Source organism: Girardinichthys multiradiatus, chromosome 22 (genome assembly GCF_021462225.1).
Source record: "Girardinichthys multiradiatus isolate DD_20200921_A chromosome 22, DD_fGirMul_XY1, whole genome shotgun sequence".
NCBI lineage: Eukaryota > Metazoa > Chordata > Actinopteri > Cyprinodontiformes > Goodeidae > Girardinichthys > Girardinichthys multiradiatus.
Window position 1 is genome coordinate 12,227,874 of NC_061814.1, and position 72,089 is coordinate 12,299,962.

Consider the following 72,089-nt stretch of genomic DNA (forward strand, 5'->3'; position numbering starts at 1 on the left):
GGTTGATGTTTCTGCCTTTTTTGATTGAGGGAAAAGCATTGGCTTGTTAAAAGTAAACCTCCCCCCAAAAAAAACAATTGTTTCTCAGTGAATATGCATCCAGTTCACAGAACTGAGGAAATTAATTTAGAAATCAGTGTGTGTGAGATTTACAGAACTGAGAAAAGGATTCATTGTACCTCTGTTTTCTTCTGCTGTTGTTTTAAAGTACAGATCCGGGTTGTTTCAATGGTCTGGCTCGTATTCTGGTTTACTTCTTTCTTGGAGAATTCTCTGTTGCTTTGAGCTGATTTAGCATTACATGGCTCTTGCCACAGCACCTAACGGGTCAGTAAAATAAATCAGCATTTAATTATGTGGTGTTATGATTTATGCTGAGGGAAAACTATGCCTTCCAGTGACAGCAGATGGGTGCAACAGTCAGGGTTTGTTGAGGCTGCAGATTCCACTAGCAATTAATTCTGCAAATAGTATAATCTGTAAATAGTACAATCTATACGGTATGAAAGTTTGTGACTTATAGTAGTTACATAGAATAGATGGAGCAACAGACTTTGCGTATTGAAGTTGTGTATTACAGCTAATAATACATTGCTTTACACATTTAACCATTCCAGTACCTTACATTTGTTTTCTTTTTCTTGTCCACAATGTATGCAATGTAAAATACAACCTAGATTGCATTTATATGCAGGAATAATGGAAAACAAAATCTAAAATGCACAGAAAACCTCTACATCAAACCTAAACAAAGGAATTTCTTAAAATGTTGGTAATGGTGTTGTAATGCGCAACTAGGTAGCATGGATGCAGATAAGTTTTTTTATCCTGCTAAAGAGAACCTGATGAAGCCAGAAACTACAGTTGGTTTCTGCTGACTGCCAAACAGATACTCAGGAACAATTTATTCTTACTTAAAAGGCTTCTTTACCCTTATGTTTGGGTATTACCATTCACTTGGAGACTTTTTTGCAGTTACGTTTTACACATATAAATGTGTATTTCTAAAGATTTCAGTTTTTCTCACAATAACTGCTGCTCATGTTCAGATGAGAAGAACACAACTGAAAAATCTGCTTTGTGAACAGGGCCTATAAAGGCTAAAATATGGTCTTGGTGCTAAGTTTTTGTTTAAATGTCAATGATTTACTGCTATAAAACATTACCTGAACTATTAATTTTACCTAAAAAGCGCCACCTTGCTTAAAATAAATTTATAAGCAACACTAAAAGCTATCTAATAACTTGTGTTATTAGATAACCTTTAGTATTATTTACAGTGGTGGTTTTTAATATGAGGAATATGGCTCACCACCAAGGGCAGCAGAAGCAGAGGGGTGGCAGGAGCACTCAAACATATGCAATTTGTCGTCAAAGAGGTTTTATGCGACTTTTTCACGTGTGCAGTCTGGCTATTAAGACTGGACTTCCGGTTTGCAGCTATAGGTTCCGCATTAAATTTAAGAACTATTTTAGCTAGGCATTGATCGCCATTAAATTTTACGGTATGATAACCTTAAGCAAGAATACTGTGTTATCATTGTTTCAGCACAAACATTAAAGAAAAAAATATATAACTCATGATCTAATTGCTTTTAAAACAAACAAAAAAACAACAATTACTTTGCTGCTGCCAAACGAATATAGATTGTTACAGATATAATAATGTAGTACGTGACAATTTATTTGTTATTAAGAAAATCACAGCTCAGATCTCAGTCTCTAACTGTAAAAAGCTGGTAGGATACACACCCAAAATCACATAAAATCCCTATAAAATACACTGAAGTTTGTAGTTGTAAAAAGCCACAATGTGAAAAAGGTTTTAGGAGTACATATATCTGTAAGACACTATATGTCTTTTACATCCCTAATTTAATTTGCTTAACTTTTAGCTCATTCAACATCACCTCTCGCCCTTCTAGTTTGGACTTCCTTTTGTTATTAAATAAACTTCATTTAGGCTTTCTTAGAAGCAACAATGTTACACTTACAAGTTAATCTTTTGGAAAACAAAACAAAACAAAACATCTTAATGTCAGCATGTGGTATTGATGTTTTAGCATTGTCCCAACAAGTGTTAAAAGACTTCTGAGCTGTCTTTGGCTTTTCAGTTAAATAATTGAAAACTTTTTAACTTTGTAGAGCTGAGGCATCATATTGATGAAACTTATAGGGTTTTGTCTCATGGTTTAGTTGTTATTGCCAGAGAAAAGACTGGGAATGGGCTAATTTTTGACCATGCCAGCAAAAATATTTCCATTTAATACTAAATATACGCAGGTACATGGAACATGCACTGCATGAAGTACAAAAAAAATTGTAATGTCCTGTTGCATGCAGACTTTTGGGTCTATGGAACAAACATCTGCAGACCTTGACACAATTCACTATGACGCCTGCTGCACAAAACCAACATGTTTGAGAGTACGTATATAGGCAGTAAGGCAATCCTGCATTTGTGTGGATTGTTTATGAGCATGTGCCAGCTTCTGAGCGTATGCATATGCATGTGTGTGTGTGAGGGCTGCCAAATGAGGAAAGCAGGAAGAGGAAGAGGCGAGATGGTTGGAGGGGCTGTTTATTTATTCATTACCCGGTGGCCTTGGTGGTTTCAAGAGGAGGAGGGACACGGCAACACTTGTCCTGGCCCTTTAGTGTCGGTCTTTTTGTGGCCTTCTTTGGCTCTATCAATGCCTTCAGCTTTCACCATTCATTTTTTAAATTCAGAGTTTATGTAAACCATAACAGAGGAAAACCTCCCTTTGTTCAGCTAACAGTTCGTTTTGTGTGGTTTTAACAAGGTGTAACATGTTTACATGTGAACCTCTAGCAAAAAAAAAATCCATTCCTTTCCATTAAATCAACAAAGTCCTGCATGTCAGTGTTCAAAAATGATACATGATGGAAACAAATGTAAACCAATAAAATGTTTAAAGGTTTTCCTTTTGATGCTTCATTTATTTCTCCTAAATGTTTGCAAAGTTTCTTACATCATGGTTTAAGATCAACCTATGTAGCCTAAACAAATGCCACTCAGTAAGCAGATCATACCCCCTTTCTCCACCGTATAAAATATCAACTGCATGAAATAATTGCTTAGAAACAAATGCATCAATTGCTTTTATAAGTTGTCAAAGGCAGACCTAAAACCCGAGTAGCTGTTTCAGTTCCTTCAATTTTTACATGAAGGCACCAGCCACCCTACAAGGACATGTGAGTATAGGTATTGGATGGATTGATGGAGTTACTCTATGTACCTGTTTCACAAAAATACAAAATTAATACTGAAAGTAATTGTGGGCATTTGTATTAACTATTTTGTATATCAGACAGCAAGTCCTAATTTACCGATCACTAAGCATCTGTGTATGCTGCCTTTTTGACATAAATTATAGTTTGAATGTTTTACATATTGGGTTCTGTATGGTTTTCATGTTTGTCAACAGTTGAGACTTTGCTGACATCAGGGCTGCAACAATTAATTGGATTAATTGTGATTAATCAACTAATTTATGAATCAAATTATCATTACCTGGAGTATACAGCCTCTAAAACACGCCATTTGCTGAAAGATCAACCCATTCAGAGCAGTAATTAAGCCAAAATTGTACAAAAAATGCATACATTTTTTAATTAAGATGAAAAACCTTCTTTGTTTGTAAATATGCGCTATCTAGAAGTCTTTAAGTGGCAGAGCTTTAGCTTCACCTGGTTCAAATTCTGTAATAAATCTCCTATCAAGCATGTTTTGCAATCCCATTATTAATTAGCTAATCGATAAAATAGTCGACAGAGTAATCAATTAGCAAAATAACTATTAGTTCCAACCCTAATTGGCATGCACATCCATATTATTTTTGGTGTAAACTGCACAACAGTGTTCAGCTCATTATTGGTAAAAGTTACAGAAATGTTTTGTTTGGTGGCTTCATCATAGACATCCATGTGATTTCTTCACTAATTTGCCATTCCCTTTTCCCTAACAATCCACAGAGCCACATAATCTGCAAAACACAAAGACTCTGAGGTTCCCAAACCAGGCAACATCCTCTCCAAAACTATGATTTCCTTTCTTGAGATCCTGTCCATGAATATCACAAACAGGATCTGCAGCAGGGTGCCAGAAGTGGATGCTATTTGTTCTGAGATGCTTTTGTGCTTGATACACCTCTTCAGCGAAGAACGTGATGACACCTGAGCAGTGTGAGATCAGGGTTATGGTCCTAACTTTTTAGAAAGGCAAAAGGCAACCACAGGGTTTGTCAGCAATTGAGAGATCACACCATTGGCACGACACAGGACTCAAGGCAGCGTTTACCATTCCTTGTCTGTACAAAGGAGTTTTCAAAAGTCTCAAACGATTAAATGAAGATTCATCAGAGAAAATTCCTTTGCACCAGACTTCCTGTGTTTATCTTTGTTCCTAACTGCAGAATATCAGTCTATCCTTCATGTTTTCTAGGGACAGAACTATTCAAAGGTTTTGGCAATTATGCCCACATGCTGCCAATGTTGAGCAAGCTCTGCACTGGTGGCAACATGACTCTTTTGCACACTCCTCAATGAGAGACTGTATTGGTGCTTGCTGGACCCTGGACATTCTAAACACCACACCTTGAAGTTCTGGATGATGGATAATAAATTATCACTCAGTAGCACTCTATCTAACAGCAACGTGAATTGACGGGACAAAAAACTGAAGTCACAAAGTTTGTAAAGCACCCCAATTGTCTCTCTGCCACTCAAACATCTTCTACAGCTCTCACTAAACAGTCAAGCAGAAACATACATTTAATTAAAGTAAATATCAAGCAAGAAATGAATACCTGGTTCACATCAGTAGAAATAAAATACTGGGGACAGATGCAGAATACAACCCGTAACAAATGTAAGCTCATGCTGTGCTTCTTTTGTGTCTTGACTAATATGCCCCATAGTGAGAGACCATCGATTCTCTTAACAAAAGAACTGAGCCAGGTGCACATCTCACTCCTAACCCCTTCCCTCCATTACCGACCTGGGTGTGCGTTCAAACCAAATGCAATCAATGGCTATACTCCAGGATCAATTTCTAAAGATTGTGGGTGTCAGATGTGATATGGCATGACTTTTTGGCTAGTGGTGTAAAGTCTTCAAAGTGTTCAGTTCTCCTAATCTGATGCATAAAGATTTTTAGATCATGAAATGAAAAGAAGTAATGAGAGCTTCAGATGCCTGCGCTACTTTTGATTTCAGTTGCTATTTCGACTTGTATGGATATCTTTGATTCGCAAATGATTTCTTGATGCTTTTTGTTGTGTTTTATCATTGTAATCAAGTTGAGATTGTCTTCATAGTCTATAGCATAATAACTGCTTACATTTATCCATCAGATGTAGCTCTTTCTGCCTCCTTTTTTCCCAAATTGTTGCTAATGAGAGAAGAGAAAGCCTCTAACCAAAGTTTATTTCCTATGGTCAGCAAGAACAGAAAGTGAGCTATGAAGGTTTGTGTCTAAAGAGTTAAATGTATAATTTAAACAAAGCATTTAAAAAGCTGATTTAGAGGAATTGTGCATAAAGGTCATACTCTTGATTTATAGGCAGTAAACTTTGGTGCCCACGGTCATGTAGTGAATTTATGGATTTTTGTTTTTCTTCTGTATGACTGATGAAGCGATGTTGGGGAACACAACCTTAGGAAAAGTGATGAATGACTTGGCCAACTGTATTGAAAGTAACAAATATCTATCCTCTATGTTTTGGGACTGCACATTATTTTAATCCTCCATTATTCATCCCACTAATTGGCATAATGTAGTGGTATTTGCGCTCAAACACACTGATGTCAGAGACTGAGTAGAGCTTAGCAATTATGTTTATGTAGGTTTCTGTGAGGTAGGTATGTGTGCTGGGGTATTGAGAAACAAGTGCTACACATATCTAAAAGTGAGGAGATGAAGCAGGCTTTGTGAAATGTAATAGAACTTGATGCCACATTCTGGTACACATTTGTTTCCCTTCTGCATGAATAGGACACGTGTATTGGGGTCAAGGGTATCAAATTCGATGTCCAGCATTGTCAGGATAGTGCACATTACTTTTGCTGAATTGGAATCCTCTATGGGTGCCCTCAAGTTGTGAGAAAACATTGGTTATGATGTCAGTTTCACTGTTAGTTTCAGGTATTGAGCATGCAGAGCTGAGCGAATCTCTTATCAGCACACACAGACCATTTACCACTGCTGTATTTCAATAGCAGCCATATAAATGCTATAGCAGTGTTCCATGTGTATAGTAAACTGCTACTCATACTGTAGAACTGTCAAAAAACATGTTCAATATTTTTTTCTGTGGGAACAATATGTGTCCCATTTCATAATGCCTCTAAAACATAAAATACAGGATGATTCCCTATTTTAAGTGATATTTTGTCAGCTTCAGCCAACCAAATCCACACCATTAGCAGATAGCCTAAAGAATGGCTTCTTAGCGTTTGAAGCATGGACCCCCAAGTTCCTTCAACTTTTGGTGAAACCAGCTGGAGCAGAGATAATCATTGTGCATGATCCTTCCCTGCTGGCTGAATCTGCCCAAGTTTCGTTTTTAGCTGATTACAGAAGAACTCTTTTGCTTTTAAACTTGACAAAGAAAATTCAACATGTAATCAAGAGTGAGGTTTGGTGGTGCATCATCTTTTTTTGCTGATTCGCCATGGATCTACAGCTTATGGTTGCCCACGGAAGCAGCTGAAGGTGCAGTTTCCCGCTGTGTCATCGCTGTGATAGGTTTACTGTGTGTTTGTTGTCACCATTCTGTAATCTTTAGAGACTGTTTCCTTTGTAGGCCCATTTTCAAAGTAATAACAAAGATTCAGCCTAAGATCCAACCATTCAATTTCTCTTCAAATCAAAGAGACCAAAGAAGAAAACACCACAAAGAGTTACCATATGAGGAAAAATAGCAACCCCTTAAAAAAGAAATGGAAGACAAAAAAACACAAAGGTATAAAATTTTAATTGAAAAATAAAAATGATGTTTTCGCATAAAAACATTCTAAATGTGCTCAGTAGGGCTGTGTATGGCGGGAAGCCGCACAATGTACCTAAGGCACTGCAAAGTGTTAACATGAAAAACACATCAGGGGAGACGGAGAAGGGAGGGGAGACGGCCTGTGGGGTGCGCACACATGAAACACAGACATGTGGCCAATATGTCCCACTTTACAATTAGTGTGCATCATATCACTGCATGTACTAAATAATGTGGGTCACTGTTCTTTATATAAAGGATGGTGGTTTGTTGCTCAAGATGGAGAGAGGCTAAGAAGTTGGTGACAAATAATTTGCTGCATTGTTTATGCAGTTTTCAAATGCATAGTTAAATTTTGATATACAGCAGTGTGCATTTTTGTGCCACACAGCTTTTGTGTTTTCTTTTTTTCCTTTTTGGTTTGTTGGAAGACAGCAGTTTCAGAAGCTATTTCTAATTTCCTGAGTGGTGGAGTGAACAAAGCTGTGACTTTTCAGACCCAGGAGAGGCCTAATTGGAGAAATCGGGAGCTTTGAGCAAAGTTTTAAACATGGTTTTGTTTGTTAGAAGGAGGCACTTGCGGATTTGCCTCTACTTGTCTTTGGAACACACATTTACAAATCTTTCATTTAGCTTTTGATGATGAAGGGAAAACAATGTTTGTTTTGCAAATCCCGGATTCCCTGGTTCTTCCGGCGCAGCAGAACGACTGAGGCAAAGTAAAGCGAGAGAAGAGCAAAGAGGAAGAACACGCAGGAATTAGTCAGATAAACATCTCAGGGTCTTTTCCATCTTTGCCTCCTAAGAGTAGGTACATCAAACTAGCTAAGCATTAAAGAGCCAGGAAGCCACAAAGGACCAGCAGCACTGACAGGAATGCCCTCAAACTATAAGCTCTTCTCTCCAACACTGTCACACTTACACTGGTATGCTTTCTCACTCCATGCCTCTCTCACAAATGCATTCAAACTACACAATAGAGGTGAGGTAACCACTGAGGTAAATACTGGCAGATGTGTGCAGGAGACAAACTCTAAGATCCAATGGTGTTTTTAAAGACAAAGATGTATAATAATGAGTTCTGATTTGACTGAATGAGTACGCATGAAAGTCCAAGGAGGAATGGGAAATGATATCTGAATTACAACAATGGTGCACATATAGAATCTTCAGGTGGAGCGGGCTCACTAGGGCATTGTGTTAATATGACAGATAACACAGATAACACAATGAAAACATTTATACCCAAATAACACTACTGCATATGTGGGTTGCACTTTACTGTTGTAGGAAAATACTCTCCAGTATGGCCTTTCTACACATACCATAACATACATCATGTGATCTCCAGTCTACCATGTGTCTTCACACATAAGAAAAAGATTCCTAAATCTCAAAAGTTTTATTAAGGAATCTCTGTTCAGTGTAAATTTAACCAGTTCTGGTTTTATTGAGATTAATATTTTAGACTTTGAACTACAGGTGATCAAATGTAGTCCAGACTCCTTAAACTGTGAAAAAAAGCCCTTCAGATATGATATCTACAAAGCAGATGTCAACTTTAGTGTCATTATTGGCTACTGGTTTGCAAATTGTGGTATTCTTACAGCGCTGACAAATCACTCTTAGCTTGTTTGCCATTAATTGCCTTTTCTCGTGAGAATGCAAAATGCTGCCATATGATCTAACAATGAGACCTTTTCAATGAATTGGAGTGTTGACAGTCTTAGTCGTCTTTTTTATCAGCATTAGTCAACTCAAGAACTACTTTCTTTCTAACTTCATAACACGAGTCTCAATATTTTACACGTACTTAACAAGACATTCACATGATTATTATACAGTGAACTGCAAGTTAAACATGACAATAAACATTGTGCCATTGTAATATTGTAAGATCTTGTGCCATGAGTTTAATTCAGTGTAACACACTGAGTTTAATTCACAGTAACCTGAAAACAACACTGTCAAAGAAAATCATAGATTTCCCATAGAAGTCCTTAAATAAATTACATTTGACTCAATTTAGTTCAGTTTATTTATACAGCTCCAATTCACAACAAATGTTTTCTTAAGGAATCTTAAAAGAAAAACAAAAAGGCCCACTTTATTTTCAATTCTACATAAATACACAATAAATCTAAATTATACCAATGCAATCCACACCAAAGGTCATGACCAAAGGTTAAGGTTATTTCTTCTTGTAAACATTTTCTTTGAGTTTATCTCACCACTACTCCTAAACTAGCAAGCAGTTTGGACTTTTCCTAACTTGCTTATTTTGTTCTAAAATACTGACCTCTATTGCTCAGGTGAAGAACTGCAAGGCAATATTTTAACGTTAGGTGAATGGCCGATGTGCGCAGGCTGCAGTCCTCGGCCCGGATGTTGTGGGTTCGGGTTCAGGCCCCAGCCTGTTGGCCCGTTTGCGGCACGTCTTCCCCTCTCTCCGCCCCATATCCTGTCAGTCACTTTGCAGGATGAGGGCCACTAGTGCCACAGAATTTGAAAGGAAAACAAATTAGAGGAAGAAGCAGAAGTGTTAGAGCATGTAATTGGGAATATAGACAAATCTGACAGAACTGATTGCTGCATACCTTAGAAGATAACATTTGTCCACCTGTTCAGCCTGCTCTGGTCTTTTTCCACAAACTGCTTCCATGTATTTAACTTAAAACCATGCCATGTTCTCATGTACGGTTCAGATATTTTGCTGCGGCTGTACAAAATACAAGTAAACACAAATGTAAAGCTACAAATGATAGCTTATTGTGATTTAATGATTTAGAATAAAATAGCAGAGCAAATAAACTGACTGTGGTTATTATTATTATTATATGTTGTATTATATGAAGATATCGTGCTTGGAACATATGAGTGCCCAAGTATGAAAGTTAGGTGAAAGACATATACAAATAAACATGTTGCTAATATGAGAGGTTTGTTGTAAATCAATTTTAACTGAAATCTCCAGTCAAATGCTTTGCTATTTAAACCATCCAGACACTGAACTAAAATGAAAAGTGTTTTTATTGACTTGTCCTTATTTATTATAAGAACCGCACCCAATTGTTTTGGTAAACTTTAGCAAAAAAATTGAAATTGCTGTGACCTCTCATTAACCACAAATGTGGTCATTGCTGAGATTATATGACCTCCCTAGCCGTGAGACTAAGCTCACATTACAACCCTTCTCATTCAGCTCAGTGGTATCAGAGACCCAAGTATCCATGCGTCTGATCCACAACCCGCAGTTAATAGTCACCTTGGCCCCCTCGGTTCATAGCCTTATAATGGAATAAATGGAGCTGTGGACCGGCTGCTTTTTGGGCCCTTAGGCTGTAATCAGTTTCCCCCCAGTGAGGTGCCATATAGTTCACTTTTCTCTGGGTTAGATAAAAGGAAGCTGAGGGGAGACCTTTAGTTTGGCCTAATGTTAGGTTCACCATCAGATAAACAGGCTGATTTGATCTTGTTGCTGCAGGGAGGAGATGACTGCTGCTTTTCTCGCTGGAATTCTTACTTTACACTGTGTGTGTTACAAGCTCAGTGTTGTGTCTGTCTGGTTGTGACAATGTAGAAATACGATTCTTTGATTAAATGATAAAATGTTTAGATGTGCGTGGATGTGCATTTTGTAAAAAAAAAACCATAAATGACAGATTATCTAATTTGAACTAAACTTCACCTTTGAAGAAACAATTGAAAATATTTTAACTGGCCCATAAAAAAAACATGTTTTTCTGGTGCCCTACCATAATAATATCAGTGAAGTTGAAGATCAAGTTTGAAGCCCAATGAGACGTCTTAATTTAAGTACTTTAGATGTGAACGTTAAAAATCATATTTAGGTATCCTGTCTAATGGCACGAAGACACCTGGATATCTATAGGTCTACAAGTAATGGTAGGATGGATCTTGAGATGGACAGAAATAATAGAAATATGCAGTGATGCAAGCAACTCAGTAGTTTTTTACAGACATAAAATGTGATCATCCAAAAGGGAAAGTGCGTGATTTACTGGTCATACTACATTCCCACACGAGTCATGACTGAAAGAAAAGCTTGGAATAGAGCTCCTAGAGGGTCCCTCACTGTGAAAGTAGTCAGTTGAGGTGGTTTGGGTATCTGGTCAAGATTCGAACCCCCTGCGCTGATCTTTTGGTCATAATCCATATCTCAGGACCATAGATGGGGGTCAAAACAGACAGACTGGTAAACTGAGAGCTTTGCTTTTTGACTCAGCTCTTTCCTTACTTTAAGAGAACAGAGAAGCACCTTCATCACTGCAGAAGAACCTCCAAACTGTCTATCCAAATCCATCCTAGCATTACTTGTGAACAAGACACCAAGATATGTGAACTCCTCCAAGTGAGGCAAACAATGACCCCCGGAGCAGTCCACCCTTTTTTGGTTGAGGAACATGGCAACTGGACCAAAATAAAGATTTACTAATTTAAAGGACACAGAAACTGAGTGAGGTGTTGACATTTTTAACTGTCTTCAGCATCCTTTAATAGCAATTAGCACAATTAATAAACAGGAGTCTCCATGTGTATTCCTTAGGATATGTAGATCCATTGCCACAAGATTCATTAATAAATTGAGGGCTTTCTTCAAGTTATTTGTGGTGATATTATTTTTATTTAAGAATACCGAAGGAAGGATAAAGATTGTCTAGGAGCTTTCTTAACAACTTGTACAAAAACTGCACAATGAAGCACAGATAGGTCTGAAGCTTTCACTGCTGTACAGTGTATTTCAATAAAAAACAGTTTTAGTATTCCTTCGAATTCAACTGTCAGACCACCTTTCCACTTTTAATTGTCTAAGATCCTTCAACTACTAAAACATTAACCTGTTCACATTAGATGAGCTCTGTTTGTGCTCAGATAACTCCTCTCAGGCGTCTTCTCAACGGGAAAGCTGATGGAGGGTATATTAAGGCTGTTAAATAGTTGAGTGGGGCTGGGGGCTTCTGGGAGGCCAACGAGACAGAAACCTTTATTGGAAATGTAATTTTTGTTTGTCTCCATTTACCTCCCTGCTCATTTGTTTTACAGATGCCGTTATAGTGAAGAGAGAGTGAGCTGGATTCTCCCAAGGATTGCTCTTCTGAGAGGCTGCGGTTTATTACAAATGGGAAAGCTTTCACTGCAGATTGCTCCAGCACTGCACAGAGGTACATGACCCATCTCAGGCATGCCAGGGTTGACTTAATGGGGCTGAATTTACTGAAAAAGTGAACAGAGCTGAATTTAAGTGTGTATATGTTTGTTTACATCCACATTTAAATTGTTCATGCATTTTTTTTTTTTTTATAAATGATCAGTTATAAGCAAGAAGGTTAATGTCTGTTGAACACTATAACAAATGTGTTGGCTATGGCTTTATATGATGCAGCTTAATGTAACCATTGGGTTTACTGTGGTGACTTATATTAAATGCTTGAATTTCCATACATATAAAATAAGATTTCTGACTGCAAAATATTCTGCAAATTATACTATATTTCATTTGGCAAGGAAATCTAATGCTTGTGGTAAGAAACAGTTCCTTATTGCAATCTTCTATGATCTTCAGGATTGCTGACAAGTAGCTATAATTTAGCAAGCTGCAAGACAATCTTCATTTCATATAAAAACACAAAAACAAATTAACCTGTCATAGTTTATTTGAAAAATAGTTTTTCCAACAACATCTTATGACAGATTGTGTTTCATGCTGTAGATCAGTGTTTCCTAACCCTGGTCATTTTGGCAATCTGCACATTGTCTTGCATGTTTTAATGTTCCACTGCTTAAGCACACCTTATTCAAATTGATTGAAACAAGGTTCTACATAATTGATTTCATATTTCTGTACTACATATATAGCGTAAATCAGGTGGGTTGGACCAAAGAAGCATCTAAAGCATCAGCGGTGTACTTTGAGGTCCAGAACTAGGACATGATGTTGGGATGTACGAAAAAAAATGGCTTACTTTGACCAAAAGCACCAATCAAAGTAAATTATCCTCCAACCATAGAGATTCACTGAGTTAGATCGTATATATACTTGTTTTCTTGTCACACGTACATGTTTCTGGTTATAAAATAAATTTCAATATCAAACAAAGATAATCTGAATAAAAACAAAAAGTGGCTTTCAAATGATTTCATTTATTAAGAAAAAAAAGCTACCTAAACCAAACTGATGCTTTGTAAAAAGCGTGCCTCCAAAATGTTCCTCTCTTGTCTCGTCAGTCCGGGGAATATAGTACCAAAAGCCTGGGTGATTATCAAGAATTGTTTTTCAAAGGCTTTAGTTTTCTTTCTGCTTGGCAGTGGTTTTCGCAATGGAACTCTTCTCTGGATGCATTTTGAATCTCTTTGGATCAGGTTCAGCTTAAACGATTTCTTGACTCTTAAGGTCTGGCAGATATTGCAATTGTACTATTCAGTCCAAACATATAAAGATTACAGACTGCTGGCACATGTAAAACACAACTAGTGTTCCTGCAGCTTCTTCAGTGTTGCTGTCTAATTCCACGCAGCCTCTCTGGTCATTTCCATCGTGTTTTTATCCATTTTTGATGGATATACAGTTTTTAGTAATGACAGTCTTGTCCCATGTTCTCTTTACCTCTTAATGACCCTCTTTACTGCCTCAGATGCAATTCTGCTGAAATCTTTTGAACCCTTCTCCTAACTGATATGTTTGTACAATAAGCTATATTAGCTACCGCTCCACAACTGAGCTGCACTCATCTAAACTCTTTTTGTTGTTGCCAAGGGTATGGAGTGAATGCTAAAAGGGATTTGAAATATTGCAGTAAGAGTGAGTACACTAAATAAACCAGGCTAGTGCACCTTTAAATTTTTTTATATTGAAAGATTGATACATTTTTATCAGTTGAACTGTACAGGATAAATAATACTGTATTAAAAGCTGTAAAACATTTAAGAAAGATTAAATGAAAATACATTTATATCATCAAAGTATCTTTTTAGGAAAAAACAGACCATGCAAAAACAATTAGCCTGAGCGCTTCAGTCTGATGTGAAATGTGCCAAATGTCAATAATACAAGATTATTTCATCTTTTATCCTTGGTGAGTTCAAGGCAAATAAAATATTATTGACAACAACATTCTTTAAATATTTTTGTCAATATTAGTTTTACAGTCATTATGCTGCCTCCAAGTGGCAAAAAGGGCATACTAAAATTACAATCATGAATCACAACATACGCTGGCTTTATATTATGAATGAATTATAAATAACTGTAGTAAACAACACTCCCCACAGACCATATACTTCTGTGCAGTTATATGACATCACTCCTCCATCCCATTTACGAGATTTTTTAAAAGGAAAAGGTAAACGAGAGATGATCTGCTTCTGCCTCGTTTTTTCTACCTATAAACATGTTATTCTGGCAGTAATCTGTTTATTATGAGTTAACATTCTTTAATAAGGTCGCTGCCTGTCTGACCCCCACCCTTATTAAAGAGCAGACCTGTCCTAGTTACATTGGAAGGCACCATCATCATTGGACATAGGCTGGGGAGCTATGTGGGGCCTTGGGAATAGGTAATTTGATTGGTGCAAAATTAGGGACTCTTCTGCAAAAGCATTATGGGAGAGTTCCCGGTGGGTCATTTTAGCTTCACTTCCTCCATATTTCTTAGCTTGATTAAAAATTGATCGGCAACGGCAATGTGAATATATTATTGGGGCCATTATTCACCCCTGACAGATAATTGGATAGTACACATGACTCTATTTTCTTTCAGGGCAATGCCATTGCTTGTGTGACTCTGATGTGTGTGTGTGTGTGCAATTGAGAAAAAAAAATAGAGGATAGAAGTAAAGACTGAACACTGGGCTGATAGATGAATTAACTGAAACCTTTTTTTTCTTCACTGAAAGCCAATAAATCACCCCCTTTTCTCTCCTCTTTCCAGCCATCCCTCCATCTCTTTCCAACCCTGCTGTCACTAACTATGGCCACATGTGATGGATGTGCTATTGAAACATCACGCAAAGCATATAATCTTTTTTTCTGGTAATCATTCATAATGTATTCTCATATAAATTTGGAAGGGGCCATAAAATACGATGTTAGATAAAAGCAACATGGATTGGGATTTGCTTTTTCAGTTTGTGTTTACGCCCCATCTAAGATTCACTTCTTACTAAAGATTGAATTTTTCCTCTTAAAAAAAGCACTGGAACTGTGGAGAATGTGTGCGAATAAGCCTGTCTGATAGCAGTTAGCTAGCATAGCCACAGGCACAGATGGATATTAGAATGAGCAAAATGCAATGTCTGCTTGGCGGCTAATGCTATTTGCTTTTCGCCCACGGCTTAGCTTGCTGCCATTTTCACGCCTTCTTAATGTCTTAAACTGCAGAAAGAAAAAGACGGGCTGCACAACATGGTATGGACCACTTGGTATGGAAACACTGTGGGGTGGTATGTTATTAATGCTGTGATGTCTTCAAGGACTCTTTTGACTTTTTACATTGCTGTTATTTTCCGCTCAAGCTAAAAGTGAAGAATCCCACAAAAGTTTTAACACTACTTAAATATTTCCTTTACTTTTATCATGTTACAGCCAGAAACTTCAATGTTTTTATTAGGATTTTATGTGAGACAACATAAAGTATTTTTTAAAGCGGAAAGTTATAACTGGTTCTCAAAACCCCTTACAATATACATCTGAAAACTGCATTTATCTCTTTTACCTATACCCTTCAATAAGACTGCCTGCTGATGTCACTTAATTTGTAAAGTATGTCCACCAGTGTGTAATTTATTCTCAATATAAATAGAGTTGTTCTTTGAAGGCCTCAAAGAACAATTAGAGAACATTAGTGAACAAGCATCCACAAGACCAATGAATCCACCAGTCAGGTCTGGGATCAAGATGTTGAGACGTTTAAAACAGCAGTTTCCCAAACATTAATTCGAGAAGAAGCCAAGAAGTCTATAAAAACTGTGGAGGAGCTACAGAGATCTACAGCTCAGATGAGAAAATCTGTCCACAGAACAACTACTGGTTGTGCTGTCCGCAGATTAGTTCTTTATGGAAGAGTGGGAGAATACCGCAAACATGTGGAAGAAGGAGCTCTGATCAGATGAAACCAAAACTGAACCTTTTAGCCTAGATGTGTGTGGTGGAATACTACAAGGTGTCAGTATCATGTGGTGGGGATGCTTTTCTTCAGCCTAGACTCAGGATTTTCTCAAAGTTTGTGTTAATTTCAGTTTTCTTTGTTTTCTAAACAGATATGATCTAAATCTACTCGGTACACATCAAATGTTTTGAAGGAAACTTTTTCATAAACTCGAACCAAAAGGCTCAACAGATGTAAGCTTTCTTTTGATTGTTAAACACTTGTAACTTCACTCTAAGTCAAGACTGATCTCTCTACCCAGAGTAAATCTTTATCTATAAAGGAAGTTGCACAAGCCCTTCTCGTGTACAAATCAAATTAGTAGCTATAATCTTACAGATCGAAAGGCCTCTCAGGAAATGATATGCGTCTGTAACAATATTTGCAGCCTTGGTAGCTCCGGCTTGATGCTTCCGGTCCTCTTTGGCTGCTCTATCCCTTTGTTGTCACTACTCATCTCTTATTCTGTGCATTGCTCATATACTCCTTTAAATTTCTTCCAGACTCTCTGAATCTATATCTCTTTTTCTGTCTTTTGTTGTGGAAGGACCCCCCCCCCCCCCTACCCTCTCAAAGACGGTTCTCTTGAGTGGAAATTACTGGCGGAGATTAATAACGACATTAGGAAGTAATGATGCTGCACCGAATGAAATATTTATTAAAGATCCCTCTGCTAGCAATTAGCATGGCATGTAATCGTTCAGCACAAGAAATCAAGATGATTGTGCGGCAGTCCCCCAGCCCCCTTATCGTGCTCTTCTCAGGCGAGCCCTCTGTGCAGCCTCCAGTCTTTGCTAACCCTCCCCACCAGCGCAGACCCATCCCCTGCTGCCATCACCACAAACATTTGCAGCCTCTTTACCCTGATGTATTCTCTCCATGACAACAGTAGCTTGGGGAGGTTGCTGAGTCTGTGCGGTTGTGTGTTGAGGGGTGCCAATGGTCCTGAGCATTCAGATCTTAATTAAAGACACTCTAAAGCTGGCGACAATACTCCGCCATGCAATTACACTGTCAGGGATGCGGACATCAGAAGTCTCTGCTGATTGGCTCTGGAGGATGCTGAAGTCAGACTGCAGGCGCGTCAAGGAATGCTGCCGTTTTGCCTTTGTTCCAAATTCCTGCCAAGTTGTCCATGGCAGGAGCAACAAGAGGGAAAAAAAATTTATTAGATGCCTCTCCTGCACCTTGGAGCCCACTTCTTATGCCTAAAGGGACAGATTATTGCGACTTCTGTAAAACTTTTCTCTCCCAGAGCTTTAACTTTGCTAACTTTTGAAAACTTTTTTTATTAATGCCGAAGTGATAAACCAGTTGAAGTCAACACATTTCACCCAAGGCTTTTTTTGATGTTTGGAAGACATAATCACTTGCATTAAAGCAAAAATCACTCTCTACTTTTTCCCAGAGGTGATAAAATTGTACGCTGAATCATTTCAAGGATGAGCTGCCCTTGAGGATGCACTTGTTTGTGTTCAAACAAGTGTGACCCCATTTTCAAGTGCTCACCTGAATGGAACAATAGGTGGAGGAGGTGTGAAGAGGACAATGCGAAAAAAGGAGAAAAAAGGAGGGATGGGTGTGAAGGGAGGACTGCAGCAGAGGCGGAGGGGTTCAGAGGTCAGATAATCAAAAGCGTCCATTTATTTCCTACATGGCTAAACCTCGAGGAGCTCATCAGTGCGCTCATTCAGGCGTGCCGCTCAGCTAATCAGCACTCAAACCGGTGTTTAGCCATGCTGATGCCGTCCTCAGAGGGACAAGACATGGATAGAATCAAAGAAAACGATAAAAGGAAGGTGGGTGGTGGTGGTAGTTGGTGCATAAACCGCAGGATGGGTTAATGTTATAGTAGTTCACTTCACAAACATCCAACAAAGGGTGGCAGGCACAGACGGATCAATTTGCAATATTGTGGACCCCAGCCCCTTCTGACAAAGGCGGGACAAGAAGCTAGAACATTAAGTGCTGCTCTTGTATGAACTTTGGTGATCAATAAGAATTTGAGGGTGGGGGTGGAGGCAGCAATGGGTTCTGAGGGAAGAACAAGAACAGACGGAACAAATGAAAGAGAGGAGAGGAATAAGCGAGAGCAATCAATGGGGAAGGAGGGATGATGATTAAAGATAACACTGATATCTAAGAGTTCTTTGTTTGATAAAGTTTGTTGCTGTTCCTCACTCGTATTCTTAATTAGATAGTTATCTTTAGCCTTTTGATAGATTAGATAAGCTGTTAATTAATCTTTGAATCTAATTAACTGTCATTCTATTAATAGGTTGGACTACATTGTTGTACATTTGACTGTTAAGATGTTGAAATGAGGATTCACGATGCTCAGTGAAGACTTGAGGAGAAATGCGACCATAGCTCCCTTTGGCGGTCAGCAGTTTTTAAAAGAAGAGAAAGAGAACTAACCTTAAGAAGAAATAATGAAATACATCTTATTCTTCAGAAGAAAGTCTTCAGTATTAAGACAAATGCTGCAGGGATCAAAGCATCAGGGCACCTCGAAGGCTTTGTGATGTAGAAGTCTTGCTGTTATCTTAAAACTACTTGCCAGACTGTTCCGTAAAATCAGCCAAACTTCCTTTTGATATTGTACCCTACAGAGCAACAGCTTTTCTATTTGTTTTGCTGTTTAAATGTAAAATTTTATTAAATCGAACAAAATTGACTATCCCAATAACACGTGTGACATCACATAAGGTAACTGATCGGAGTTCTTTTGAGTGTGTCCATTTGTAGTTTTCTTGGATTTCCTCTATTTAATAATATTTTAACCAAAGTGCTGATAAAAAGGTGTTTACTTATGTTATGACATTAAGAAGGCTATATGTACTTGTGTAAGAACACAGGTACATATAGCCAAACAAACAAAAAAAAAAAAATATATATATTCAGCTGTTCTTTGGCTATAAATTAATGTTTCATTTTTTCTAGAAAACACACTTATTCAAAAGCTGTGTATTTTTGACATCACAATTACAAGGGCACCTAGCAACGTTACCTGAGTCCCGCCCCTGACTAGCAACTGAAGCGGCGCTCCACCCACTAGATTTCCAGGATCACATCTCGCCGGCTGGTTGCAAAGACCAACATGTGTCCATGCCCATTCTCTCGCTGTCAGATAACAGAGATTCATGGCTTCATTTCATTTTTGAGGGCAATGTTCCAGTCATGTTACCAAAGACAGTACTAGTTTTCGCGAATCACTTCATCACCGTCTGCTTTGAGAACTCACATCAGAACAGGTCAGAATTTGCAGAAAGGCTTAGACTGAAGAAAATTGTGCAAATCTGCAGATGACAGAAATGTAAGTACTTATTGTTGTGTCTTATAGTTGTGCTTCATTTCCACGTTTACGGAGTGCTGGTTGGGGGTGGGGCTAGATACAACTAATTTGCATAAAATTGACAGTCCTAAAACAGCTCATTCTGAAAAGAGCTCAAAAGAGGGGAAACTGAGGAGGTGAAATCATATTATCTGAAAATGATTTTGTGCAAAAAATATAATTAACATTTTGTATAGCCCATAGACCTATCCCAAATGTTTAAAAGGAAGTAAAACAGCTTACTTTGAAATCTGCAATATATTTACAGTATGCTATGATCCCATTAGTTATGTACAAAACTAGACATCCCATTGGCAACATTAAAACTCACTTAACATATTACAGAACATACAATATCCAGTGTCATGCAGTAACCCTACAATATTAAGTATTTGAATGTTTCTACAAAAATACTTTGTGATTTATTTGGAAAATCACTGAAAACATTCTGAACAAAAATGTATCTTTTTTGACCGGTATGATGAGGACAGAATAACATAAAATATTTAACAGTTTTGAAAAAGTTAAAAAAGATAAAAGTTGAGTCGATGTACAGAGCTAACTTGTTGCAAAAGCAACCATTTTTTTCAGCTCTTTAATCCTTTTTATTGATTTCAATTTAATATGACCCCTATAAATAGGTACTTTGATTCACTATACTTAGTAGGGGTGGGAGGTATTGTTCTTTCTGTCTACTTTAGTTAGTTTCTCAAATTTACCCTGTAGTTTTTTAGGCCGTCAGTCCCACTCTAGCCTAAATGTGTTTGTATTGAAGTTTTACTTTGACAGATCTGAAACACTTTAGTTCCAATTAATTTACAGGCCTTGCTAGGACATTTAGGTAAGCAGGCCTTGTAAAGGACTATCTCTCCATTTTCACTTATGTGGTTTCATGTTTTAGTCTATCCCAATCGGACATTTGTGTGTGTGTGTAATTGGACCTGGTCCTGAGCCATTGTGTTGGCATGACAGAAGTCTATCCAGCATTTTGGCTGTTCCACAAAACACACGCGCACACACACACACACACACACACACACACACACACACACACACACACACACACACACACACACACACACACACACACACACACACACAGATGGAGGGCCTCCCGCTGTGATCAGGGAGCTTCATTTGCATTATGATGGCAGGCAGATTAAGTACATTCCACTGCACACTAAAGGGACTCAGAACAACTCACCCAGTACACACTCTCACCAACTCATTTGTCTTTGGGCCAGTAAGGCAGGCCTCGAACAAAACTGGTACCCAGTGCAGAGTAACAATCCCATTACTCTCCCCGTCCTCTGCTGTCCCCTCCTTCTTAAGATCACAAAGAACGGGGACACTGACTGATTCTAAACCTCTCTAAATTATGACACAGAGAGAGATTAGGTGAAAGAGGAGGAATGGAGTCAGGGGAAATGGAGAAGGAGAAATAACTCTAGACAGGCAGCTAGAGGGACTAAGCTCATTTAGATGAATTGACATTCCCAGCTGAGATAAAACCAGCAATGATTTGTACAGTATCTTTAGGGGATAAAAACCATTCTGTTGGATTTCATAAGGCCGCTGTGCTCTGGGATTTCACAGGTCTCTGCGAAATGGTTTCAGTGTAGTGAGCCAAGAAGTTGGAGACAGGATGAAGGGGGACTCCCACGGGGAGAGAGGAGGAAAGTCCCAAATACTGGAAAACAACACATGAGGGGGTGAGAGGTGATGCCAGACTCTGTGTTTTAATTCACTGTATAGTTTTCTGCTTTACAGAAACAAAGTTCACACTGTGTAATCTGCTGGAGGAAGCAGCGGTAAAAGCTTAACATTTAGCCTTTTGTTAAGACATTGTTATATATAACAAAGTGTAATGTGTTCTTATGTTCATAACAGTGTGGAATTAGTCTGAACCTGTAGCGCTTAGAAAATTAACTGTGCAGAACAATATGTATTATTTGTGAACTTGAAAAAACAGGCACTAAAGGGTGTGAGTGCATGTGTCACTTTCATCAATAGAAGATGCCTCAGAACTGACCTTCAGCAAAAGAATGTATGAGAAACTGACTGCAGCCAAAGAATGTATGAGAAACTGATAAGGCGCTGCACAACAAATGTAAAATGTATATTCCCTGGTATGTGTGTGTTCAATAAAAGAACGGTGCAGGGGAGAGAAGAGCAGAAGTGTTCCTGACTACACAGAGACAGCACCTCTCTTCCCCGGCTGGGTGAATCAGCTTCAACCTCTAGTCCGTGTTTTGCTTTCTTAGACATTTAAGTTTAGTTTTTTCTCGAGCAGAATTAAGATGCTTTGACCAAATAAACAAACACGCAGGAGTTTAGAAGGACAACTCCGACAACATCTAAGAAACATGGGGTAATCCAAACTGTTGACTAATTCAACACAGTTAAGCTGAATTGGTTAATTTTATAAGTACGTAAAAATGACAAAATATGAATAAATTACACACGTACAACAAGGCTGTTGCTTGTATCCATCTCTATTTAAGTCTTTTGATTAAATAAATGTAAGTTAAACCACTTTATTTCGCAGGACTTAATGTACTAAAACATAAGGACGCTCAGCAGTTTCTTTTGTTAAACATAGGAAATCCTTATGTTTAATAACACATTATTAGGATCAAAACCTAAAACTAAGCTTGGTTCTAATTCATGTAGAATAAATGTCTTCAACTCATCCTGAATGGTAACAAATTTGTTGTAGTGATATAGGAAACATGATAAATATACAAATTATTGGACACATCTGTGATTAATGGCACATTTGAAGAAAAACTGATGTACATGTGATTCAGGAAAGTCGATTTTAAATGATAAAACTGTATATACTATAAACAGTTCAGATGCACTGTTTTTTTACTTTTTTAGAACAAAAACAAGTCATAAAAATTTGTGAAATGTATTTACAACAATCTTAATCTTATAGTGTATGCTAAAAATAGTATGCTGGCAATTGTGTAAGACTGAAAACTCAATGTTAGGAGTAGATGATGACAGACAAGAAATTTATTTTGCCAAAAACAAATGAAGACATCCGAAACTACACTAGTAAGAACTGTTGGGACCCGCAGCCATGAGTTACAACAGAAAATGCAGTATGGACTTTTCTGGAACTTTCAAAATAAATTGCATTAACCTACTTCCGGCACAACTTAGGAATTGGGGGTAACAGCGAACTTCCCATGATGCCACTGTCCACATAAAACCCCCACTTCCCCCACAAGTCTTTCTCTTCCACTGTTCCTCTTTGCGGGACTGGGATTGGAGAGACAGCATGCTAATCTCTCTTTGCTGGCAAACAGACATAAACTCTTCAAACTGGATCCAAGGGTGTCATACGATCATCGGTCATATGCACTAAGATAAGTACAAAGGAATCACTGTCTGTGTATCCAGTAGAGACAGACAGTGATTCATTTGTACTGTCTGTGTATTCAGTAGATTCATTCATGAATGGGAATTAAGGTACACGCCTGGCTTGACTTTCTCTCTGAGCCCTGCAGAAGCAAACGGTGTTCCAGAGAAGTCCCTGCAGAGACGCAGTCTCCCCGTCTGGAAGGAAGACAGCAGAGACTGCATCACCGTGGTAACATGCATGTTGGTCGGCCCGACTGAGCGCCCGCCCAGTCACTGTTCCGGAGGTTAGCTGGAAACTAACCCTTTGTTCACAGTGGACCTTTCTTCAAACGTCGTCGTCGCCCGGACAACTTCTCCTCAACACAATTCAAACGAGGTTAGGGTTTGGGCAGAGAGATAGAAGTGATTTAGAATGAAATAATCTAAACATTTTTCATTTTATGAAGTTTGGTTTTGTTTGTGTTGAACTCAGCAACTTGGTGCTAGCGGACCGTCTGCAGCACACGTGCTCAGCTTTGTGTTCTGTGTTTGTGTTTTTAAAGTTAAGAGAAACTTTACTTGAAGGGTGATTTTAAACAGAAGATTGATCATTACGCGGCGTCCGCGCTTATGCATTTTAACCCGTTTATTGATGGTATTTTTAAAGGTGTGTGTTTGATTCTGGTGCTAAGCTATCAGCCTCCTTTGTTAGCTTCAACTGCTAACAGTTAAGGACAGTGCTTGCTGCCAAATAATATTTACCCAGAAAGGTTTAGTTTTCAATCCAGTAAATAATGTGTCCCTAACATCATTTTACTAAATTTGATAACTAAGTAAACACCAATAAGCCCCATTTCTCCAGAAAGATTTGGCTCTTTTCCAAAATATTCCCTTAAATATTTTACCATTTCCTTTAATAATATTTCTTTAAATATTATTTCAATACAATAAATAAAGGCAGCTAATGAGACACCGTTGAGAATTAGTCATCCAGAAGGTTGGTTTTATTCAGCAGATCATTCTTAAAACATTATTTTATTAAAATAATATTTTATCTGATCTTGCATTGTGAATGGTTGTCTAAATGTTTGCTGATTATTGCCTAAGTTGGTTCCAAGACTAACTTAACTTCATTTCCAGATTCTTCAAGATAATCCTTGGTTCTCAAACATAAACATTGAATGGTAATGTTGCATCACTCAATTGGTCATGGTTTTCAACCATCTTTAATCAACTTGTTTATATTGTACATAGCCCATTAGTCTTCGTCATTCTTTAATTCTGCTTGGTAGTTTAGTTGGATTGTTTTAGCATAGTAAAGAGTTTGTTGATTGAAATATGTTTGACTTTGAGTTGACTTATTTTTGGTAATAAACTCTTGTATTTTAAGAAACTGTGTGAATTCATTCCATGTGTGTGCAGAGTTTTGCTGTTCAATAATGTCAGAGCTCGTCTCACACCTTTCTATTTTGTCCTAATACCACCGCCTTACTGGGCTGGTATTCACAGGACAACCCTTAACAGGCCAAAATATTATTTGATAAAATATTAAATTATTAATATTAAATATTAAATAATATCTTCAGATTCATGGTCAAAACAGAACCCTGTAAGAACCCTGGATGACATTGGCCATTCAAAATAACAAAGATAACAACTAACAAAGGGAAATATCAGACACTGGTCTTTCTAGAATTGCGCCGCTCAAGGTGGCAGCAGGTTGGAGTAGCTCTGTTACTTTTGATTCTGATTTATTCTTTTTTGGGAACTATTCCTCTTGTGGTGGATACAGTTGATTTTTTTTGGATGACTGTCCACTCCAGTGTCGGATGCTGTGCAGCTTGGAGAATTTTTCTTAATACTCTCTATTTTTGGACATTTGTTATGATGCATTGCCATGGCAACGGGGTTGTTTCTTACAACCGGGAGCAGCTGATTAACATCTCAAAAGCTCAAATAATACTTCAACTACAACCCCAAATCCCTGATGAGTTGAAAAGGAGACGCCGTGGATGCAGAGCAGGAGCTAAGAGAAGAGAGAGAAGGAGGAAGTTCAAACCATCTCTTCCGTCGATTTTGATGGGCAATGTGAGATTGTTGGGAAACAAGTTTGATGAACTCCAAGCCCTACAAAGGACCCAGCCAGAGTACCGGGCATGCAGTATCATGTGTTTTACTGAGACATGGCTGCAGGATCATATCCCCGACTCCAGCGTCTCTCTGCCGGGCTTTTTAACCATACGAGCAGACAGAGATTTAAAGAGAAGCGGCAAATGTAAAGGAGGTGGACTGGCAGTACTTGTGAACAACAGATGGTGTAATCCAGGACATGTTACTGTGAAGTGTCATCTCTGCAGTCCAGATATTGAACTGTTGGCAGTAAGTTTTCGTCCATATTATTTACCCAGAGAGTTCACCAGTGTTATTTTGGTAACAGTTTACGTTCCACCTTCCGCTGTTGCTGACACTGCATGTGATGCCATCAGCTCAGTTGTTGCTAAGCTACAGACACAAAACCCCAATGCTTTTGTGGCAATTTCTGGTGATTTTAACCATGCTTAACTCTCTGCTACACTTCCAACGTTTCAACAATTTGTCAGCTGCTCTACCAGAGAAAACAAAACATTGGATTTGTTTTATGCAAATGTCAAGGACTCATACATCTCTACAGCACAACCTCCTCTAGGCAAATCAGATCACGATCTTGTTTTTCTCTGCTCGAAATATAAGCCCCTTGTTCAGAGACAACCTGTAATAAAGAGGACTGTGAGAAAATGGTCACAGGAAGCTGAAGAAGATCTGCAAGGTTGCTTTGAGGCTACAGACTGGGACGCACTGTGCCAGCCACATGGAGAGGACATCAATGCCATGACTGAGTGTGTAACCGACTATATAAACTTCTGTGTGGATAACATCATCCCCACCAGAACCGTGAGATGCTTCCCCAATAACAAACCTTGGATCACCAGTGACCTGAAGGACCTGCTTAACAAGAAAAAAAGAGCCTTCAGAGAGGGAGACAGAGAATTATTGAGGATTATACAGAAGCAACTTAAAGTCAAGATAAGAGACAGCAAGGAGGTGTACAAGAAGAAGCTGGAGAGCAAGCTCCAGCAAAACAATATCAGAAATGTGTGGACAGGGATGAAGAAGATCAGAATCAGAATCAGAATCAGAAAAGCTTTATTGCCAAGTACGTTTTTGGACATACAAGGAATTTGTTTTGGCGTAGTCGGTGCAATACAGTACAAATTAAACAGTATAAACATATCTACAATATAATATAAATATATGTGCACAGTTTTAAGTGAGTGAGAGTAAATATAGAGCAGTATAAGATGCAAGAGCAATACAACAGTGCAGGTGATCATTGTGCAAGTATGGCAGTGCAAGTAAAGCAGGAGTCCATGCTGAGCGTTAATGTAACGCATAGAGTTACAAGTTACGGGTGTCCTGTCAGCAAAAAAAGGGGGGGTATGGGGGAAAGGGAGAGTGTCAAGGTGGTTTCCGGGCTTTGTTAACCAGGCTGGTGGCAGATGGGAAAAAACTGTTCTTGTGGCGTGAGGTTTTGGTCCGGATGGACCGCAGCCTCCTGCCAGAGGGGAGAGTCTCAAAGAGTCTGTGACCGGGGTGGGAGGGATCAGCCAGAATCTTCCCGGCCCGCTTCAGGGTCCTGGAGGTGTACAGTTCCTGGAGCGACAGTAGACTGCAGCCAATCACCTTCTCAGCAGACCGAATGACACGCTGCAGCCTGCCCTTATCCTTGGCTGTAGCAGCGGCGTACCAGATGGTGATGGAGGAGGTGAGGATGGACTCAATGATGGCTGTGTAGAAGTGCACCATCATAGTCTTTGGCAGGTTGAATTTCTTCAGCTGCCGCAGGAAGAACATCCTCTGCTGGGCTTTCTTGATGAGGGAGCTGATGTTTGGCTCCCACTTGAGATCCTGGGAGATGATGGTTCCCAGGAAGCGGAAAGATTCCACAGTGTCAATTGTGGAGTCACAGAGGGTGATGGAGGCAGGTGGGGCTGGGTTCTGCCTGAAGTCCACAACCACCTCTACTGTCTTTAGAGCGTTGAGCTCAAGGTTGTTCTGGCTGCACCAGTCCAACAGATGGTCCACCTCCCATCTGTACGCAGACTCGTCACCATCAGAGATGAGTCCGATCAAGGTGGTGTCGTCCGCAAACTTCAGAAGCTTGACAGACTGGTGACTGGAGGTGCAGCTGTTGGTGTACAGGGAGAAGAGCAGAGGAGAGAGAACACAGCCTTGGGGGGAACCGGTGCTGATGGTCAGGGAGTCAGAGACGTGCTTCCCCAGCCTCACGCGCTGCTTCCTGTCAGACAGGAAGTCAGTGATCCACCTGCAGGTGGAGTCGGGCACACTCAGCTGGGAGAGCTTCTCCTGTAGCAGAACTGGGACGATGGTGTTGAAGGCAGAGCTGAAATCCACAAACAGGATCCTGGCGTAGGTTCCTGTGGAGTCCAGGTGCCGGAGGATGAAGTGAAGGGCTAGGTTGACTGCATCATCTACAGACCTGTTGGCTCTGTAGGCAAACTGCAGGGGGTCAAGGAGGGGGTCGGTGATGTCTTTTAGGTGTGAGAGCACAAGGCGCTCAAAGGACTTAATCACCACAGAGGTCAGGGCGACGGGTCTGAAGTCATTAAGCCCTGTGGTCCTTGGCTTCTTGGGAACAGGGACGATGGTGGAGGACTTGAAGCAGGCTGGCACATGACATGTCTCCAGTGAGGTGTTAAAAATGTCTGTGAAGACTGGAGACAGCTGATCAGCGCAGTGCTTCAGGCTGGCTGGTGTGACAGAATCCGGACCAGCAGCTTTCCGGGGGTTCTGTCTCCTGAAGAGTTTGTTGACGTCCCTCTCCTGGATGGAAAGAGCCGTCCTCGGCGTGGGTAGGGGGCTGGTGGGGGGGAACTTCAGGGTGGGGGTTGGAGGTGCCAAGGCCCCTCTTGAGGTTGGGGAGGTGGGGGTGGTGGATTGTGGCTGCAGCTGTTGGGGGGCGTCGTGGGAGATGGTTGCAGGACTGTCCCTTTGTCTTTCAAAGCGGCAGTAGAACTCGTTCAGGTCGTTGGCGAGGCGTCGGTCGTTGATGGAGTGGGGGGGCTTTCGGCTTGTAGTTGGTGATTTGCTTGAGCCCTTTCCAGACAGACGCAGAGTCGTTGGCTGAGAACTGGTTTTGGAGCTTCTCAGAGTACAGTCGTTTGGCCTCTTTCACTGCCTTGCCAAACTTGTACTTAGCCTCTCTGTATATGTCTTTGTCCCCACTCCTGAAGGCCTCTTCCTTATCCGGTCTTAACCTTCTGAGTTTAGCTGTGAACCAGGGTTTGTCGTTGTTGTAACTCACCCTGGTGCATGATGGTACACAGCTGTCCTCACAGAAGCTGATGTAGGAAGTCACAGCCTCTGTGTACTCGTCCAGACTGTTGGTAGTAGTCCTGAACACATCCCAGTCTGTACAGCCTAAACACGCCTGGAGATTCTCCACAGCCTCACTGCTCCACTTCCTTGTCGTCCTCACAACAGGTTTGCAGAGCTTTAGTTTCTGCCTGTATGCAGGAATCAGGTGGACCATGATGTGGTCGGATTGGCCCAGTGCAGCACGTGGGACGGCGTGATAAGCGTCTCTGATGGTGGTGTAACAGTGATCCAGAATGTTGTCCTCTCTGGTCGGACATTTTATAAACTGTCTATATTTGGGGAGTTCTTCAAGCAGAAAGAAGATCAGACCGATGGAGGTCTGGACAGAGCCAATGAACTGAACACATTCTTCAATAAGTTCAGTTCAGAAACCAGCTTCGCATCCTCCTCTCCTGCTCACAGCCAAACAGACATTCCATCTTCCTTTGACCCACAGGACCCACAGCTGTCCAGTAACACCTCACATTTTTTATCTTCCACCTCAGCCCTAGACCCTTCTGCTTCTACATATTTGCCTTCAACCATATCAGAAGATGCTGATGCTTCCTTTGCTTCCCACTTCCACCTGTGTGTCTCAAGAAGTCAGGTGAAGAGACAACTGGAGAGACTGAATAGGAATAAGGCTGCAGGTCCAGATCATGTCAGCCCTAGAGTCCTGAAGGCCTGTGCAGATCAGCTCTGTGGGATTCTGCAGCACCTCTTCAACCTTAGCCTGGCCCAGAAGAAGGTTCCAGTGTTGTGGAAGACCTCCTGTCTTGTTCTGGTACCAAAGAAAACTCACCCATCAGTCCTCAAGGACTATAGACCTGTGGCCCTGACATCTCACATCATGAAGGTCCTAGAGAGACTCCTGTTGGCCCACCTGAGTAAGCAAACAATAAACTATCAGGACACCCTTCAGTTTGCTTATCGCTGTGGAGTTGGAGTTGAAGATGCCATCAAACACCTGCTTCAACAAACCCACTGTCACCTGGACAAAGCCAGCAGCACTGTGAGGATCATGTTCTTTGATTTCTCCAGTGCATTTAATACAATCCAACCTGATTTGCTTTGTCAGAAACTCCAGAAGACTCAGGTGGAGGCCTCAACAATCTCCTGGATCAAAGACTACCTGACAAACAGACCACAGTTTGTGAGACTGAAGGGTTGTGAGTCTAACCAGGTAGTCAGCAGCACAGGAGCACCACAGGGGACTGTACTCTCACCATTCCTTTTCACTCTGTACACCTCAGACTTCCAGTACAAGACAGACTCCTGTCATCTGCAGAAATACTCGGATGATTCTGCAGTCGTGGGGTGGATCAGAGATGGACAAGAAGCTGAGTACAGGAAGGTGGTGGACTGCTTTGTGGCATGGTGTGGAAACAATCATCTCATTTTGAACGTGACTAAAACAAAGGAGATGATTGTAGATTTGAAGAGAAACAGGAATAAGTCAAAAACTATTTCTATCATGGGAGAAGAAGTGGAGGTGGTGGAGGAGTATAAATACCTCGGTGTTCACCTGGACAACAGACTAGAGTGGAGATGCAATTGTGAAGCCATCTACAAGAAGGGACAGAGTAGACTGTACTTCTTGAGGAAGCTTAGGTCCTTTGATGTTTGCAGCAAGATGCTGCATATCTTCTAGAAGTCTGTTGTGGAGAGTGTGATCTCTTCTACCATCATCTGCTGGGGAAGCAGCATCAGAGCCAGGAACTTAAAAAAACAACAAGCTGATAAAAAAGGCTGGCTCTGTTCTGGGGACTCCTCTGGAACCTCTGGAGATCATTGTGGAAAGACGGATTCTTCATAAAAGGAAGAACATTATGGAGAACCCTGAGCATCCTCTTCATGAGACTGTCCTACAACAACAGAGTGTCTTCAGTCAGAGGCTTCTTCAGATCTGCTGTAAGACGGAGCGCTACAGGAGATCCTTCCTGCCCACAGCCATCAGCATCTACAACGGCTCTTTGAGGAAACCTTCATAATATGAGCTATAACAACATTTAATTTCTCTTTGGGATTAATAAAGTATTTTTGAATTGAATTGAATTATACTCTATCTCAAAACTAATAAAATAATTGTTACATAAGAACAACATTGATTTATGTTTTTAAATAATCAAGTCAAAGTCTTAAGCTTAGTTCAGCAGTAAAGATTTAAGGACATCCAAAAAGCTTCCAAAGACAAAGATTTGCTACACAAATGAATTAAACCAAGTACCTTTCCTTGTCTGGATGGCAAATAATGTGGTAATATTATCATCAATGACTTCACTTACTATCGCCAAAACCTCTGCTGCAATGTTAATGCCTGTTTTTCATGACCAAGCAACAAAGTAAATTGCGTTTTATTTGTGTCTACAGAACACACTTTTTGTATGACTCCGTCTAGTACCATTCTTGTTCTGAAGGGGTCTTATTTCACTCTTTGCAACTGTATCTTACATGCTGTTATAAAATAGCAGGTCTGACTATTCTGACATCACAACATGCTTGTGTCATCACCAATGCACAATGTGATTTAGGAAGTTACTGGCTCATATAACGCATAGAATGACTTTAGTATCTAAACCGTTGACAATTATGTTAGTCCAATCTAGCGAAGCAACAGGATTTCACTATGCATTAATTACAATTTTGAAATGCAATAATACTATAGAAGCCATCAAGAAGAGAGATGGAAACAGTACAAGCTGAAGCCCAAAACAAGTCATGTAAAAATGTACCCATTTAACAAATATTTACTGTGGCAGGTCCACACATAAAAAAAACCCAAACAGAAGCAGAGCTGACTGTTTTTTGTAGGGACCTTAAGATAATTAGGTACATCTGATAACCTCTTTTGCACCGTGCAACATTACAAGCACTCCTTTAGATCTGATAAATGGTTCCACAGAAGGTTTACAAGCTCGTTGCATCTTAGATCATTATTGGTGTATCCCGCTGGTTTTTGATTCAAGAAAAAATATTGTATGTTACATCTTTCATCTAGAAACTGAAGTTTAAAACCTATGAGACACCCTTACTAGGCCCCTAAATTACACAAAGTAATACATCAACATACCAAGCTGATTTTGAAGGATGGCAATGCCTTTTCGGATTTTTAGGTGATAATGGATATCACCTAGTTCCCACCTACTTGTCATAATTGATCTCATTTTATGTTTTAGGTCATTATTATGTAGAAATAAAGCAGATATTAATACTGGTTGACAAAATGTAAAACATCATTGTATAATTCCCACAGTCTGACATCTAGAAATAAGAATTACAATAAATAATCATACATTTTCTCTTCATTCACATTACTCTTAAATGCTCCTCAGGGTCTATTTGATTTTGATGGCAGCAGAGCTTTACTCATAATTAATAAAGCCTGCATGATACTTCTCTGCATTAGAAACTTCTACATTTAGATTAGACCTTCCGGGCCTGACTGCTCATGGCCCCAGGTAAAGAGCCCTGGTTCTGAAAAATTAAAGAGTCTGTAAAACCTAGAAATTAAAAAGTCATTAATGTCTCTACCTTGAATGTACAGTACCATCAATTCACCCTCCCTGAAAATATGAGTGATCTGTGAAGTGGTCCCTTCACAATCTTGGATTTAAGTAGAGGCCTGGAAACCAGCAGACTCTACCTAGCTTTAAAAAAAATCTACTCCATTGCATTAGTGCAATTAGACCATCCTGCCCTAAATAATAAACTTAAAACCCCACAGTCTATGTTCAATATTTCATCTTTTATTCAGGTACTGGGAGTGCTTCTATAGTGAATACACTTACTCCACAGCATTGCGCTGTAATGCAGGTATTTTTCTTAGGAGGCTTTTAGGGGGTAGTTAGATAAAAGCTATTGGAGAAGTCCTTCCCTGCCCACTGCTCGGGTTGAATAATGAATCTTTTACCTGCATCCTGTGCAAATGGTCTTAAGCATACCTGGCTGGCTAACCTAAAGATAATATTGGAGAACAGGTTTTGTAAGTGCTGGAACAAAAACAAATAATTTTTGTTATACTAAAACGATTTGGTATTTTAGAGAAAAATGATAGGAAACCCTTTTTTTTTGTACAGACTCTTGAATGAGAAAATAATGCTTTCTATAATCTGTATGAATGGTCAATTCCCCTAAACTTCTGTGCTGGAAAAGAACGGAGGGATCTAGGTGACTGTCTTTTAAAAAGTGGGAGTTATGTATATACTTGATTCTAATTTATATCCTAAAGGCAGGGTATAGGCCCATTCATACTTTAAATATGCAGATGCATGCAGATGTGGCCTTGTGTTCATTCTATGCGCTGCTTTCGAATGGAATTTAGTCTGCAAATGCATTCAAACAAAATAAATGGAGCACAATTTATTTACTGGCCATGAAGATCACCTCCACCTACTGGTGTGTCCCTATTTATAGCTCATTCAGAAAATGTACATTATTACTATTTCCTCTACAGTCACCATGTTTGTTGTTGTAACTTTCCTCTGAATTCGGAAGTTCAAAAATGCCCTCTAGTGGCTACGTTTCCTAGCAACCATACCAACTTAATAAACACATTGAAAGCATGAATGCAGAAATGTTTGACATTAGAAACGGGTGGACCTGCATTATGATGTTAAATGACATGGAAACACATCTCCTTGATCAGTTGCCTTTTACAAACCTCTAAACTCCAAATAGCTAGTAGGACACACATTGGGTAACCCACCCTGCAGGTGATGGCGAATTGTTTTATCCAACTCTGTCAAGAAGAGAGGTCATGGTGTGGCTCCATCCGCTCCCTTACTCAGAATCAGAATCAGAATCAGCTGTATTGCCAAGTTTGTACAGACAAACAAGGAATCTGAATCCGGTACACTATGCTCTCAGTAAAGATTTTTTATTTTTTGTATATATAGCAGTGGAAATAAAGAACATCTTTTAAAATGTATATATATATATATATATATACACAACTGACTTACTATAATGGAATATAATGTCCCAGTATGCATGGTGTTGTTCTGGAACTGTGACTGTCAAGTGTTCACCAGAGAATCAGTCTGGGGGAAGGAACCGTCTCTGTGGCATCTGGTTTCAGCAGACAGCGCTCTGTAGCGACAACCTGAAGGTAAAAGCCTAAACAGTTTGTGTGCAGGGTGTGTGGGGTCTGCTGATATTTTAGCTGCCCTTTCCCTGACCCTTGACCTGTGTAAGTCCTGGGTAGAGGGAAGGTTAGCCCTGAGGATTCTCTCTGCAGACCATTTCACCTTCATTTAACCAGGAAACTCATTGTGATTAAAAATGTCTTACAGTAATGACCTGGCTAAGACAGCAGCACAGTTTAGGCACAATTAAACAAAAGTTGTACAACTATCTACAAAACAATGTACTTATTTTCAATATTTTAAAAACTCTTTAAAACTTTTTCAAGAGCCCAGCCCATGGGGACTGATGGCAGAAGATGTTCTCCAACTAATTCCAGGCAGACTGAGTCTACAGGGATTCTGGAATTGGAAACTTTCCTTTCTCTTTAGAGGTTTCTATAAAATTGTATTACCTTACTGTCTTTCAAAGTTACCTGGGCGAACTCATTGCATTTGGCTACATAGCTTTTTCAATATTACATAGAGAAATCTCTGAATTGCTAAGAAAGCAAGTGGGAACCAAACCCAACTGCTTGGCACATTTAATCTAAACGCCTTATAGCAGCGGTGTTATGTACAGCTAATGTAAAAACATTCACAGCAGGGCGACAACAGAGATCATGAGTTGAGTGCACCCCTCTTCGATCATTCAAAAATCCTGTGATCTACATTAAACTTGTCATTTTTTAACATGGTACTGCCTGTAGTGGATGTGGCGGCATCTGTCGATTTGCTTTTCCGTTAACTTGAGGAATGGTTGCTCAGTACTGTTGTGTCATAGGTAGTCTTACTAATAGAGGGACAGTGATCTTTTTCCTTTTGTTCTGACTTACACATTATCCCTGATGTCAACAGAATAACTATAAAAAGAACATCTGTATTTTCTAATTTGTCTCAATTTGTTTAGCCTTTTTTAGCTGTTTGGAAAGATATCTAACAATACAAACATAGAAGTCGTGTGCTGTAGAAGTACCATGAGGTGCCAGTTCCAGTGTAGCAGCACAAAAGACAGTGAATATTTAATAATATCATAATCTAAACTGAGTTAGGGGAAAAGATGACAATGATATTAAATTGGGCTTTCGTATTTTAAATATTTAAGTACTTAAGATGATTATTATGTACAAATATCTAATCTTGGAAAGCTCCAGCTAGTACTCAACAATACTGATCAACTTGTAAGCATCTAAGTTGAAGATAACCCTGATTTTTACTGACCAAACCAAAAAGAAGCTCTTAGAGGGGCTAGCTGTAATTAGCACTGGTGGGTGCCCTGTTAAATTGAATTTAACGACAGCACAGCAGTCCTAGTGAGCGTGAACTAATCCTGGACTCGGGAACATTACGGTTAATGGGCCTGAAAGAAAATGATGGGCTTTCAAAAGCAAAACCAATTAACACAAAGTGGAGATGTCGACTGCTGAGCCTTCCAAATCTCATAAGAACTTCTGCGCTCCTATTATATAACTGGATTTCTCTTCATTTTGAATAATGAAGGAGGTGGAGAGGCATGACTTAATGTTGCTATCGTAATCGAATCCAAAGAAAGAAAAGTGGAACGTGTTTCGCCAAAGATGTCGGTGGGGGTTCTCAGCCATCCAAGTCGTGTTAATGTTACATAAAACTGTGACACTGAGAGACAGAGGATGTTTCTACATACATATAGCTGCTTCCCTCAAGTATTTGTCCAGAACAAATCAAACAACACAGGTTTTTCCTAATTTAATATAATCCTAATGGAGCTAGCCCTACAGTAAAAACTGCAATCATTTCCTTAGAAATTCTTTTGTCAAATGCCAACTACTTGACACTGCAAAATATTACCACATTTTAGTGCTGCTAATTGAGTTCAAAGATTGGTTAAAGCAAACAAAAAATTGCTAATATGCAGAAAAGATATGCAAACTGCAGCTTTTATGTGGAGTTTCAGTCTTAATGATGGCCTCAATGCTGTTTGAAAGGTGTTTTTCACACTAATATGAGAAAAAGGCTTACATCATATTGAAACAATAATGATTTGTGGTTTTTACACCATATTAACATTAACTTCGATAGGAGTTTCCTCCTAACACTGGCACACCAGTTTGAATGCATACATACTGATCTTTTCTTGTCAGTTTAGCTGTGTGATTTAACCACATAGAGAAAATGTGCTTATGTGGTGTGATAGAAGTGTAGGAGGCTGAAACTCAGTAAGACTTGGTGGATTTCCGCCGCATCGAGGCCTGTCACAGTCATATATCAACGTAATTGAAGGCTAGTTTAATGACGCAGGGCCTCAGCAGCATGATTTCTGTCTGATGGCCACACTGCTTCATTAAGACCACTCAAGCTAACGAGCTGTGGCTCTAATAAAGTCCTCCCCCCGGTCTGCTGTGGTGATGAAGGAAGTACCTAAGGTGAGCTCAGCCAAGGCCCGAGATAGAATTAGCACTGGACAGGCTTCAGAGAAAAAGAATGTGTGAGAGCTGATGGCCTGGTGGAGGAGTAAGTTACTTTTGGATGATGCTTTTAATTTTTTTTATATTTTGGCAATGGTTATAAAGGTAAAGCATTTACGCATCTTTGTTTCTGATGTTTTTAGAAGGAGCTAACAAAATGAGCATCTGGATTTACTGTCCGAAGTAATTAAACCCTGTATCAACACTGGGCTTGATCAGATGTTCCCAAATTTCTCACAGTAATTGACATGGAGTTAAATTCTTCATCCTCTTTGACTCTTTGTGGTCCTGGTTAATGACTGCAACATTAGACTATAAAATTACCAAGGGTTTTGCAATACATCTACTGGTCTTTCCGTTTACAGGTTCAATTGATACATCCTGATATGCCATTTTCTTCTATGGCAGTGCACTACCAGAACATCCAGGGTTTTAATCTACCCAATCTGCTGCTCCTGGGGGATCCTGTGGTATTACCACGTTGGCCAGAACATGTTCACCGTTCGGCATATTCAGGATCTGCCCCAATGTGTCCTTCGGGTTGAGCATGTCCTCAATACCTTCACAATGTAGGAAACATCTGCTAGATTCTACTGTTTTTTGATTTTAAGTGTGCGTGTAACAAGATCTTATGACACAAGATCACAAGATCCATTGCAATATTTTTCGACAAAGTCTGTCTTGCAAGATGCTAAGTTGATGCAGTCAACACATGACTTTGCCTGGGCCAAGGTTGTACAAGACCCTAAGCAGAATTTCATTTGGGGGCCGATGTCTAGTTGAACTGCATTGTGTAGAGCTGTTCTTCAACATGTTGCATTCAGCTACATCATGTCAACATTTTAAAACAACCCCCAAGTCATTTAAATATGTTTTATTCTCAATATGAGCTCAGTCCTAAACATTAACACTGATCGTTTTCATGTGGGTATATAGTTGTATAAATTATCTAGGAATTGGCTAAACCTTCTTATGCTATTTTATTCATTAAAAAAAATCCAACCAAATCACCAGTTAGTTCCTTTCCTCCTTTTTTAAAGTTTTAGAACATAATAAAATCAAATTAATTTGTAAATAAAAAAAACAATAGTTTTTTTCTTGATTGAAACAGACTGAAAACGTGACTTTTGTATACAGTTACACCCGAAATATGTTTTCCGTCTTATTCTAAACTCAAAAAGGCAATAGTTTGTTTTGTTGAGGAGCATGTGGCTTTAAATTTTCTAATATTTTCAAGAGTAAGCTGACACTTGTTTGAAGACCAACAATATTGAGACAAATCAAATATGATCTGGATAATTTGGCACTGCAGAGAGATTAATAAAACATGGTTGGAGATAAATCAAACCTTTGTTCTATTTGTGAAAATGAAAAAAAAAAAAAAAATCGCAGATTCATAATTTTCCCCAAACTATTTTTAAACCTTTACTTCCTTCCTGCATCCTGTATTGTCTCATCACATCAGCTGGATATATGATTACAGCTATAATTATTTTAGGATCTTATAATAATGTGGAAAACTATGTTTAAATCTTGACATTTGCTAAAATTGTAGCTTCTTCTGCATTGAAAATGTAATAGTGTGAAGGAAAGCATTTAGGTAATAGTGACTTTGTGGTCTGATGCTTCTAAATCTCGGTCATTGCTTTGCTCCCATCCATGTATTTTCCAAATTGCAGACTTATTTACTAAATATTTATGAACTAAGAAAAAAATCTTCTGTTGCTGTTGGTTGAGAAGGGTTAATGTATGAAGATTAAAAAGTTGGCTGTAATTCTTTAACCAAAACTATTGAAGAGAGTCCAGCAAGAACAGAATGTCATTAGAAGTCCCAGTCAAACAAAACAAAAACAACACCTTGTGTCTGTTGTTTTCATTTCTGTTTTTAATTAACTTTTTGTCAAACTTTTTGGTCAGACAATTTCACACTTTCCACCTTCTGCAGGAGCATTTTTGCATTTCAAATATTTATCTACTTTAAATGGAGTTTTTAAATTCATGTATTAAAAGACATCAACTGTTCCCTCGAAAGTGTTTGTTCAAATACTCTCTGTCATGTTTGTAATTTGATACATACAGATTTTGTTTATGACTTGAAACATGGCGCACTGTTTGTCCAAAGTGGTTGAGAAGAGCTAAATGCATCAGAGGGAAGCAGCAGGCTAATAGATTTAAAGTTACCAAAGTATTTTTTTCCTACCTTTTTAACCTAGAAGCAAATATGACTGAAAAAAAGAATTAACAAGAGCTGCTAAAAGCAAAACAACATAAGGTTGGACAGGGAGTGGACTGCTGAAGAAAATAATTGAAATATTAAAGCAGTCTCAGAAAAACACACACTAGGGGAAGAAATCAGTAAATGAGCAGGTGTGCAGATTTAAAACATGATTAGGTGTGCAGGGAGAAAAAGAAAAAATGGCTGAGCCTCTACAAAATTAAACAGGAAGTGAGGTTGGAGAAACCAGTTCACAAATCAAAACAAGAGGAAACAGAAGTACAAAAACCAAATTTTAAGAATTTAAGCTATGGTTTGTTGTAATAAAAAAACTCTGTTGTAATAAAAAAATTCAGCACTGTTAGCTAAAATCTGTCTTCTAAATCAGGCTTTAGGTTTTAATTAGGATTTATTAACATGCCTTACTGTATTTGTAGAATTGGAGTTATTCAGCTATGGAATTTATTTGAAAATCTTTTTATGTTAAGGCAGTTACATTTTCAATTTATGCAGAAAGTTTAAAAAATATATTTATGAGCGGTGAAACAGTACAAAATGCATACACTTTCATACGTTCTTGTTTTGCTTCAGTCAAGAGAAACAAACAGGAAGTGGCCAATAAAGAACTGATAGGAGATTTGGTTGGTATACAGGTCCTTCTCAAAATATTAGCATATTGTGATAAAGTTCATTATTTTCCATAATGTCATGATGAAAATTTAACATTCATATATTTTAGATTCATTGCACACTAACTGAAATATTTCAGGTTTTTTATTGTCTTAATACGGATGATTTTGGCATACAGCTTATGAAAACCCAAAATTCCTATCTCACAAAATTAGCATATCATTAAAAGGGTCTCTAAACGAGCTATGAACCTAATCATCTGAATCAACGAGTTAACTCTAAACACCTGCAAAAGATTCCTGAGGCCTTTAAAACTCCCATCCAGAGTTCATCACTCAAAACCCCAATCATGGGTAAGACTGCCGACCTGAATGCTGTCCAGAAGGCCACTATTGACACCCTCAAGCAAGAGGGTAAGACACAGAAACAAATTTCTGAACGAATAGGCTGTTCCCAGAGTGCTGTATCAAGGCACCTCAGTGGGAAGTCTGTGGGAAGGAAAAAGTGTGGCAGAAAACGCTGCACAACGAGAAAAGGTGACCGGACCCTGAGGAAGATTGTGGAGAAGGGCCGATTCCAGACCTTGGGGGACCTGCGGAAGCAGTGGACTGAGTCTGGAGTAGAAACATCCAGAGCCACCGTGCACAGGCGTGTGCAGGAAATGGGCTACAGGTGCCGCATTCCCCAGGTCAAGCCACTTTTGAACCAGAAACAGCGGCAGAAGCGCCTGACCTGGGCTACAGAGAAGCAGCACTGGACTGTTGCTCAGTGGTCCAAAGTACTTTTTTCAGATGAAAGCAAATTCTGCATGTCATTCGGAAATCAAGGTGCCAGAGTCTGGAGGAAGACTGGGGAGAAGGAAATGCCAAAATGCCAGAAGTCCAGTGTCAAGTACCCATTGTCAGTGATGGTCTGGGGTGCCGTGTCAGCTGCTGGTGTTGGTCCACTGTGTTTTATCAAGGGCAGGGTTAATGCAGCTAGCTATCAGGAGATTTTGGAGCACTTCATGCTTCCATCTGCTGAAAAGCTTTATGGAGATGAAGATTTCATTTTTCAGCACGACCTGGTACCTGCTCACAGTGCCAAAACCACTGGTAAATGGTTTACTGACCATGGTATCACTGTGCTCAATTGGCCTGCCAACTCTCCTGACCTGAACCCCATAGAGAATCTGTGGGATATTGTGAAGAGAACGTTGAGAGACTCAAGACCCAACACTCTGGATGAGCTAAAGGCCGCTATCGAAGCATCCTGGGCCTCCATAAGACCTCAGCAGTGCCACAGGCTGATTGCCTCCATGCCACGCCGCATTGAAGCAGTCATTTCTGCAAAAGGATTCCCGACCAAGTATTGAGTGCATAACTGTACATGATTATTTGAAGGTTGACGTTTTTTGTATTAAAAACACTTTTCTTTTATTGGTAGGATGAAATATGCTAATTTTGAGTGATGAACCAGGCTGGGAGTTTTAAAGGCCTCAGGAATCTTTTGCAGGTGTTTAGAGTTAACTCGTTGATTCAGATGATTAGGTTCATAGCTCGTTTAGAAACCCTTTTAATGATATGCTAATTTTGTGAGATAGGAATTTTGGATTTTCATAAGCTGTATGCCACAATCATCCGTATTAAGACAATAAAAGACCTGAAATATTTCAGTTAGTGTGCAATGAATCTAAAATATATGAATGCTAAATTTTCATCATGACATTATGGAAAATAAAGAACTTTATCACAATATGCTAATATTTTGAGAAGGACCTGTATATATTTTTGCATTAATAAAGGATAAGCAGATATAGCCACTGACTGACACCAGTAAAACCACTTGAATATGGTCATTGTTGTTGTTTCGTATTTTTTGTGTAAGATTGCAGACATTTGAGAATAAAAAAGGTTTAAATAACTTTGGAGTGATTTCGATATTTAGACAATCCAGTGTAGGAGATCAACTTAATTGCACCACAAGAGTAGGGAAAACCGCTCTGGTCAGAGGGACTGTCATGACAGTACCAGTGTGGTTTGGCATCTTCTATGATTTGCAGGATTTTGGACTAGTTAAATGATGCATGCAGCTGGATTTGGACCTTTCTTTATTTTTCTCAAGTACCAGTAATATTTACAGTTAGTTGGATTTTGCTTCAGGTAAGTAATTCAGTTCAGTGCGGAGCAATCTATGTAGCTTATTCCTGTTGAAAGATAGTATGCTGACGTAAAGTTTTGGTTCAGTCCACCTTTCTTTCTTGACGGCAGGTGCATGACAAACCTTAATGTTCCCAAATAGCAGAGATCAGTGATAGATGGAAGTCCTCTCTATTTTATTTTGGTGCCACTGTTTAAAAGTTGCGCTAAAGAACGTTTAAGCGCACTTAGTTTGGCACATAAGTGTTCTACACGTGTTCAGATATTAAACAACGTTTTATTTGGTTGGTACATGAGTGTGCCAAATCGAAAGACGCTTTTTGGTACCAATACTGTTACACCCCTAATATTTATAGATCAAAAACAGAAATTGCTATCGGCAAGGTCAGAGCCACATAATCTGTGATTGCGAATTGGCCATAAAAATCTCTGATCAGTGTATCTCTGTTTATAATCAAGATTTAAAATTAATTTAGGGACATAAGAAGGTAAAAGGAGCAAAAGAGGAATGATTCAGTACTAGAAAATATCACATGTGCACTTAAAACAATTTCACCCTTTCAATGAAATATTTATAGGAACTTTACTTTTTTTCTTTTGATTTTTTAAAGATCTGTCAACATAAAAGTTTATTTTTTTTTGATAAATTGTGTATAAATTCTAACTGAAAGAAAATGTAGTCATTGTATTAAAAGTTTGAAACATTTTTTTAAGAAAAAAGATGAGTTTTTAATCTTGCAGTGTGTGCTACAGAGATGTTTTTTCACTCATCCCTATAAAGTTCAAGCACCATAATAGAGATTTTTCTTTTTTATTCCCAGCTTCCTTCATTAGATCTTGAATTAATGGTTAAGATTCTCTGTGAACATCCAAATACATTAAAGTTGACTGAAAACTATGTTTTTCTATCAGTAATGACTACACAGCATTTTCAGTTGGTTGGGGTAGTCCATAATTTCCCTGATCCTCTCCAGTGCATCAAAATGGTTGGCCGTGATTAGTCACACAATATGACATTAACCTGTAAATTAAAATTTCTCCATGCAATTTGATGGGTGATTTAATTCCAAGATTGTGGCATCCCTCCCTCCCTCTGCCCGTCTCTCCCTGCGCTCATCCCCCAGATATCAACCCCCACTTTCTCTCTTGTCTCTCTGTCTTTCTCCACTTGCCGTGGGCTAATCCCATTATGAATTCTTTATATAGCCTTTTCCCTTAATGATCAGCGGGGCCTGCTCCAATCCTGATTACTATTGTACACTTAGCACTACATAAAGCAGGGGATTAATATGCCCCGCTAGGATTGTTGCTATGGATCCACTCGTTGCTTTCCGAGAGATGTTGCTGCTCCCTCAATTGGTCATAAATCGCTCTCCCCGTTGGCTTCCCTTGTACCAGACAAGGCCTAGAAAGATAGGGGGTGAATCTCTCTCTTTGTCTGTTATGTGGTCTTGCTCACTCTCCCTGGAACCAGACAAAAGTGATCTGCTTTATAATTCATGACCCAGCATTTTTCTTTCTTCTCTTCCCAAATTTTTTCTCTGTTTCCCAAGGATGCCGTAGTAACACTTCTTCTCTGTTGCTCCATGCCCGGTGGAAAGGTATATTAAAGCATGGGTGGGCATCATAAATGACCACAATCTCTATACAAGAGCACCTTTATACATGCATAAAGAATTATTTAAGTAAATACAATATGGGCGTTAAGGTTTAACAACAAAAAGCATACCTGATCGCATTCAAAATCTTTTTTATAGCATTGCAGAAACGTTGATGTTCCTATTTGTTCTTTTAAAACGGTCTTGTATGTTGACTTGGGCTCTTGGAGTCTTACTTTCATGCTTGGACTGTTTGTAGTTCTATCTTTACCCCTCTGATTTGCTCTTTGTAGTGGGGGAAACAGTGAAAGTAGGGAACATACAAATGGTGGTGGAAAAAGAAGAAACAACCACAACATTTGCCACAACTGCTAAGAATAATTGACAAGCAGACAGAGGATGGGTCTACTTAAATTGGGTAGCTCCACCATGTCTGCAACTGGAACAAGATCCAAGGTGGGGTTTAACTCCAGCATAAAGAGTGAAGCATGCTTTAGCAAAAGTGGAACCCTATTCAGTTCTACTCAGTGATTGTACTTCGTAGTGTTTAAAGTTTATAAACAGTGGGTTTGTATGACTGCTGTATAAGTGTTGTGCTGGTGTGTTATATTATTGAGGCAGCAGCAGCAGCCGAATAAACTATTCATCAGTTGCAAACATACATTGAAATCCATCCATCCATTTTCTATACACGCGTCTTTTGTACAGGGTCGTGGGGGAGCTGGTGCCTATCTCCAACAGTCTACGGGCGAGAGAGGGTACATCCTGGACAGGTCGCCAGTCCATCGCAGGGCAACACAGAGACACACAGGACACATAACCATGCACACACTCATTTACACCTAAGGGAAATTTATAGAAACCAATTTACCAAACGGTCATGTTTTTGGAATGTGGGAGGAAGCGGGAGTACCCGGTGAGAAACCATACCAAATGCACCATTGTGCAGCCCTACATTGAACTCAATTGAATTTTAAATATCAAATAGGGCTGCATGGTGGTGCAGTTGGTAGCACTGTTGCCTTGCAGCAAGAAGGTCTGGTGTTTGATTCCCAGCCTGGGGTCTTTCTGCATGGAGTTTGCATGTTCTCCCTGTGCATGCATGGGTTCTCACTGGGTACTCTGGCTTCCTCCCACAGTCCAAAGACATGCCCGTTAGGTTAATTGGTAACTCTAAATTGCCCTTAGGTGTATGAGTGCATGCATGGTTGTTTGTGTGTTGCCCTGCAATGGACTGGCGACCTGTCCAGGGTGTACCCTGCCTCTTGCCCATAGACTGCTGGAGATAGGCACCAGCTCCCCCACGACCCACTATGGAATAAGCGGTAGAAAATGACTGACTGACTGATATCAAATAGGTGTGTACTGTAGAGAGCTTTATACCGGTTTACATTGTGAAGAAAATCATGATTCTGGTTGTCACTTGTTTTAGTCTCTGCTCCCAAGTTACCATCCATCATGGCTCATGTATCATCAGAGTCATTTTCTGGCTGAGGCTGCAGCCTTGCAGGAATAACCCTTTCTAGCTGTAAACACAATGTTGGATAGACTAATAACTTATGACCCACTGTGACTTGGGGAGGCTTGGATTACTATGCAAAACTACTAGTTTTCTCACTTTTTGAAAATATTACTTTGAATTAAATCCTCCTGTAGAAATCCAGAATTTTCTTGCCTGCTGCTTTTTAAATAATAATTGTACAATCAATTAAAAAGGTAATGCACCTCTGTTTATTTTGTAAGATAAATGTATATTTTATTGGAGAACCACAATCTGTCCTGAAAAAAATGCTGTGGAGTAGACCAACCAGAACTAGACTACTGTACACTGATTGCAGATTATTAATAAGGCATTTCATGATTTGTGATTTGTTCAAGTGTTTGTGAAGTGTTATCTCTTTTTGCTGACTTTTAATTTTCAAAAGTATATCTTAAATCTTGTTCTATCTTGTTCTTGTGAGCCAGTATTGTCTGTTGTCTAGTTGCAGAAGCTGACTTAATCATTAAATTTCTTCTAGCGTGGAAAGCAACAATTTCAAACTACATTCATGCATGACCGACCTTACAGTTGTGGTAATATAGTACACTATCAGATAACCTCTCACAGAGAAATCCAGGCCAGGCTCACCACCTGTCCTGGCCTTCCTTCTTATTCCCCCAGCCACAGAGTCTCATGCCTGGGCACTCTGGGCAGCAGCCCAGCATTTCATATCCAGGTCCAGGGCAAAGAGACAGGGGCCAACAGCTGGTGGTGTGCAGAAGGAGCCTGGAGGCTTCCACAGTAGATGAATCACCACAAATTAATATTTTACTTCAGACTTCTGCTTCCCTCCAGCATCTCTGCTTCCTTTCTCTTTTTCTATACCACCTTCTCACTCCATCTTTCCATCCGTCCAACCTAAACTCCTGGATGTATGTTAGCGTACTGGCGTATACTCAACACACTCATCTTATTACTATGAGATGAGGATACTCATATTACACCGTGAAGGCATGTTGTAGATGAATTTTTCTAACCCAAAAGATTGCTCCAAGTTGCATTGAAAATAATTATAGTTACTTCCATTTTATTATACTCTTTCATCTGTTTCTTTTAGATTTCAGTGGACATTTAAGTATGCACACAAATGAAGCACACCATGGGAATTAAAAGAGTTAAGCAAATAGACCACAATCATTAAGTGACTAAATCTTAGGTGTGTACGAAAAAGTGCAAAATTAAGCGGTTCCATGTATTCTGTTACCGAAGAAACATATTTTCCTGTAATTATTTAAAGAAGGAAAACATTAACTGACCACCACTGTTGTGCCTATCCAACAACTTAGCAAATAACCATTTTTCTGTGTCCTTGGGCATAAAACCAACAGCCTTTCAATTTGAAATTGGCTACTCCAACACGTAAAGGGATAGTTCAAGATTTTTAGTTAGGTTCTGCTAAAAGGCTATAAGCAGTAAATATTTTACCTGCAGACGATGACACTCTTGGCATCTTCATTTAGTATAAATCCAAATTCGTCGGTCCTGGAGGCTGAAGCTAATGGCTAGTCAGCAAGAGGCCGAGACCAAACCTGGCCTTTTAAGGTCTTCAAACAACTCCAATTTCAAAAGAGGTATAGAATTGAGTGGGTATTTATGTTGGATGTGATGATTATTTAAAGGTAATGACGGTAGGAAGTGGTGTGTCACCAATGACGTTCCTGTGTGAAACATGTACTGAGCAGAATATGTAAGTTGTTCCAAGTCAGTAACTGTCTGATATAAAAGTAAAGCAAAATAAAAATCTATAAAATAGTGCGCATTTAAACTGCTATAACACATTTTTTTCATGGACTCAATTTAAATAAGTCACTTTGACCTGTTAACCTTTACATCTGCAGTTCTCTTTCAGATGTTTCACAGAGGAAGATTATTGGTGCCACACTGCTTCCTACCTTCTTTTCCTTTGTAAATAATCATTAACCTTTGAGTAAAATCCCACCCAATGCAAATGTTATGATGTTCACTTTGGCTAATCTGGATTTATACTCAGTGAAGACTAAGAGTTATCTACTGCAGGTAAGACATTAACTGCTTGTAACTTTTTTTTTTTTTACCAGAACCTTTCTTCAAACATCCTCAACAATCCATTTCAGCAAGTTTTTCAGGTTTAATAAAAAAAAAAAAAAATCTTTTATAGATTGTATAAGTGGCAAAAGCAGAGAAACATTTCATTTGCTTGCATTTTGCTTCCAAGAATCCAGACTTTTCAATATTTTTTAAACTACCATGAATGAACAGATCACCACGTTTTATGAAGATCTTTATCCTTTTGTTTATGTTGGAAATTGTTATATTTCGGTATTTACCAATAATGTTTTGTTGTTGTTTGGTAAATCATTTGAAACTGGACTTATGGATCAATTGAGAAAACAAACGGGACTGATTCAAGGGAACAACCAATGTTGCACCTACCAGAAAACTCAACAAGGAGATAATTTTGACAATGTGGGTTACAAAACCATAGTCTTTGAATTTATATTTGACTATTTTAACTTTTTACCACAGAATCCCTCTTTGATAAAAAAACAAACTTTGGCAATTGCAAAGCTTTAGAAGATCCAACAATAGGTTTTTCAGTTAAAAAATAAAATAACTTTTACATATTTAGAACTTTACAGCTCCTCTCGATATGAAGGAGCAACGGCTCTACTCCGAGCCCCTCCCGGATGGCTTTAAGGGAGTGCCTGGACACCTTGCGGAGGAAGCTCATTTCAGCTGCTTCTATCCGGGATCTCCTTCTTCCAGTCATGACCCAGAGTTCATGACCATAGGTAAATTGAGAGCTTCACCTTTTGGCTCAGCTCTCTCTTTACATCGAGAGGAATCAGCGGAGGTGGCTCTGCATAGTTTTGAATGCCCCCTGAATTCAGGTATGTCCCACCGGGAGGAGGCCCAGGGGATGGCCCAAGACACTCTGAAGGGACTATGTCTCCCAGCTGGCCTGGGAACACCTTGGGCTCCCCCCAGAAGAGCCGGAGGAGATGTCTGGGGAGAGGGAAGTCTGGGTGTCTCTGCTGAAACTGCTGAAACTGCTGCACCCACAACCCTGTCCCTGATAAGCTGAAGAGTATGAGTACAGGAACTTCACAGCTCTTAGTTGCATTATTACTGAAACCTGGCTTCTAAGTTTCAAAAGCCAATTTAATTGACTCTACAACAACTCTCACATTTTAAAATTATGACACCTTCACATATATTAAATAATGCCAAACTAAACATGAGTACAGTTTGAATGAGTATATTTGGGGTAAGCTAAAATGTTTTGTATATGTTTCTGTTGGTTAGTAATTGAAATTTTCACTTATTCTGGATACAGGGTATTTGCCTTTTATTTTTTATTTCTTTCTGGATAAAAAAGGCTTTAGAGCCCTCAGGACAGGTCAGAATTCAAGGTTTGATTTTTCTTAGCAGGTTGTAGGAATGGGCCTTAAAGAAGAGTCCTTCACTGCCGGGACTGTAATCCCAGCAGAGAGCCACAGCCAGGCCCTTATTGGAATCTCATATGGGAGCCATTATACAGGCTGCATGTCTACCTTGCTCCTCCAGCTTTGGTATTGTGATTATAGCTCCAGACTACTTTTCTTCCATTATTTTGCTTCAGTCTGTCTCTTCCCCCTTCAATCATATCCCCCTTCAGCCCTTCTTTTCTACTCCTTCTTCTTGCTTACCTTCTTATCCTCCTTTATATCTGTTTTTATGCATTTTCCTGTTCTTTCTTATGCCCCATTCCTTGGTCTGTATATGTGCAGATCTGTTTGTAAAGATATATTAGTCCCATGTGGTTCTGCCTCATTCATATGCATGTTCTGTGAGCCTCAGCCATTCGAGTGTACATAAAACCCACTCTTTATGGCAAGGCATAAAAGTGGAAGGAGGGAAAGAGAAAAGAGATAGATTTTCTCTTGGTTCTTAAAGAAGGGATGCTCTGATCTCCCTTGTAAAGGATTAACCTTTGAAGCACCCCCTTTTCATTTGGCTCTTTGTTTCTTTTTTCACTCTTCTAACTTCAGACACAAAGGCAATTTTATCATGACTAAAAAGGGCAATCTACTGTTATCTAGGTCATGTTGTGATGGTGAATGGAATATAATTTTTTCCATCTCTTGGTCTCCTACTTGTTTCTTTACGCCTGGGCTCAAGGGGAGCACAGCGGTGCTCTGCTGAATACGTAACCAACCAACAAGGCAGTGGAATTGTGGGAATTCATGGGAATCGCCATGGGGACAGTGGTATCTGCAGGACGACTTCCTGTCTGTCTGATTCAGGGACGCTCAGGGGTGCTTGAGCTTCCCTCCATGCCATCACCGACTAGGCCTCAGCGGAAAATTTGTGTCTTTGTACCAGATTGAGTTGAATGCACCCAGTGGGGCCAGCAAACTACGGAGTCCCTATTGTCTTTCATGCCGACTGGGACCACATATGAATATGCATATTCATAAGCAAGAGTTCAGTTTCATGGCCCCTGTAAAAAAAATAACTCCCTAGCCTTCATTCATCTTTGTATAATGCTCTTCTTATTTTAATTTCCAACTGCAGTGTTCAGCACAAGAAAGGTTACTGTGTCACACCCCTAAAGGCTTTACAATGGTAGAAAAAGAGAAGAAAAGTTATATAATTACACCCTTTGCCGGTATGAATATGTGATTAGTATTTGATGATTATTTCTAGAGAATGAACATGTGTGGATTTATTTCATGAGGTAAGTCTCAGTGGGCTTTGGAGAGATAAAAGTACTTAACAGATCAGTTTTTCAAAAGGTCAAAATGCTATTGTTGCCCTTAAAATAAATTATGTAGTTAAAAGTATAGGCAATCAAATTTTGTGTTGTCTGGCACTGAGAAGCCTCACTTTCTTTTCTACAATCACATTTAACACTCGGATTGAAACAGATCTTTCTTACTTAGAGGCCAGAAGAGAAACTCCTACTGCATGGCCTGAACACTTATCTCTGGATGTTGAACGTTCTTACTGAGAGACCACAATCAGCCTGCATTGGAAAAAACAGCTCCCACTCTATCCCGCTGGGTCCTGGGATCCCTCAAGGTATTGTGCTTGGTCCTCTACTTTCCACATTGTTAACATCTAACTGTCCTTCCACACTGGAGTGAAACGTAATCAGTGCATTTGTGGGTGATACTACAGTAGTGAGACACATTCATGAGAAGGATAAATCATGTAAAGAGAGGCAGTCAGACAGCTAGAAGACTGGTGCAAATACAACAACCTGGGGCTCCACATTAACAAAATAAAGGTGATCACAAACTTCTGGAGCACACATCCCTTAGCATCAGCAACCATTTAGTTGAAAGAGTGAATATTAGGGGTTTAACAATACATTCAGCTCTTTTTACATTTTTACAAACAGAGTAAAGCTTTCACAAATCACAACCAGTGTTTTAGAGCATCTGTTATCAGTGTATAAAATTTCACTCTTTTGATTCTAGTGTAAATCTCAAAACTGGTTAAAAAACAACTCTGTTAATTGGCAGAATTTGCCAATTTAGGTGTGGACAGTCTAGTATTAGATTTTGAACTGGACAGGATCAAATTAGGCCCGCTCTCTTTAGAAAACTGTGAAAAAGTCCTTTGGACTTGCACTGTGATGAAATGCACAGTTTAGTGTTCTTAGTGTCTTAGTTTAGCTTACAATTAAGCTAGGTGCATTACATGTTAGGAATGGGTGGATGGGTTGTTAAGGTAAATCTAGGCTTCGATGTCAGATAAAGTCTAAGATTTATGTGTGCTGTTACGATCTCAGCATTGATCGAAGGGCATTTTCATGACCACAACCTGTATCGTCTCTCACATTAAATACAACTGTCCTCCTCTGAGTTTTCTTTCTGTATTTAATTTTTTCTGTTTTCTTTTTGTCACTGGTTCTCTTTCTTCAACTATTGCCTACAGAATGCTATTTAGTGGAGCTGGCAGTAAACTCCCAACAGTCCCAGAATGTAAAACAGTGTGACGTCTGTTCTCATTTCATAGGCGCCTTTTACATATTTTTGAAGTGTCAGGCTGAAGTGCCCACAGATTGGACAGAGTACTGGACTCCAGCCTTGGGAAGTTTTATCAAGAACTTTTTGTTAGGAACAACCTTTCTTATTATTACTTATAGATGTCCTTTCACACACGCACACACGCACACACACACACACACACACACACACACACACACACACACACACACACACACACACACACACCATAATGATAAAGTATAACATCTAATGTTTTCACTTTTATCATTATGGTGTGTGTGTGAAAGCTCATCTATAAGTAATAATAAGAAAGGTTAGGGTGCGGTAGCTTGGACACTTTGAATACACACCCGGTGTGAGTTGTTTGATAGAAAATATTAAGAGGATATATATTTTGTCTGTCAGAGTACTAAAACGTTTGGATAGCACTTCTCTAGACAAACTTCACTGTAATGGGAAATAGAGGCTTTTTAATTTGAATTTCATGGCATGATATCTTGAGACAGCAGAGTGGATGGCAGACTCCAGATCTCTGATAACCTCGCCTGGATGGAGAACTTCACTGAGCTCATAAAACGGGCCCTGGTGATATACTGCATTTCACTGTAACACTCTAGCTGCAATCAGGCAGACAAGAGGGTCCTCCAGAAGATGGTAAGGGGGTTGAAAGGATTATTGGAGTTTACCAACTAAGTGTCCAGGACCTGTTCAGAGCCGCTACTTGAACAGCGCACTGAAAATAGTCAAACAGAAATTTTACAGATATTAAATATCTAAACATTATTTAGACCCTTCCTCTGCTTAATTTTGAAGTTATTTTATGTGTTTAGTTTATTTTGTCTATTTTTATTTGCATGTTATATTATCTATTCACTACTTAAAAGGATGTGTTCATTTGATGGAGAAAAGGGTGGCTTAATTCACTTGAGAACACTAAATTGCTCCTGTTTCAAGAAAAATAGCACAGAAAAAAATACAATTCTGGATTACAAACAATAATCTGCTACGGTGAAAAGATCGGAACTGTGTAACACTTGTTATTAAAACACCACTGAATGCAAATCCTAAATAAAAAACAATGTATACAAAATAATGAAGTGTAAATTTTTCAAAGTCATCTGCATTGCTGATCAAACACAATAGTCATATGGTTCATGCCTGTTACAGATATAAGCTCTGTTGCCATAAATAATTTAAGAATAAAAAACATGAGCAACATAATACAAAGTGTACAAGTACAGCTCAAACAAATGCAACATAGTAAAAAAGTTTTTTGTCATTCTTTTCAGAAAGTGAAACATATAGGTTCATAATACATATTAATTATTTCAAGCCTTTTTTTTTGTAATTTTGATGATTATGGCCTAAAAATAATGAAAACCCAAAATTCAGTGTCAGAAAATTAGAATATTACAATCAACAAAAAAATATATTTTAAACAGAAATGTCAGGCCTCTGAAACGTATATGTTCATTTCTATACACTCAATACTTGGTTGGGGCTCCTTTTGCTTGAATTACTGAATCAATGCGGCATAGCATGGAGGCCGTCAGCCTGTGGTTCTGCTGAGGTGTAATGGAAGCTCAGCTTGCTTTGATATCGGCCTTCATGTCTTCTGCATTGTTGGTTCTAGTGTCTCTCAGCTTCCTCTTAACAATACTTCATAGATTCTCTATGGGGTTCAGGTCAGGCCAGTTTGCTGGACAGTCAAGCACAGTAACACCATGGTCACTGAACCAGATTTTGGTACCTCTGACAGTGTGGGCAGGTATTAAGTCCGGCTGAAAAATGAAATCACCATCTCAATAAAAGAAGCATAAAGATCAGATCATCTTTTTATTCCCCAAAACCTGTTTCCTTGTGGTCTTCTTGTATTATTTTGGATTTCTCCCTGAACCTTAGTTTTTTTTAAGTTTAAAAATTTCCTTTTGCCTGCCTCCTTTCTGTATTTGGGTCCTGCCCTGCACAATTTCATGACATGAAGTGCTCAACAGTTTCCTGATAGATGATTGTGTTGACTGAGGACTTAAAAAAACACAGTGAACCACCAGCAGCATATGACATAGTACCTCAAATCATCACTGAATGTGGAAACTTCATACTGGACTTAAATCTATGTCGATTTTGTACATGGGATTCCAAGTGAAATGCAAATTTTACCTTCATCTGAAGAGAACTTCTCCTTCTCTTGATCCTTAGCCCTGATACTCTTCTCATGATGACTATGGTTTAGGAGTTGCTTGACAAGAGGAATCCAACAATTGTAGCTCATGTAGAATTCGTCTGTGGTTAGTGGCTGACTCCAGTCCACTCCTCGGGAAGCTCCCTCAAATTCTTGAATGGATTTTCCTTGACAATCCTCTCAAGGCAGTGGTTATCCCTGGTACACATTTTCCTACCACACTTTTTCCTTCCACTCAACTTTCTATGCATATACCTTTTCACAATATTCATATTTTTTCATATGTTTTCTAGAGTAGCTGCAATGTGCTGGCTTTCAGTGTGGAAATCGTGAAAACAATTTTAAAAATCTTTTGCAACTATTGTGTGACCTATTAAAATATAACCTACAAATGTCTACATCTTTCTCAATAACTTATTATTATTCCCAAGAACGTTTGGAGAAAAAAAAATGACTTCTGATTCTGTCAAAATAATGTTAAAATCTACATTACATCCTCATTGATTTATGTTTTTCTTTTGCTCCTAAAGTTTTATTAAAGAATTTAGAATGTCTTGAATAATCAATATGAAATAAGTTTAACAAGGCCTCAGATATTGTTCATCTGCTGTAGATGTTTTTGGTGTCATCATCAGACAAAAGGAATAGAAGGTAAGTAAAAAAGCAGCTGTTGAAAGACTCAGGGTTCCTGTGCAGTCCTGAAAAGTCTGGAATCTGAATTTAGAATTTCTCAAGCCTGGATAAGAATGAAAATGTGCAAATAGAGCGTGAAAAATCTTTGAGTTGCCTGACTCTATTTCTCTTTTCATCATATAAAAGGTAAACTCAGAATAAAAAAAAGGCTTTTGTAGAATATATTTAGTTCTGTCAGGGTTTGAGGTTGGTTGGGACCGGGATGCAGACAGAAGCTTGGAAGCCACATAGTCTTTGGAATCTTTTTCTTTAATAAAACTATAAACAAATGAGTTACACCAGGACACGGAGCAGGAGACACAGGAAGATAACAGGAGGAACCAACGGGGAACAAGTGAAACCGGCAAGCTTTTATACAGAGGGAAGTGAGTAGTGAGACAATTAGAAGGAGAGGCAGGTAATCAGGGTGAGTACTGACAGGTGTGGTGATCAAGTGTAGGGAACTGAGGGAAATAGGTTGCTTTGGCTACAGGGCAAGCTGAAATATGGAAACATGAGAAGAGACTAAACTAAACAAACTTAGGGAAACAGATCTGAAACGAAACACTAACTGGGCAAAACAGGGAGCAAGAAACTAAACAGAACATAATCTGACATAACTAGTAACTCTACAAGGAACTGAATCTAAGGACATGGAAACAACTAAAGTAAACAAGCACAATAACACTAAATGAGAAACTAAATCTAAATAAAACCAAAGAGGGGAAATAACCATAAGGAACAAAACAAAAGAGAACTAAACTGAATAACAGACTTAGGGAAAAAAATAGATCTAAAGTAAACACACAAGCTCAAGGATCTAAACAAATATTAACTAGACAAAAGTAAACTACTAATCAAGGGAACAGGGAAAACCTCTAATGGCAAAATAAACAAGAACAAAGACTAAAATGGCAGATCCTGACAAGTTTTTGTCCAACTCATTGATCATTTTGGTTTTTTGTTATTTTTACTACTTTTTTTCATCTACTTAATCCTTTTTACTTTTGGCTTTTCACTGGACCCAGAATTATTAAACTTTATTAAGTTTGGATGCAAAACAAAGCACTGAAAATCATTTGAAATGAGGATATTACTGATCTGAAACTGATTTGAATGCTCTGTATATAATCTTGGATAAGACAGTCCAGATAAGTACTAAGGTTTAAATAGAAATAGCCCTTTACCACACTGCTAAATAAGAAGCCAGCTTCAGAATTGGGTTGTTTTATGATTTGTGGGAGGAAAACAGATAACATAATTTGTCTAGTTCAATATGTGCATTCAAAAGGTCAAAATGTCCAAAGAAACAGAAACATTTTAAAAACAGTCTGGTAAAGTATTGAATTTAAATAAGTAAATCTGTAGGAACCCTAAAACCTTTCACAAAACCTGTGGAACCAACAACCAAAACCGCATGTCTGGCTGCTTGGAAGCAAAAAAAACAAAAAAAAAACAAAAAAAACAAAACAAAAGGGTGATTTAAAACTTTTGCACAGTCTTGTAGGTCAACAAACTAATGGTAAACACATAGTCAGTAAGGCCATATTCTGTCGTTTCTACTGTCCTAACAATCAGTACAGCTGAGAATTAAACTAGAATTAAGCAGAGTGCTGGGTCTTTTCCAAACAACATAATAGCCCTCCTTTGTTGGTGGGTTCTGGTATTAGTGTAAGACACTGGAAATCTAGACGTGGTCATTGCCAAGGCCTGGAGTCAAGGTCATTAGCTCCTCTCCTGCTCTGCTGAAATATGGATCGTCTGTCAGGAGGGCCTAGTGTCCGAGACCTGTCACTGTGAAAGATGAAGGGGTCCTTGCACTCTCCAATGAGCCGTCCATGGAGAAGCCCACGACCAACGACCCATGAGCAGAGGCCCACCTTTCATCAGTGAGAGTGATGAGAGCAATGGGACAACTGTGTGTTTGGTTGGAGGCAGTGTGCATTTGATCTGACCCTTTTAATACCCATCCCCCTACTCTAGTAAATCATCAAGTATTTTGAGGGTGAAAGGCCTTGGGATTGTTCATTATACCTTGTTGCTCCTTGCAGACCAACAAACCTAATTAGACATCTTGTCCACTTTAAATCTTGTTTTGAAGTGGATGGGTTGTAATTCATTTAGCATAAGTTTTAAAAAAAATATTTCTCCCCTTCCCATTTCTTTGGATTTTGCCTTTTTCACATTTAAATGTTTCAGGCCATCAAACTAATTTTGACATCAGACAAAAAGATAACCTGTATAAATGCAAAATGCAATTTTGAAATTATAATTTCATTCATTGCAGAAAAAAGTATCCATATCAACCTAGGCCTATGTGAAAATGTAATTGCCCTCTTGTTATCTGTTATTGATTAGTTATTAATATTTTTTTTTTACTTCACTAGCCATATGTAAGCCTGACTACATTCAGACTTGTAGAATCAAACAATTACTTAAACCAAACCTGTCTGGCAACATGAGGTAGGCTAAAAGATTTCAAAAAGCCACACGTCCTGCCATCTAAAGAAATTCAAGAACTCATGAGACACAAATCCACTGACATCTATCAGACCGGAAAGGGTTACAAAGCCATTTCTTATGCTTTGGGACTCCAATATATAACAGTGAGAGGCATTTCTTTACAAGTGAAGAAAACATGGTGAAGCTACCCCAGAAGAGGGTGGACCAACAAAGTGTATCCAAGAGTGCACTGATGACCCATTCAGTAGGTCACAGAAAAACCAAGAACAGCACCCTTAGAACTGCAGTGGTCAATTGTGTCAGTTAGTGTTCATGACTGAACAATAAGAAAAAGACTGGGCAAAAATGGATATCCATTGGAGAGTTCCAAAGTGAAAACCACCGCTAAGCAATAAGAACACCAAGGCTTGCCTTCAATTTGTCGAAAAACATCTTGATGATCCCCAGCACCTTTGGGACAAAAATCTGTAGACTGATGAGACTGAAGTGGAATCTGTTTGGGAAGGTGTGCGTCCCATTACATTTTGTGTAAAGCCAAACATGGAGGTGGTAGTGTGATGGTCTGGGGGGTTCTTTGTTGCTTTAAGAAATAATAACAGTATGGTGAGCCTTATGACAATTGCAACTAGTTTGGCATTTTACATAACATCATTGTCCATTTGGAAGACCTATTTTGCCCAAGTTTTAAGATTCAGGCTAATGTCTTGCAATGATGCTTTAATATTTTCACATAATGTTCTTCCTGAAAAGTCTTTTGTAATACACTAGTCCCCACTCCAGTGAAGCACCCACACAATATGATGCTGCCACCCCTGTACGTCACAGTTGGGATACTGTTATTTTTCTGTTATTGTGATGATAGTTATTGTGTCTCAACACATTTTTAGTTTCATCATACCACATATTTCCAGAAATGAAGGGTTTTGACCTCTTGTGTGTTTGCAAACTGTAATCTTGCTGTTTATGTTGTTTTTTTTTTAAAAGTACTGGCTTCTTCTTGCTGAAAGGACTTTAACCCGATGTCAATACACAAATTAAGGTATGCGTCTTTTTATACAGTGAAAGGTTGAGTTTCAACTGTGTGTGCTGCGAGAAGGGTCTCTGAGGTAGTCACTTAACATCTTCCAGGTAAGATTTTTCATCTTGTCAATTGAAGCAAAGTAGTAATAGGTGTTCCACTTACCAAAACTCTTATGTAAAAAAATAAGCTTGTTTGGCAGAACACTCAGGTGTTAAAGCAGTTTCTATTCTGTTTCATACACTCTCTTTCACATCTTTCTTATCTCATTTTGCCTTCCTTCTCATTGTCTCAATTCTCAATGTCCCTTTTTCTTTTTTCAACCATTACCCTCAAACTTAAAACAAAATGGCCATTAAATTTCAGTCCCTCAACATGCTACATTAAAAATCACATTTTCTTCTCCCTCATCCAGCCCTCTGAATCTCCTCCTTATCCTTTGTAGGAGTAGTAGTTGTAGTAGTCTTGGTGTGTGTAGTCAGTGCTTCAGGATGCTCTGGGCAGAAAAGTAGGCCAGGATTACTCTTGCTGGCTTGTCCCCAGTGAAGCGTGCACAGCATGTGTGTGCATGTGTTTGTGAAGGTGTATTTAAGCCTGAGAGAGTGGGCATACCGTCCGGTCAGCCAGCAGTCAAAGCTGAGTTGGGCATATGGAGCGTCAGTATTGGGCCAGCAGGTATTTTTCAACGTCTGCTCTCTTCTTCTTTGTTCAATATTTCCCTGTTTCTTACCATGCTGGCTGCAAAATCTTGTTAGTGCTGCCAGCGTATAGTATAGCCTCAGATGGAATAACATTCCTGTCAGATGGTCTTAATGTATGCTCAGAATGTCATTTTGTACCTAGTTAAAAAAGATCATCGCTTAATGTTAGTTCAATAAGACCCAAAGGTAGGTTCACGAACGTTCTCTAACATATCTATCAAACTTTTTCCATTTAAAGTAAAAGTAAGAAATACAATAAAATGTAGAGATAATAAATGTACTTCCTTTTATAAGTATTACAATTGTGATGAAACTATTTGAATTTAATTTGGCAAGGTATGTTTATTTGCATAGCAACATTCATACGCAAGGTAAAGAGTATGATTGTACATTTTGGTTACTGCTTCCCAGATGTTCAAGAAAAATTATATTAAAAGTAGGCATTACATAAAAATAAACAAGCCCTAAAATGCTCATTTATAAAAAATACTGCTCCAAAGATTCTTGTTGGTTCATACCTCACAAGTAATTCTGAGATGTATTTGTGCCCAAGAGACTTTAGACCAATAATAAAGTTTTAAAATCTATCCTCTTGACATCATGGAGCCAGTGCTGTGACATGATCCATTTTCCTGGTGTTAGTCAGGATTCTGGCAACAGCATTTTGGATGAGTTGCAGATGCCTCGTAAGGCACTTGTAAGGAGCCATTACAATAATCTTCTTTTTTTGCTTTCTGCATTTCCCTTTCAGGAGTCGCCACAGTGAGTCATCTATCTCCATCAAAATAAATCTGCTGCCTCATCTTCTCTCACACCCACTACCCTCATGTCCTCTTTCACTACATCCATACATCTCCTCTTTGGTCTTCCTCTAGGTCTCCTGTCTGGCAGTTCCAGCCTCAATATCCTTCTATCAAGGGACTCACTATCCCTCTTCTGTACATGTCTAAACCATCTCAGTCAGGTCTCTCTGGCTTTATCTCCAACAGATCTAAGAATGAGCTGTGCCTCTGATGTGTCAGGATCTGCCATTTTGGACTTTGTTTGGGTTTTGCATTTGTTTAATTTTCAGTTAGGTGTTTCTATTCCTTTGGGTTTAGTAGTTCTGTTTGTTTATTCCTTCTGTCATTCTGATAGTTTTGTTCTCTCTCCGCCCCCCTAGTTTTAGTAGTTCTTTCTCCCCTCGCCCATAGTGTCAGGATCTGGGTGTGTGTTTGTGTTTTTGTGCTTGCTACATGTGCTTATTCTCAGGTGGTGCTGGAGCTCTCAGGTGTGCTGGGTGACAGGTGCAACTTATCGTGATTGCCAGGAGGAGTACTTAAGCAGGAGGCTGCCAGCACTTCAATGTGAGAGTGTTTTGCCACAGTGATCTTGAAAGCTTAAGCTTTGGATCTATGTCACTGAGTTTTCTGGACTACATTTCTGAAAGTTACTCTGGATGATCAAGCCAGTCTTCTTTTCTTAGGATTCCTATCCTGTGATCTACCTTCGTTTGTATTCGCATCAAGCTGGCAGCTTCCTGTCCTCTTCGTCTCCTGAGCCAAGCCACAAGTGTACCCTGTCCACCCTCCAACGTAAGCCACCGCACATCGAACTTGTTTACTGTAACCTGAGCTCCACAGAACAGCACCAAGTGAACTCTCTACGGATATACCTGCTTAAGATCTGGATCCTGAATCTCATTCCCCCTGGCGACCTGACCATCATAACTCAGTAAGCCGATCTCAGAATCAAAATAACAATTTGCTCTTAGTTTTGCTTTTCCCTCCGTTACCCGTACTCATCCATTCTCTTCACTTCTCTCCTTAAAGTGAGATATTTCGTCTGTTCCGTTCTTGACTATATCTTCAATAAACAATCTTTATTTTACTTCCTCCTCCTGAGTGTTCTCTGTATGTGGGTCCGAGCTATTTGAACACAATGACACATAGTTCCCTTGGTGGTTGCTTTCTCATTTATTTATTCCTTAGAATGTTTTTTTTTTTTTTTCCTCTTGTTATTATTATTATTAGAACAGTTCTCTTTGCTTCTTTGGGTTTTCTAGTTTAGTTTCTCGGTTAGAATTTCTGTGCTTGTTTGCTGTTAGGTTATTTGTTCCTGTTGTTTTCTTGTAGTTTATTAGTTCCCCTTTTCCCTTTGGCCTAAGACCCCTTTTTGTTATTATTTACCCAGTTGCTTGTTTCCCCTTAAAATTAGTTGTTCTTTCCCAGCCTTGCTCTTTAGTATAGTTCTTCATGTCCCTGCTTTGTCTAGTTAGTGTTTCTTCCGGATTTACTTTTGTGTTTTCTGTTAGGGTTTTATTTATATAGGTTTTCCTTAGGTCTGTTTTACATTTGTTTAGTTTTTCCCCATGCCCCCGTTCAGTTCTTCCTAGAATTACTATTTGTGTTAGTTTATGTTTAGGTTTCTTTTCCCTAGAGTTGTCTCTAGTTTAGTTTAGTTCTCCCTTCCAGTCTCTGCCTTTTCTAGCTCCCGTTCCCATAGTAGCATATTCGCTCAGTTCTCTGCAGCCTAGTCCACACCTGTTTCATGTTTCCTCTGATTACCTGCCTCCCTGTCTCATTGGTCCATACTCCACTTCCCTCAGCTTATAAGCTCTCTAGTTTTTCATTGTTCCTCTCTGGTTCCTCATGTTGTTTTACCTTGCTACCCTTGTTGACTTCCTGAGTTCCTCCTTGTGGTTTAGTTTCTGTTTACCTCCTGAATATACACTTTGGACCACCTGCCAGGACTTTGTACACTGCTTACCTGCCTGTAGGTCTGTTTACTTTCACATTAAATACTTAATCTACTCACCATGCGACCTGTTTGCTGTGTTCTGCATTCGGTTGTCATTCCTGACGCTATCTGTCCTCGTTACTCCCAAAGAGAACCTCTATCTTCATCTCTGCTATCTCCAGCTCTGCCTCCTGTCTCTTTCTCAGTGCCACGGTCTCTAAACCATACAATATCAGTGGTCTCACCATCATCTTGTACACCTTTCCTTTCATTCTTGCTGATACTTTTTTATCACACAACCCATCTCACACATTTCTTCACCTGTTCCCACCTGCTTGGACACGTTTCCTTGCCTCTGGACTGTTGATCCAAAGTATTTAAAATCCTCCGCCATCTTTATATTTGTTCCCTGTAACCTCACAGTCCCACTTGGGTCCCTCTCATTCACACAAATGTATTCTGTCTTGCACCATCTAACCTTCATTCATCTCCTTTTCAGGGCAAACCTCCATCTCTCTAGATTTTTCTCTACCTGTTCCCTGCTCTCACCACAGATACAATGTCATCTACAAACATCATAGTCCATGGAGATTCCTGTCTAACCTCATCTGTCAATCTGTCTATCACAACAGCAAACAAGAAAGGGCTCAGATCCTTGATACACTTCCATTTCCACATTGAACTCCTCTGTCACACCTACACCTCACCACTGTCTTACAGCTTTCATACATGTCCTGCACCACTCTAACATACTTCTCTGCTACTCTAGACTTCGTCATACAACAGCTCCTCTTTCTGCATCCTGTCATATGCTTTCTCTAGATGTACAAAAACTCCCTCTGACCTTCTCTGTACTTCTCTACCAACATACTCAATGCAAAAATTGCATCTGTAGTACTCTTTCTGGGCATGAAACCAAACTGCTGCTCATAGATCTTTGGACCCCAGTCTAGCTTCCTCTACTCTTTCTCATAACTTGTCAACTTTTTTCCTCTGTAGTTGCCACAACTCTGCACATCTCTTGTTCTTAAAAATTGGTACCAACACCTCACCTCCATTCCTCAGGCAACTACTTACTAAGATCTCTGGAACAGCCTAGTCAAAAACTCTACTGCTGTTTCTCCTAGACACTTCCATACCTCCACATTTATTTCATTAGGATCAACTGCCTTTCCACTCTTAATCCTTTTCAGTGCCTTCCCTCCTTACTGATCTTGCCTACTTCCTGATCCACAATGGTTGCTTCTTCTGCTCTTTGATCTCTCCTATTTTCTTCATTCATCAACTCTTCAAAGTACTCCTTCAGTCGTCCTATCTCACTTGTTGCACCTCTTTCCATCTTTATCATTAATCAATGCTAACCAGCTGAACATCCTTCCCATTACTGTCTCACTGCCTCACCAACCTGTATAAATCCTTCTTTCCCTCCTTACTGTCCAACTTATCATACAGGTCACTATATGTCCCATTTATTTGGTCTTAGCTACTTCTACATTCACTTTATGCTGAGTGTCCCTGCACTCCTGGTGACTCTTTAGTCCTCACAGTGTCCCACTTCTTCTTAGCTGATCTCTTTCTCCATCCTGTACTTCCTCATTTCACCACCAAGTCTCCTTCTCAACCAGAAGACATACAAAGTACTCTCCTACCTGTCTCTCTGATAGTATTAGCTGTAATTGTACAGTCACCTGGAAGCACCTCATGTCCACCTAGAGCCTCTCACAACTCCTCCCTGGAAAGCCACACAACTTTCTTCTTTTTTCAGTTTCCTCCACTTTGTCTGCTCTGACTTTGTCCTCCTTGTCTTCCTCATCATCAGAGTCTTTCTACACACCACCATCCTGTGCTGCCCGGCAACAATCTCACCTGCCACTACCTTGAAGTCACTGAGTTCTTCCTGATTACATTGTCTACACAAGATGTAATTCACCTGTGTGCTCCTACCTCTGCTCTTGTAAGCCACCCTGTGACCCTTCCTTTTCTGGAAGGAAGTATTCACTCCAGCCTTTTCCATCCTCTTTGAAAGCCTACCACCATCTGTCCTTCAGCATTCCTGTTCTGGATACTAAACCTGCCAATGACTTTCTCATCACCTCTGTTCCCTGCTCCAACATGCCCATTGAGATCTACAACAATCACAATTTTCTCACCTCTGAGGATATTCAGCATCACTTTATCTAACTCACTCCAATATTTTTCCTTCTACTCTAACTCATATCGAATCTGTGGGGCATAACCACTAATTTCATTGAACATCACATCCTCAATTTCTAGCTTCAGATTCAATATCCTATCTGACACTCTTTTTATTTCCAGAACATTACTGACAAACTCTTCCTTTAAAATAACTCAAACACCATTTCTCTTAGGCTGCATGGTGGCGCAGTTGGTAGCACTGTTGCCTTGCAGCAAGAAGGTCCTGGGTTCAATTCCTGGCCTAGGGTCTTTCTGCATGGAGTTTGCATGTTCTCCCCGTGCATGTGTGGGTCCTCACCAAGTACTCTGGCTTCCTCCCACAGTCCAAAGACATGCCTGTTAGGTTAATTGGTAACTCTAAAATTGCCCTTAGGTGTATGAATGAGTGTGTGCATGGTTGTTTGTGTGTTGCCCTGCAATGGACTGGCGACCTGTCCAGGGTGTACCCCGCCTCTTGCCCATAGACTGCTGGAGATAGGCACCAGCTCCCCCGTGACCCAATATGGAATAAGCAGTAGAAAATGACTGACTGACCATTTCTCTTCCCATTCACATCACAGTAGAACAGTTTAACCCTGCTCCTAAACTTCTAGCCTTGCTACCTTTCCACCTGATCTCCTGTCATAGTTCCAGCAATCAGACTCCCTACTCCCAGTCCTAGACTCTTGGATTTTCTCTTCTATCTCTTTCTACAAACATGCCTCACTCCTCCTCTTCCTCTTCTTTTTTGCTGACCAACAGTAGCCCAATTTCCACTGGTACCTTATCAGTCACCAGCACCAGAGACAGTTGTTGTTAGCCCGGTATGGAGATTATGTTCTTGAGTTGCAAAAGTTTTATGCTAGATGCCTTTCCTGGCACAACCCTCTGCATTTTTCCAGGCCTGGGACTGGCACAAATAGGACACAGGATAATGGCCCCGTTTGAGGCTGCATTACCCCGTTAAAATAATCTCACCTACTGAAAATAAAAGCATGCGCCAAATTGTCTGTCATGTTTTAACGGAAATCCATTAATTTTGACACTTTTTATTTAACGTTAACATTGCAGTAGACTGATTTAGTAAAATAATTTAAGGATTAAAGGATATGAACTCATGTGCAGAACTTTTGAAAATAACTTAATAGCATATAACTTTATAACATATTCTACAGTACAATCAAGAGCTTTTTGATCTTGAATAAAAGTGGTCAAAGAATAAAGCATTGAGGAACTCCATATGGTATCTTTGTTCATTCAGATGTATAAATACCAAATGATACTAAAATGTCCTGGTCTGCCCTAAAAGGGCTAAACTAAGGCTTTAATGCCAAAAACACTGTCCACATCTTTTGCAGATACCACACAAGGAATAAGTAAACTTTAAATGTATCATAAACAAATATGTCTACAACAGGTATGTTTATTAATTAAGAATTCATTAAAAGATAGATAAAAATACACTGTATTAACTGTATTGGAATCAGTTTTCTTTTCCAGCACACATATTCACTTGTTACTATAAGAACATAAAGCAGAAGCAGCCTCTTAAGCCAAACATTACGGTCAAGGTCAAATTTATTTATAAAGCACATTTCCAACAATTCATGCTGCAAAAAGGGCATTACAAGCTAAAATCAGGCTAGAAGGATATAATGTACAACAGTGATGCAATTAAGATAAAAGACCATTGGAACACAACAAACGACAATAAAAAAACTGTTAAAACAGCTGTTAAACAAAAATATTTGGGGCAATATGTGCGAAAGCCAGTTAAAAAAGAGTCTTTAATAAGGATTTAGTGTTTGTGCAGATTTAATATTTAGAGGCAGGCTATTCTAAAGTCTGAAACATGCCACAGAAAAGGCTATGTCACCTCAAGAATTAAGTTTAGACCTTAGAATGGATAATCCTATTTTTTTCGCTAGACCTTAAAGTTGTTCTGGAGCAAGATCTAAAAAGCAGCCCAGACAGGTGGGAAGGGGCATGACCATATAATAATTTAAAAACAAAATTTTTAAATTGGAATATGTAAGTGAGGGCAAACACCTCAGGATCGAGACACTGACAAGTCTAATTCTGTTCACATCATCGTAGGTAATGTGTTTAGCTAATCAAAGCTAAAGACAATAAAAAAAATGGTTGAGGTTTGAGCAAAAAATCCTAACTTAAAATTTTACCTTGAAATTTGCAGTAAAATAAAGATTTAAAACAATAACACAACTGCTTCATGTTTTGGCAAAACAAATCTTTGTTTTTGTGAATGCACAACATGTGATCTTGACTATTGCTCACACATTGACCCTCACTTCTCAATCCCATAGCCTCAAACATTATTGCTCTCTTAATTAGGTTGTAGAGGACTGCTTATGGCTGCAGGGAACACATGTAGGTACAGTAAGTGTGTGCATGCATGCATGCTCACATAAGTTTGAGTAAATGTGTGTGCTTTCAGGAATGTGAATGTGTATGTAGGATTGTATACATGCATTTCTATCACCTCTGTGTATTGAAGGGTATGCCTGAAGGAAGTGGAGCTCTGATCTATGAGCAGTGGTAGCTCCAGAGAACAAAAATCAAATTTTCCCGCCCCCGATCCTGAATCTCACCTTTGCTTTACATGGCATCGACCTACATATTGCTGTTTTGTGTTTAGAAACATAACTTGTTTCCACTAATTATCTGCATAAATTTGGTTGTTACGATGCACCCACCCCAGGAAACAAGGGCCATTGCCTTGCTGTCGCGGCGTGCTGTGTGGTGGGGGCGGGACGCAGCGGGGGTGCTTGGAGCAGGGCTGTGTGTGGAGCTTGCGCTGTGTGGGTGTTGCTTCATCGGCTTTTCAGGGATGAAGCTCATCTGTGGGGGTGTGCCCATGTGTTGTGGGGAGGGGATTCATGGTGTTTGGGTTTGGGGGCATGTGTTCAAGATCTGTGTCCTGGTTGGGGGTGGTCCTATGGGGAAATTTATGTGGGGATTCATGGGGTTGGGATCGGAATTAAATGGGGGGTTTGGACTATTTTATTCTGGGGCGGCTCTGGTTGGCAGGCTAGTTTAGACCATGTAGACCCCTCTTTTGTGCCTGGCCCCCTCTCTGGATGAGGATGGGGGTCGTTGGGGACTGGGGTCAGAGCGGGGGGTTGGTCGGGTTCTGTGCCGGGGTTGCTCAGGTTCAGGCATGAGCCTGGGCTAGCCCGGGCCAGGTTCAGGTGCTGGGGCGGTCTGCCTGTCTCCACCCCTGGAGTGAGGGGGACCACCTTCTGGGTCTGGTTGTCCCTATGGGGAATCGGCACCTGGACCTGGGAGTATAGAGTATGTATGGGGAGTGTGAGTGAATGTACGATGTCCATTGTTGTTTGTCTTTACATTGGGTGTATGGGTGTGAGTGTTTTTGTGTGTACGCATGAGGGTGGGAATGTGTGATTGTGACTGTGTGTGCATGTTTTTTGTGTCAGGTTGGGTCTTGGGCTGCTCCCTCTCCTGGATCAGTTTAGGCCCCCCATCAAATGAGGGGCCCATTCCCTCCCTGCCCCACTACCTGTCGGTGGTTGGTGTCTCTGCCCGCCGGTGTACTTGTGGTTCTCGGTATCCGGGGCTGGGTGTTTTTGCGTGTGCTGGCTCACTCCCGGGGGCTGCTTGCAGGGGCCTGGACCCCTGGGCTCTGTCGGGCCTCTGCTTGGGAAGTGATATGTCCTGGGGTCTCGGGTCTCTGGGTCCATGGCTGGATCTGCTCGGGCGTAGATGGCTGCCGGCGGGGCCTGTGGGGCTCGTCGCTGCAGCTCCCTGGGGCTTCTGCACTGTGGCTGCTGGGTGGTTCCCCTGGGACTCTCCCCTGCTCTTCTCTGGGGGGGTTGCGTTAGTCCCGGCGGCAGTTCTCCTGAGGTTCCTGTGATCTGGGGGGCCTTTGGATATCTGTGGCTCTGATCCCCTCCGTATCTGTCCCAGGTCCAGGGGTCAAGTCTGTGGCTCCTCACACTCGCTATTGCATATTTTTATGGAGAAACCTTGTATACACAAGCGTGCTCACACTCAGACCCACAGGTGTTTACATTCAGGTGTTAACAGATACACAAATGTTCTACATTAAGAATCAGAATCAGAATCAGAAAAGCTTTATTGCCAAGTACGTTTTTGGACATACAAGGAATTTGTTTTGGCGTAGTCGGTGCAATACAGTACAAATTAAACAGTATAAACATATCTATAATATAAATATATGTGCACAGTTTTAAGTGAGTGAGAGTAAATATAGAGCAGTATAAGATGCAAGAGCAATACAACAGTGCAGGTGATCATTGTGCAAGTATGGCAGTGCAAGTAAAGCAGGAGTCCATGCTGAGCGTTAATGTAACGCATAGAGTTGCAGGTTACAGGTGTCCTGTCAGCAGCGGCGTACCAGATGGTGATGGAGGAGGTGAGGATGGACTCAATGATGGCTGTGTAGAAGTGCACCGTCATAGTCTTTGGCAGGTTGAATTTCTTCAGCTGCCGCAGGAAGAACATCCTCTGCTGGGCTTTCTTGATGAGGGAGCTGATGTTTGGCTCCCACTTGAGATCCTGGGAGATGATGGTTCCCAGGAAGCGGAAAGATTCCACAGTGTCAATTGTGGAGTCACAGAGGGTGATGGGGGCAGGTGGGGCTGGGTTCTGCCTGAAGTCCACAACCATCTCCACTGTCTTTAGAGCGTTGAGCTCAAGGTTGTTGTGGCTGCACCAGTCCAACAGATGGTCCACCTCCCATCTGTACGCGGACTCGTCACCATCAGAGATGAGTCCGATCAAGGTGGTGTCGTCCGCAAACTTCAGAAGCTTGACAGACTGGTGACTGGAGGTGCAGCTGTTGGTGTACAGGGAGAAGAGCAGAGGAGAGAGAACACAGCCTTGGGGGGAACCAATGCTCCACTTGTGAAAGTAAATCTGTTGGGCTTTTTCTTGGCACTCGGACAACAATTCTGAGTGCTACTCTTCTGGACAGGACAAGGTCAAACAAAAAAAAATAAAAAATCTGGTTGGGTACGGATTGGACGGCACGTCCGGACCCTGGTTGACTAATCCATGACCTGTGTCGTAGAGACTTGAGAACTAGCTCCAGTAACTGGTTTATCTACGTTTTTCTCCTAGATGAGGCCACCATTGACTTTTAAACTTTTCTTTAATGTAGAAAATACTCCTGGATCAGTGCTTCATTTTTTTGTGTGTATGCTCTATTTTCTCAAACCCAGAGTCAGTTGTGGCATAATGAGCCAGGTTCTGCTGGAGGTTTCTTCCTGTTAAAGTAGAGTTTTCCTTGCTGTTGTCGCTACATGCAAGCTCAGTGTGAGGGACTGGTGCAAAGTCAACAACACAATGCAGGCGACTGTCCACTGACCCTCAGGATTGACTTTTTAACCAATTTGAATTATAAACTGAACTTGACTGTGGATTTGTTGAGAAACAAAGCTTATCTGTCTTTTTATTCAGAGTATGTAAATATCCTGTTTCAACTGTTTACTGTTGCTTTGCACTTAGCAATAGTTGCAAACCCCAGCATTTTTGCCTTTTAAAAAGAAATTGTCCTAAAAAATAAATTATTGATTCAGAAGCAACAATGCTGCACATAATCCCTCACGTTACCTTCAATTGGAAGTCAGGTAAAGCATGTTTTTTTTTAGCTTGTAGTGAAACATGATTAAAACCTGAAAACCTGGCTTCAACCAGGTGAAAGCGTTTAATGCTGGATAGCTAAGCCCCCCAGGTGAAAGTGTTTAGTTTTGAGTAATGCAGCCTGCTTTAGCCTCTCTTGTCTCCAGATGTGCATGATTACACTGTTGCCCTCTATCTATGATTGCTTCCCTGTGTATGAGCAGATCAGCCATGAAAAGCAGACATTACATGTTTACAGTATACTTTTTTTTCATCATCTTCTCTCAAACATTTCTGCTGTGGCTTTTTACAAGCTACCATGTATCGTTTTCTTTCATTATGATTGTTTATTTCAGTTTTCCTAATTAAATATCAGATTTGTTTCACTCCAACCAAAGAAAAATCTAAGATATCTATGAATCTGTGATCTTTCACACCATCTACTTTTTTCTGACTGCCTCTGCTCATCCCCCCATACTTTGTTATTGTACATGCAGCATCCAGACATCTGTGCCCACAACACCAGCATTTTAAAAAGGCCCTGCTTGCATTAACATCCAGCCTGTAGCTTTCTGCTGCCTAATTAACCATTTCACCCAGGGCCTCTTCTGAACTGATGGGGGATAAGCTTGCCTTTGACACAGTAAGGCAAGCGTGGAGACTCCTAATCACGGGCCCTGCAAGAGAGGGTGGAAAACACCTGTATGGAGTACAGGTGTTTCCCACGACACATGGTTGCACTTTTTGGTCTAGCTCTCCTCCTCAGGTCTTTCAGTCTCCTTCTCTTTTTACATGATTGCTGACTTTCATTCCTGGACTCTGTTTAACTTTCCTTTACACAATTTTCTTTTGCAAGCACAAAAGAAAGTCGAGTTGCAAAAGTATTCACAACCACTGAACATTTCCACAATTTTTGTTTTCACATCATAACCACAAACCTTGCTGTCTTTTAGTAAAATCATATGTGCTACACACAAAGTAATGCATAATTGTGATATGATATGTGACTTTCCTTTTTTTTTTTTGATAAAAACGTGAAAAGTGAAAGTGTGGAGTACATTCATAATCAGACATTTTTACTCTGAACCAAAATCCAGTGCAACCAACTGCCTTAGAAGTAACCTAATTAGCATTTAATTTAATATCAGTGCAAATGCAGCTTTTCTGTAGTCTCAGAGGTTTTTTAGAGAACATTACAGAACAAATAGAATCATAAAGACCAAGGAACACATAAGACAGAGGAAGAAGAAAGTTGTGGATGGGTTTAAATCAGGGTTATGTTATAAAACAATATTCCAGCTTTAAATAATGATCACCATGATCCAAAAATTTAAATAGTATGACAAAAGTTTGTCATCCACCCACTGTAACTAGCTAGGCAAGGATAGCATTTATCAAAGCAGCAGCTAAGAGGCATATGGTAACTCTGGAGGAGCTGCAGAGGTTCAAAGCTCAGGTGAAAAAATCTGTTGAAAGCACAACAATTAGTCATCCACTCAATAAATCTCACCTTTATGGAAGAGTGGCAGGAAGAAAGCCATTGCTTCAAGAAAAACATAAAAAGTTCTCATTAAGTTTCCTTCAATTGCCAAGTAGTGAGCATACCATCCCAACAATGAAACATAGTGATGGAAGCATCATACTGTGGGGATTTTTTTTAGCAGGGAAAGGCAGGCTGGTTGATGAATGGGAAGAAGGGTCAAGCTATTATGGTGTGGATCTTAATCTCTCTACACAAAAATCCTAAACTTGGGGCCAGATCTACAATGGAAGGGTTTAGATCAAGGCATATTTATGTGTTGGAATGGTCTAGTTAAAGCCCAGATCTTAATCCAACTGGGAATCTATGGCAAAACCTGAAAATTGTTGTTTACAGACGCTCTCCATTCAGTATGCCTGAGCTGGAGCTACTTCGCAGGGCAGATATTTTTATTTTATTCAGTGGAAACTTGTTCAAAAACACTAGCAGCTGTAATTGAAGGACATGGAGGTTCTACAAAATAATGTTTTAGGTTATTAATACAATTGCAAGTCATCTTTTTACAATTTTTGTTGTAAAACAAAGTATCCCATTGTCCATCTATTTAACAATAATACTTATCTCATGAAAACACAATAAAATAATGTTTGCGGTTGTAATGTGATAAAAAGTAAAAAAGCTTAAGATACCTTTTGCATGGCAATGCAAAATTTCTTCTAAGGACTAATATACTTTTACTGCTGACAGTGTTGTGCATGAACCCTTTCAAATGCCTGCAGTTGTTTGAAACTATGAACCCAACATTTTATATTTTAGCATCTGAAACTTGTAGAGTGTAGTTCATTGAGGTCGCATTAAATTGTGTTCTGTAATTAGATTCAGAATTTCTATTAATTTCTAGAGACTGCAAGAGTAATGAGCTGTTTAAAGGACTGCCAGTTTTAATTTCTTACTTTTAGTTTTGTTAAAAATACATAATTACTTTAGATACCATTGATGTTGAGGCAACTTGGATTGGATGAACAATATGTGAAGAGAATAACAAGAAAAGAAGCAAAAAGTGCATATCTGACAACAAAACTTGCAACAGATACTGACTTTTATTTGGGCTGTGGTGATGAAAACTCAATCATACTGCAGCTAAATGAATGAAGAAGGAAATTCTATGTAGAATACTATGGTTTATACCTACATTATTGTGTTTGGACTGCGAGTTATTTTATGAACAGTTATTTTCAGAGAAGGCGTATACAGACAAGTCCTTACCATCCTCTCAATGCTGAATTGTCTTCCTGTATTCTTTTGTCTTCATTGGAAACAGCTTGCATCTTGCTTTTCACTGAAGGAAGCAGTGCATGGATAACATGATTACGCCGTTACTGATGCATAATGTTGCGTGTCTGGTTCATGTCAAGACCTTGCCACCAAAGTCAATTTGCCCATGCCCTGGCAGAATGTAATATTTCTTTAATCAGATCAACACGGAAATTGCATCGGTAGGCTGTATTGATACGAGAGGAAATAATTAAACTCAGGACTCCAGGAATAATTTCACCCACTGAACATTACTGTAAAGCCCTCAAAAACAAATCTGCCCTGTCCTCCTTTCTTTTGCAGGATGAGATAAGGAGAAAACCAGGAACGCAAATAGATGGATAAGGTTTCATTGACTCAGCCTCTGTTTTCCTTCAATCCTTTCAGCAGGTTCTACTTCTGCATCAATGCCATCCAAAGAAAACTGTTTAAGGAGCTACATTTTTGGGTCTTTAAGCATTTGCACAGGTTTTTTCTGTCATAATGTAACAGAGAAGTTGCATCTTAGAAATAAGCAATGTAACATGTGAATTTGTTGCATGTTGTTTACTGTCCCACCCCGTGTAAGGTTGTTAACTGTGAAATGAATCAAACCAGAGCCCCTTAATGGCTTGTACTGCATCTTGCTGGGAGAGAACCTTGGCCTCACAAGCTTACAGCTACAGCCACTGGGCCTAAATTGCTCCCCTTGTTTTTCTTACACAGATTAATGATTTCTTTTGAAAGCTCCCTTTTTTCTCCTGGTTCTACATGAACTCTCTCTCTCAGTTAAACTGTATTTTAATAACTTTCAATAAAATTTAAAATTTTTTCATCTATGGATTGCCATTGAAACCAAATATTTACATGAAATGTTTGAAATTCATTTTTTTCTCAGTTAGGATTGCTAAACATATTTGTATTTGCCATCATTCTAAATGCCAGAATAATGTTCTAATCTTACTTTTATCAGATTCAGATGTTTACATTTTATTAGTATTTGGTGGAATTGCCTTTTAAACCCTATGACTCAGATCAAACATTTTGGATATTCTTTCTACAAGCGTCTCACAATAGTTTGCTGTAGTTCTGGCTCATTGACAGAGCTGGTGAGTCAGGTTTGTAGGCTGCCTTACTAACACACACCTTTTCAGGTCCAGACACATTTTCTCTGATGCTGAGATCAGGGCTTTGTGATGGTCACTACATAACATTGACTTTGTTGATCCTAAGCCATTTTGTAGCTAATTTGGCAGCATGCTTAGGGTCATTGAACATTTGAGAGAGCCATTGTGCTCATGTTTTTGCTTCTTCAGGCTTACAGCTGTCCACCTTGCTCCTCTAATTTGTTGTTTTGATGTGCAGCACTTTGGCTAATGCCAGATGTTTTTATTATGTGCTATATAAATATATTTTATTCAATAGTAAACATGGTCATGGTCAACAAGTCTCCAGAATTAAGTATTCAATCCTAAAATACTTTTCCAGATTGTAATCTGGGTTTTTATGATCCTTTAGGACTAAAAGCATCGTCCTCTCTGAGCGACCTTTCAGTCCATGTTGGAACAGGACTTGTTTCACTGTGCATAACAACATATTCACAAAGTCTTTGGTTGAGTGGGATTTAACACAACTGTAATCTCAGGGACACTCCTGCCGCCTTCCTGAATGACAGGACGGCTCTACACTTCCATGCTGCTTATGTTTGCAAATAATTGAACAGTTCAGTATGGCACATTTGGGCATCTGAAAACAGTACTCAATGACTTGTGGAGTCTCTTTCTGAGATGGATTCGTTTTTCTAAAACTCATCCAACTTCAATAC

At 39.5% G+C, this 72,089-nt stretch overlaps 1 long non-coding RNA gene across 1 annotated transcript; it reads right to left on the reverse strand.

Annotated features, from left to right (window-relative positions):
• Nucleotides 1–245: 245 nt before the first annotated feature.
• On the reverse strand, nucleotides 246–45,546 carry LOC124858757. The gene is made up of 4 exons (XR_007035919.1): nucleotides 45,388–45,546; nucleotides 9,611–9,732; nucleotides 9,313–9,503; nucleotides 246–320 (listed from the first exon to the last, which is right to left on the reverse strand). It is a non-coding gene; the product is annotated as an uncharacterized LOC124858757 (long non-coding RNA).
• Nucleotides 45,547–72,089: the final 26,543 nt, after the last annotated feature.